The 67703-nt window shown below is 29.3% G+C and overlaps 2 non-coding genes across 5 annotated transcripts; both read left to right on the plus strand.

The window, feature by feature from the left end:
- The first annotated feature begins 31797 nt into the window (after positions 1 to 31797).
- Positions 31798 to 37887, plus strand: LOC107867759. Of its 4 annotated transcripts, none has more exons than XR_007054465.1 (6): positions 31798 to 32063; positions 32335 to 32376; positions 33905 to 34039; positions 34752 to 34976; positions 35079 to 37670; positions 37773 to 37887. It is a non-coding gene; the product is annotated as an uncharacterized LOC107867759 (transcript). The 4 variants fall into 4 exon arrangements; XR_007054466.1 differs by having other exon boundaries at positions 31807 to 32063; positions 35079 to 35124; positions 37236 to 37829; XR_007054467.1 differs by having other exon boundaries at positions 31807 to 32063; positions 34752 to 34913; positions 35079 to 37829.
- LOC124898389 lies at positions 36910 to 37011 on the plus strand. The gene has a single exon (XR_007055351.1). It is a non-coding gene; the product is annotated as a U6 spliceosomal RNA (small nuclear RNA).
- Positions 37888 to 67703: the final 29816 nt, after the last annotated feature.

A 67703-nucleotide genomic window follows, 5' to 3' on the forward strand; every position in this document is an offset into this window, starting at 1 on the left:
TGTTATTAGTCAAAAGATTATTTGGAAGAAACCTGAAACGGGTTGGGTTAAACTTAATATTGATGGTTGTTGCAAAGGCAATCCTGGTAATATTGGAGGTGGTGGAATTATTAGGGATAGGCCTGGCCTATTCATCATGGCATATGCAGATTTTTATAAACAAGGCAGTAACAACCTGGCTGAAGCTATGGCTATAGCTCAGGGACTTGTATTTTGTTATAATAAGAATTTTCATAATGTTATTGTAGAGTCTGACTCCCAAGTGATTATCAATATGATTAATAGTAGAGTGAGGACCTTGGCAACTGCAGTAGGTCATTGATCATATTCATGACATCTCTCACAAGCTTAACTGCATTTATGTTCAGGGTTACCGGGAGTGCAATAAAGTAGCTGACTATCTTGCTAACTATGGAAAAAGGAACAAAGTGCTCACTATTTTTAACAGTGTTGACTCCCTCCCTGACATGGTGAAATCCCTCATCAAGATGGACAGAAATGGCATTGCTAATTTCAGATTCAAAATAAGGAAAAATCAGTTTGTTATTAAGGATGGTATCTCTTGATAATCATGTGCAGAATATGATATTTTATACTTCTTATATAGCATCTTTTTGTACAGATGTTCATCTTTACTGGCTAGTGTCTTATAACCCAGATTTCCCCTGTCCAATATTCCCCTTGAGAATGTATTGTAACTCTCTTCATTGTTGTTCGAAGGCCTTGGTCTATGTCCTCCTTTGACTTTTGCTCGTTTATGATAAATATATAGGTTGGGGTCATGCCTAAACCCCACAATGTTAGAAAAAAAAAGTTTGGTATGGAAGATATATATGAAGCCATTCATTTTTAATTTACTGTTTATCCATTATAGATAGGTTTAAAGTCATATAGGTAGAGAGATAAGAGTGACACATAAGATGTAGCCTTTCTAGCATTCAAAATATTGAAGAATTGTCTTTGTTTATGAATAAAATGAACTAAAATTGAAAAATCAAACTATAAAATTAATTTAAAATGAACTAAATTGATATAGTTTTATATTTATTTTTATAGATATTTACACTACTCATTTCATTTCATTTTATTTGATCTTTTTGCTAAAAATATTTATTTCAATTTAGTTGTCACATTTTATCATGTGTTCCAATACTACTCTTATCATTAAATGACTACATAAAGTGTTGTATTCAAATTTATATTTTTAAAGTATAATCAATAAAACTAATTAGATAAAATAAGCTCCTCATAAATACTCTCTCCATTTCTTTATAATTGCTTCTTTTGAGTTTTGATTTTATTCTTAAATAAGTTTATGTTTAAGATTTCAAGAGTACTTTGATTGTAATCTGTCTAATATGCCCTTGAGTTTAAATATAGTAATCAATGTTAACTTAAAAAGAGATAAATTTAATTATGGATAAGTTGGTAAAGTTACGTTTAATTTTCTAGAAGTGGTTAGTTTATTAAAGAGTGTGCTCAAGATAAAAGGAGCACTTAAAAGGGAATGAAGAGTGTATTTTTTAAAGGGAGTATCAAGTCAATAAATGTCAATTATTTTGAAACAACAAGAATATCATTTACTACTCCATTTCTTTTTATTAGCTTCATTTGGATTGGCACACCTCTTAATAAAATTCTTATTCCTATAAAATTAAAAGTAATTTTAGTAATATATTCCTAATTAAATTTTATATCTCTTTTCAGATTAATAACGATTACATTTATTGAACAAGGGTCAGAAGTGAATTCAGAATTTGAAGATAGGGGGTACACCATTATCTTTAACATAATCATGTTAATTATCACAAAATTTGATATACAAGTCTCTTAACCTTAAAAAATGCAAAAAAACTATGAGTAAATAAACTTCAAAATGATCAAATGTCATTAATTCAGTACTAATATAATAAAAGTAGATCATTCTTTCATACTAGACATTGACACATTTTTATATTCTAAAAATGGTAAAATAATAATTTCGTCGCTTACATTTACAAATATATCCTTCTCAATATAACAAACCAAACAATCACTTAAAAGTTCATCACTAATACTGCTACACAATTCATTCTTAATATGTTTCATGGATGAAAAAGCTCTCTCTTCAATTGCAGTAGCAACTGATAAAATCAACGTCAACTTTACAAATAAGTATACAAGAGAATAGATCTCCACAAGATTGCATAAACCAGTGCTTCTGTCAAGTCGCCAGTTTCTTTCAAATTAGAAAATTTAGGATCACCAAGTTGCATGTGTATAATGAAAGTATCAAGTTGGTAACTGTTGGTGCATTTTATTATTAAAATAAAAATATTAAAGTGCATGATAATTACTAGGCATAAAGTGAAGAAAGTTATGTCATTATTCTTGTAACTCACCACATTATATTTTTGTGTTAGTGGGTATGAATTGTGATAAAGATGACCATAAGCTCTTATAACTCATATGACCATTAGTTTTTGTAACTCTCAAGGTCATTAGTTCTTATAACTCCATGGCCATTACTTTCATGTAACTTATGTAATATCAACTCTATTCATCTACCTAATTTACTACCCCTCATTCATTCTATTCATTACATAGAAGAATTCTACACCTATACATAGTGGTGGTTCTTCCTTTGTGTAGAGATATTATGTACAAGAAAATATGATTATAGTGTGTAGTAGTGAAAGAGAGAGTTGAGATAAAGAAAATATTCTAAGTCTACAACTATATTCACTATACAAAAGAGAGTTATTATATTAGTGAAAGAAAGAGTTGAGACAAAGAAAATATTCTAAGTCTTTAACTATATTCACTATACAAAGAGAGTAAAATATATGTTGAGGGAAGGTGTTCTTATGGTGGAGCTTTGGACTCTTCAACTAATCCAGAGTTACTTGAGTTGTACATCGTTGATGGGCTATTGTATCCTGGAGGGGACAAGGCAAGAGATTACTGCTGGATCGGTGTAGATCATGCCGCAGTGGGCTTGAATCTCCTTAAAGAGATGGAGATATCCGCGCCTCAGCCAAGAAGAAGATGATTTTATTTTCTTCACTTTTCTTCATTTTATTATTTCAACTGTAATGATTATTATAATTTGTGGTATATTACACCAGTAACTAAACTCTCAAAACTTTGATTCACCAAAATCATCTGGATAATGCTTGGACAATATTATTTATTCTTTATCAAAATTAGGAAAAAAAATTGTCAGATTCAAGCTTGTCATACCAAGAAATACATTACCACTCACAACATCAAGATGATTATTCAACTCTTGAAGTTGCAAGTCAGTTATAGCGTAAAATAGCTCAATACATAAATAATGTAAGTAACACTACAAGACCTATGCTTTAATTTTTTGAAAAGATAAAAGTCATCCATCTTAGATACCAAGAAGTCAGATTTATCACAAAATACACGAACGTCATTCACCGTAGAATCACATCCATTATCTCTTAACGATTGCAATCTTTTCTTAGTAACTTCAAAAATATCATGACATTAACAATACTTTGCTCTTTCCTCTTCAATAATGCACTCAACTCAATTGTCATTATCAATATTTTCAACAACATCAAGTAAAATAAGAAAATAAATTTAAATTCATTGATCATAGTTGACAATTCTCCTGCTTGCAATCTATCATTGATATTCGATACTCCACATTTAATTGTATCAAGCACATGAGCTATAGATGAAAATAAAACAATAAAGTTATTCAATGTTTCAAAATGTGAATTCCAACGAGTTTCACCTGGCCTTTAAATGTTCGTTCTTGATTTAATCTTTTTTATTTTGAACTTCACCACTTTCTAACAGTTGCTCCAATATTTCTGCATGATGGTCCCAAAATTGCTACCTACTCTTAAATGATACTCCAACCACATTCAACTCATCAGTAATAATAGCAAAAAAATATTCACGAGCAAAAGCTTTTTGGGAACTATTGCAAGTCTCAATTGTAATTGGTGAGCAAAACAATTAATATAATATGCCGATAGAGTTTCCTGCAAAATCAAAGCTTTAAATCTCTATACGTTACTATTTCTATCATAGCCTTGTCCACATATTTTAGATATAATTAAAGAGTGCTCATAAATAAAGAACATATTATTTTTTTCAATATTTTTGTTGATGTATACCAGCACGAACAATAGCAATAACTCACTCATTCACTTTATTTTTTTTGTTACGTGCCTCAAAGAAAACGATCATTTGTTCGTGGTGTAATATGTCCTTGAATTCATCAATGAAAATCTCAAAAAAAAATCTCTATTCAAGTAATCAATCATAGCTTTCAAGGTTTCTTGTGTACAAGCACTCACAATATCCTTTTGAATTTTTGAAGAAGTTATCGCAACATTTTTTAAAGCATATTTTAAGATAAAATTATTCAAATTGTGAACTATTTTTTCAATCATATTAAAAGATCTCCGAAAACGCTTTTATTTTTTGAAGATTCACTTTCATTATGACCTCGAAAAGACAATTCAAAATTCAAGAGAAATTTTGCCACATTAGTTGAAACCTCTAAACGAATTTGGTGCACACTTCTTATTTTCTCCGATTGCTTGTTCAAAACAACCTGAACTGCTTGAGATTGATTTTTGAAATCAAGCATCTTATTGAAATATCTTTTATGGACGTCATTTACTTCACCAACACGTGATTGAAATCACTTCAAATTATGATTTCAAGCCTTAAAATTAATTTTCATAAAAAAAAATAAAAAAATCACCGGTATTATCTTTACATAGTCTTTTTTAAATAAATAGCAACACAAAGAAAGCACAATATTTTCTTTACACTATACTCCATCCACCTAGAATATGAACCTTGGTATCATATCAAATTAAATCGACGTATTTTTATTTCGATTCTAGTTTGAAAAATTTGAGAAAGAGGCAGTTGATGAGGCTATTGTTGAATATAGTCTTCTCACTTGATCTCATATCGTAGAGTCATACTCATGAATTAAATTTTTTTCTCCATAATTAAATTTAAGTGAATTCACATCAAACTCTTTTATAAGATGGGGAGAATTGTCTCTAAAATTAAAACTTTGTTGAGGAGAATAAATCTATCAATTTTAATTCACAAGAATCAATAATAAATTCCTATAAAATATAAATTTCATAAAAAATATAAGTAAACATAACATTGTTAATATGAGAATCACACCCTTTTTGCCATAGCACAAAAAAATATCTAAAAATTACATAAATACACAACTTATGTTTTCAATATTACAAAAAATCCCAACTCCCTAAACATATTACAAAAATTCCAACATATACACAGAATGCTATGTATATGTCGGCTATGTTATGTATATTAATAGGGAGAGAGAGTAAAGTAATTAAAAAAATGGAAGAGAATGTAATTACTTCCAAAAGGGTTGGTATTTATATTATTTACACAAAAAAATATAATATAATAGAGGAATCACACCCCTCGCAAAAAAAATACATACAACAATTTCAGTGGAAAAATCACACCCCACCTTTTATAAAACAACCAAAACAATATGATATGTAATATTAATGGAGGAATCACACCCCTCACAAGAATATAAGTAGATGCAACAATTTCAATGGGGGAATCATAGAGAGCAGCTCTTCTTTCGTAAAATAATAAAAACGATATGATATGCAATGGAAGAATCACCCTTCTACCTCCATTAAAAAATAAATAAACACAATAATTTTAATAGGAAAATCAAACTCCTCTTTTTGTAGAACAACAAAAACACTATGATATGTAATAAAGGAATCACACACTCCTTTTTCACAAGGTAATAAAAATAAATAAATAAATATAATATTTTCAATAGAATCTTTTTCAAGAGAAATAATATATAATAGAGACAGAGGTCGAGTTTGACTTGTGTTGTCGTTGTAGGAGTGACGCCTATCGAAGTGATCGTTTTTCGTTGTCACCGACGGTTGATCGTTGTTGCTGACTGCTGAGTACTCATTTTTTTTTATGGCTTGGAGAAATTTTGAAACATTGATATATTTTAGAAATTTGGGAAATTTTATATGTTTAGTGATTGGGAAGATTGATATATATTAGGGATTTATTAATTTAAATGTGAGAGTGTATTTTAAAAATTTTTAATTAAGGGTAGAGCCAAATGAGGTGGCAAACAATAAAATATAAAGGGAAAAAGTATTAAAAATTTTAAGCAATAAAATAAAAAATGAACCCACCTGAAATCAGACCCACAATGTCGCATACTAGAGAAAGCCTTCATCCGAATTCCAAACCAATGCACCCAAATAAGTTTTGGTAATGAAGATACACAATTTATTATATTAACCTTTCTTAAAGTGTGTATGTATGTGGGTGCATATATCTATAATATATAATTATAATATATTAAAAATGTGAAGATCTTTAGAAAAGTGATTTAAATTTTTTGTTCTTTATTAAAACACCTTGTAATAGACAAATCGTCTTTTCACTTTTTTTCTTTTAAATAATTATTATTAAATTATCATTTAAATATTTAGAATATAGAGGAAAAAACAACAAACAACTCCAATTCTAAAAGGAATTAAATGTAATGTGACAGTTTTTATTAAGAGTCCTATGCAATTTTTTAGGGATAAAACTATTGATGGAAAGGAAAAAAAAAAATTAAGAACCAAATTTATAGTTAAATTATAGGCATGGAAAAAAAGATTCCTACGCAAATTTTTTAAGGAAATATTTTGGGAACCAATATATATATATATATATATATATATATATATATATATATATATATAAAACATATGCATGGAAAGGAAAAAATATATCTTATTTAAAAAATATATCTTATTTAGATAAGAAATTATAGTATTTGACAATTTTAAATCAATTAGAATTTTACCTTAATAAAACAAAAAAAGATTGTCTATTCTTCTACTTAAATAGTTATTTGATCAAATTTTACTAGAAAAATAAGTGTAATTCTTCTGCTTCTACATTTTTTCTATTCTTTTTTTTTTTTTTTGATTGATGATTAATTAAAGTTTTCTTCTTTGATTCTTTAGGGTTTTCTAGTCTTCTTCGTTATATGAATTCTCTTTTAAATTTTTGTTTATTTGCAATTATTTTTGTTATAAATAAATCATGAGATTTAACATATCATCATTATGTTTATTAATAGATTTTAATGGTTGTCCTTTTTTTTTTTGGTGCAGGCTCTAACAATTACCGCCACATACAAAATATGATCAAACAATTTGAAACTTTTCAGAGGTAATATTAATTTTCATTCGAAAAGTAATTTGAAATTTTATCCATTGGTTAAAACACCCCGTAATAGACATAATCGTATTTTTACTTTTATTTTTAAAATAATTATCATTGAATTATTATTCAAATATTTAGAATACATAAAAAAAATAAGGAACAATTTCGATTCTAAAAGGAATTAAATACAATGTAAAATTCTTTATTAAGAGTTCTATGCAATATTTTAGGGAAAGAACTATTGATGGAAAGGAAAAAGAAAATTAAGAACCAAAATTTATAGTTAAAAAATACACATGGAAAAAAAAAAGATTCCTATGCAAGTTTTATAAGAAAAAAATTTAGGAACCAAAATATATATATTTTTTAAAAAACATATGCATGGAAAGAAAAATATATATCTTATTTAGGTAAGAAATCATAATATTTGACAATTCTAAATCAATTACAATTTTACCGTATATAAAATATAAAAATATCTATAATTCTATTTAAATAGTTACTTGATCATATTTTACTAGAAAAATACGTGTAATTTTTCTACTTCAACATTTCTTCTTATTCTTCTTCTTTTTTTTTTTTTTTTGATTAATGATTAATTAAAGTTTTCTTCTTGGATTCTTTAGGATTTTCTAGCCTAAAGAAAACATATAAAGTTGAACCAAAAAATCAAACCATACACATCTTGAAAAGAACAGTGAAAAAAGAGATAAAAATATGTGAGTTTATATTTGTAATGCATATTATTTTAATATTAAAAATAATTTATGAAATAAAAATAAAATTTATCATATTTAGATATTTCTTTAAAGGAAAGATTTTGGACATCTAAATCAATTAAAATTTTACCTTATATATCAAAAAAAAAATTCTACAATTCTATATAAATAATATTTTGATTAAATTTAACACAAAAAATCTGTCACTTCTTCTACTATAAAATTAGACAAGACAGTTGCCGCCAAATAAAGTAAATGTTTATCTTGCCTAAAAACTAACATTTATATTACGAGAATGGTGATTCTTTTTTTTGTTGCTAAAAGTTTTACTTTTTTCAAAGATATTTTATAGTTTTTATGCATTTTTTTAAGGTAATAGGATATATATTGGGTTAAATGGACTAGAGCACTTCGAGCTCCATTGGTTTTGAATTCTTTATTCTTTTGTTTTTTTAATTTTATATTTGAACTACATATAAATTTATCTTGAATTCTTTTCTGTTTTGAATTCTGAATGCAAAGACTTCAATGATAACAGTTAGAGGGTGCTCATCGGTTGGTTTATAGTTTGATTTTATGTATTAGGGAGAATACTCACAAAAATACCTGAAGTTTGACCGGATTATCAGTTGAGCATATTGAACTTTACGGGAGTCCTATTACACACCTATACTTTTTTAAGTAGAATTAATTCCCCTCCCCCCTCCCCCCGGGACTTTTTTAAAGTGGAATTAATTGCCTCCCGCAAGTTATACCCAGTTTTGACGTCAGAAGTGTAGTACACGCGCTTTGTCTTCTCCGTTTTATTACTTTTCAACATTTTTCACCATTATAACCATATTAAAGATTTCAAAACTCAAATTCCTTCTACAAATCAAATTCCAAATAATTTCATTGAGTCAATTACAAATTTCAAGTCCAAAAAATTGGAAATTCAAATTCAAATTTCAATTTTTGACTATTGAACACAACCTGTGGCACATTGAACGCAATGAAACTGGAAATTGAATTTGAATTCAAGTATGAAATTGAATTTGAAATTATTCAAAGTTTCAAATAGAAAACTTTTTTCAAGAATTATTCAAATTTGTTTCTAGTTTCGATGAATAATTTTTTTCCCTCTCTTGGTGGATTTTCTTTTTTGATTTTTCCCTTAGTTGGTGGTTGGTTGGTGGTGGCAATGGTGGGTTAAATTTTGTCATTTTGATGGAATTGAAGATGACCCATTTGGGGTGTGTGTTGAAATTGAATCAAATTGATGTAATTGAATTGGGTGTGTTGAATATGACCCATTTGGATGTGTATATGTGATGAAATTGTGTGCAATTTCAATTCAACAATGGAGCAACCATTATTGAAGACTCCATTGTTGGAGAGAATAAAGAAAGAAGAGAGAAGAGAAAAGAGAAGAATGAAAAAATAAATAAAAAATATAAACCTTCAAAAATTTAGAAAATTTAGGAGTTGTTTGGCAAAAAAATAGAAGTTTTTAACGTTTTTTAATAGTTTCACGCGCTCAATGCGTATGACTAACACGCAATGGGCCAAGTGGCAGATATATGCCATTAAAATACGAAAAAAAAAGTCTGGGGGTAATAGGACCCCCGCAAAGTTCAGTATGCTCAACTTGTAATCCGGTCAAACTTCAGGTATTTTTGTGAGTATTCTCCCTATGTATTATCAGTTCAATTTGTTAGTTTTTTATTTCTAAACATGCTAAATCAATAACCAAATCAATAAGGTATTTCTTATCGATTTGGGTCATTAACAGTGCAATTTTTAAGTTAACTGATAAAAAATACTCATTTATATACACGATATGAAAATTTTCATATAGCTAAAGACTTTGCTATTGATTTATACGAAAGTAATTTGGTATTATGTTTAGGTAATATAATTTTTTACTATTTTAATTTCTATTTCATTGCTTTATTATCAATTAACATGACACGCGTGCAATGCACGTACACTTGACTAGTATCTACATATGTGTATGTGTATAAAAAAATTATTTTTAAAAAAAGTTACAAGAATGCACGTGCATTCTCACGGCTTCACGTGGGTCCATCTCTAACAAGGACATAGTAAAAAAGATTTTATTCAAACTATTCTTGAAAGATTAAAGAAGCAAGTATTTAAGAATATAAGCACAATTAAAATGGAGCAAATAAAAAAATGAAGGGAGTAATGTTTTTATTTAAATATTTGTCTAGACATACCTGTAGTTGTGATCCTTACTTAAAGATTGATATTTAATACGTAAAATACATGAAGCCCCCTAAATTTTATTTGATACAAACTATAAACAAACGATAGTTTTAATTATCTTTCTAACACTTGGTTATTTAAAAAATTTTAACCCATATTATTTTATACAATGAAAAAAGAATAAATATACTTTTAAATGGTACATATATATCCTCTATCATGCTTTGGGTACACATATGTCTCTATCATTAATGAAATAATACATATATGTCTCGTACACTAACGGTAGGGACATACGTATTTTTAAAATATGACGGAGGGTATATACATACCATTTATCATAGTTTGAGATTTATTTATTTCTTTTTTATTTAAAATTTTTATCTCAAATAATTAACCCAACTATTCGATCGAATAAACTCATCGAACCTTATTTCAAATCAGCTCGATCCGGCCTCTATATTTTGTTCCAAATTCAATACTCCCTTTGTTTTTTTTCTTAAATGTGAATCCCAATCAAATTGCAGTGATTGATCGTCGCGGCTAGTTGGTGTTTACTAGTTGAAGGGAGTGAAAATTAGGCAGGAGCTAGGAGTGTGGCGATGGTTCACCGATAGGATGTTTCCGATTCGATGAAGATGGTAAGTATGTGGTGTTGACCGGTGGTGGATGTTGTTTTTCCAACGAAATTTTGCTGGAAATTATAATTTGAGAAGTTCAATTTATTTGATGTTGTTTTTGGGTGTTGTGGATTAATGATTTTTATTTGAAATTGATAGTAATGGGCGTTACTACATTGTGTGTATATTGTTATAGGAGTGAAAAAAATGCTTTTGTTAGATAGACTTCTCTTGAATTTTAATTTGGACCAAATACAATAGTGGGTTTGAGTTAATTATTTGGGTAAAAAAAATTAAAACAAAAAAGAAACAAATATGCCCTCGAATTGATCAATGATACGTATATACCCTTTGTCATATTTTGGGTACACCTATGCTCTTATCATTAATGTGAGGGGCATATATGTACCATTTTATTACTGGTAGGGCATATATGTATTCAAAATATGACGAAGAATACATACACATTATTTATCATAGTTCGAAGGTATATTTATCCTTTTTTCGTTTATACAAAAAGAGTGGGATATACTTTACTTTTTAGGCAAATAAAAGTAATAAAACTTCAGTCCTTTTTTAAATAAATTTTACCCCCCCACCCCAAAACCCCAAATAGAAATATAATGTTGAGACAGATAGTCCTTGCATGTAAACAAGATATAATAAGACTTAAACAGTTGAAATTTCACTACTTTGGTAAAATCTTTTATTTTGTTATGCATATGTTTATATTTTAGCGATATAATATCTCATAAGTTACGCTGTAAAAGTCAAAACAAATTATATCATATCGCATAACTTGAATTTTATCGAACTTATGTCGAGCAAGTAAAGAATTTAATTGCAAAATGCATAAGTTATGTCGTATCGTATGAACTAAATTTCTACATTATGCCGAGCAAGATAAAAGTTTAGTTTCAAAATTCACAAGTTATGCCATAAAAAACATAACTTAATTCGTACAGAACTTATACCAAGCGAGGTAAAATTCTTTAAACTTATGCCAAGTGAGTACCTGAAATCGTAGAAATATTATACAATTTATAACTTAATTCCTATAAAACTGGGTGAGATAAAAGTTTTCTAAACTTTATGCTAAGTGAATTAGGGCATAACTTAATTCATGCCTAACTCAAACTAAATGAAGCAAAAGTTCTTTAAATTTATTTCAAGTGATTTAGATCATAGATGAAGACAAAATTAAAAATCATTATATTTAAAGACAAATTTAAAGATCATCTCAAAATAAGAACACTTTGTGCAAAAACATGTATTCTGTATAATTTTTCCTCAAAATTAATATAAGAGAATAGTATGCCAAAGAAGAAATTATGTACGCCGAGAAATAACATGTGGACTAAATTAGGCATGCCAAGCAAATCTAAAATTTAGGAAAAAATTACCTGTCTCCTACACTCTGCTCTCAACTGGATCAATCGCTTTGTCCCGATTTACTGAACAGGTGTCCTATGGAAGATGTTTTATGAAATTTCACTCTTTATTTCATATTAGTATTAATACCCGCACGATGTGCGAATAATATTTAAGTAAAAATAATCACTAAACAAAGATAAATTAAAAAAATAATTTGGATTTACAAATTTATCAAATAGTAAAGCATAAAAAAATATTTCATTGACCAATAGATGAGCCAACATAAACTAATGAAATGTAAGTTAAAATCGCCAATAAATTATAGTTTCTTGAATAGTTCATAACAAATAATTCACAATAAATTACTTCAAAATGATAAAAAAAGTAGACAAAATCAATTTGAATTTGTTAAAAATATTTACCTATTTACGAATATTGAAAGGAGACCAAGTATAAAGAAAAAATATTATCGTTCTAGTTATACCATTTATAACATTCACATTTAAGTCAAAATAGGATCATAAAATACTAAATATAAAAAAGAGATTAAATTTATCTCTAAAAATTTTAAAATTTTAAAATTTTAAACGAATAAATCATAATAATCTCAAACAAGCTCTTGAAATTTTTAGTTTTCATTTGCGTCAAAAAAATTGATATATTTTTTTTAGTTTTATTAATAGATTTATTATTTAGTGAGACTATATTACGAAAATTTGTATTTGGATAAAGAAATCACTAAGGTAACAAACTTATTTTTCTCAATAAAGAAAAACACTATGAATAATTAAAATCATTTTTAACAAATAATATTCTTGTTTCAAACCTATATTATTTGAATATATAGTGACCTTATCATAGGTTTCTTCTTCTTGAAATCTCATTATTTTTTTTCGGTAACTAACTTTTTATTAATCACCAAATAGGAATTACAAAACTGTAACTGATTTAGACTCAGCCAGCTACTACTCAGTTTGCCAAATCACCTAGTATCTACCAGCTTACTACACATTTGTCAATTGCATCTTTCAACTTAGTTGGAGCTCGTATACAACATAAGTATATTATTTCTCTAGTCACTTGCTCAGTCTGTCCTCTCTTTACCTCAAATACCCTTTGATTGCGCTCCAGCCAAATACTGTATGTGAATTCCGTACATGTCATTTTGAATAGGAGAGCTCTACTTGTTTTCCCTTTCGCCTGCTTCGTGATCTAGTCTAGATGGCTCCTCCAGGATGTACATTTTAGGTCTGGGACCTGCAGCCACCTTAGGATATTGGACCAGGTTGTTTTGACACAATCACATGCAATGAATAAATGGTGGTTGGTTTCATCTTCTTGTTGACACATTACACACTTCGAATCTACTTCAATGTTCCATTTAATTAATCGATCTTTGGTCAATAGCCTTCCCTATAGATGTAGCCACAACGTGAAGATGGCTTTTGGACTAGCATAATTGAAAATCATCATCCCCTTCTAGTTTTTGTTCTCTTCTTGTGCTAATAGCTAATGATATATCTATCGTGTGATCTTGCCCTTAGGGTCTATGCCCCTTTGTGTTGCTAGGAGGGTCTCTCTAGTGTCAAAGATCTTCCTAATGAGCCATGTTGCTTTCTTCGGGATAGCAACCTGATGGAAATCACCTCCTCTGATATAGTATGTATGAACCCACTTAATCCACAAAGTATCTTTCTTAGCAGTTAAATCCCAACAGAGTTTAGTTATTGCAGCTTTGTTCTATTTTGCAATGCTAAGAATGTTTAACCCTCCGACAGTCTTCAGTACACATACTTTGTCCCATGCAACTAGAGCTTTCTTTGTAATGACATTGCCACCAGATTATAAATAGCTTTTGCAGTAACTTTCAATAACTTGTAACACTTTGGCTGGGATGTTGAACAGTTGCACCCAATAGATTTTAATGCCAGTCATCACCATCTGTATTAATTGAAGTTGTCCTGCATATGAAAAATGTTTGGCTGCCCAAGAAGAGATTCTTGCTACAATTTTATCAATTAACGGGGTCCATTGCACTATGGACATCTTCTTTGTGGGCAATGGGACACCAAGGTATTTGAATGGTAACTCACCTCTAGAGTAACCTAATAGCTGAATAATCTTAACTTGTTGTTGTTGGTTAACTCTACCAAAGTATACTGAGCTCTTTCTGAGATTTTCCTGGAGTCCAGAAGCTTGGGTGAACTTCTTGAAGGCTACATGTACTGCTGAGACTGATGCAAGATCTCATCTAGAAAATATGAGTAGGTCATCTGCAAAACACAAATGGGTGATGCCTAGTTTGGCACATCTGGGATGATGATGATAGTTATCATTCTTCTTAATTGTAACAGTTTTCTGCTCAGGTATTCCATTGAAATGGCAAATAAAAAGGGTGACATGGGGTCACCTTTTCTCAAACCTTTAGCTGTTGGGAATGGTTCACTTGGTTCTCTGTTGATCACAATGTTGTATGAGACTTTCTTTACACAAGTCATGATCCAGTTAATAAACTTTTCTGGGAAACCCAAGGTAAATAAACTTTGTTGTAGGTACACCCATTCAACCGAGTCGTACGCCTTCTGGAGGTCTACTTTAATCATGGCTCTGGGAGATATATGCTTTCTGTTGTAGCCTTTAATCAGTTCATGTGCCATGATGATGTTATCCCCTATCTTCCTTCTCAGTATAAATCCATATTGAGCTTCGTTGATAAGAGTTGGCATGATAGGCTGAAGCCTGCTTGTAAGGATCTTAGCAATCACTTTATATATAACTGAGCAGTAAGCTATTGGTCGATAGTCCTTAACTGTGACAGGTTTTTGAATTTTGGGCACTAGAGTAACCAAAGCACAATTGAGAGGTTTATTACAGTTTACCTGTATCAAAGAAGGCCTGTACAGTGGAGATGATGTCATGTTTAATTATTTTCCAGGTTTTCTTAAAAAAAATGCATTGTATCCATCCAATCCAGGAGCTTTATAATCTCCTGCAGCTTTCAAACTCTTGAGGATTTCAGCTTCAGTCACAGGTTCACACAGTAAGAGTTTCTGCTTTTGTTGTAGCCTGGGCCCCTTCTGCATAATTGTAACATTAACAACAGGTAAGATCTTTGTTGCTAATCCCATAAGTCCTTTGTAGAAGGAGATGATCTCCTCTTTTATATCCTTCATTTCAGTTAATGTGGCACCACCTAGGCTTGTAAGTGTACTAATGGCCTTTCTCTGCACCCTTTCCTTAACCACTGCTGAGAAATACTTTGTATTGGCATCCCCTGGTTTGATCCATTATGCCCTAGAATTTTGTTTCATGATGTTTTCCTCTATTGTAGACCACTTTTCAAGAGTCTGCAATGTTATCTTCTCCTGGGCTTGTAATATATTAGTATAGCCATGTAACATGCTCTCTTGTATGTGTTGCAGGTCAGCTCTTGCTTGTTCTATCTTCTGGGTTGTGGCTCTAAATTCCTGGTTGTTGAGCACTTTCAAATTAGACTGAAGCCCTTTAAGTTTCAACCATAAATTCTTGCCAGGTTCTTTGTTCTTTACACTATGCCATCTCATTTCCACAGTATACAGGAATTCTCTATGTTCTACCCATACATTAAAGAATTTGAAGGGTACCCTGGTGTGCTGCTGTAGCCTTGTAAGTTTTATGAACATAGGGGGGTGGTCTGAAACATTTGGAAGGCCATACTCCATTGGCATATGTCCCCATTGTTGCATCCACATACTACTTCCTAGTGTTCTGTCAATTCTGTTTCTAATTCTATCATCTCCCATATGTCTGTTGGACCATGTGTAATATTCACCTCTCCATGTCAATTCATATAATGCACAATCTTGGAGGCATTGCACAAAGTCTTTTAATTCACTAAATTGCGCTGGGGTCCCTGCATTTTTGTCATGTGGGTGTAGTAGAGCATTAAAATCACCATTAATCATCCAAAAGAGCTGCACACCCTTTGATATTTCTCTTAGTTGATCCCACAGATGCATCTTCTAAGCAGCAGTATTACAGTCATATACAATTGTGATAAGATAATATGCTCCTTCTACTAGATCTCTAACCTGGCAGTGCATGATTTGCATCTCTTCACGTAGTAAAGTGACATGATATTTTCTAGTGTCCCATAATAACCATATTCGTCCATTTTCAGCAGCATTATAGTTGTGTAGTTTCCCCCAAGATGGTGAAATATTGGCACTGACTTGGGTAGTTTTATGAGCCTTGACTCTAGTTTCTACTAAACCTACTAAGTCTATATGTTTATTCTGTAGCAGGTTTTTTACTTCCTTCTGCTTATACCTCTTATTCACACCTCTAATATTCCAAATCGGCCAAATCATATGGTCTTGCAATTTTCCCTCTATCAGGAGGGACCAAACTCACTTCACCCAACTCATCTTGGATACTTGAAAATCTATTTTTAAATGCAATATTAGGCATACTCATATTTAGACTACTTTCTTTAAGGTTTGTATCTCTTTTCTTCAAAGTTACTGTCTGAAAATTACCCTCCTTGTCTGTAGGTTGCACAGGTTATGGCGAGTTGAAGGCTGTTGTCTCCAGTACTGCAAGTGCTTGTCCTTCTAGGGCTTGCTCCACAGGGTTTTATTCTGTGCTCTCCACTTTTTCCCCCAAGTAATAGGTCTCTTATACTGCCATGTAGGAATCACCTTCTTTGGTATCTCTTTCTTTTGTCTAGGCATAGCTTGTTGATCCTTATGAAATGTGTGTCCTATAATCTGGCACCTTTGACAATACATCGGCTTCCAATCATACTTCACTTCCTGCTAAAACACATAATCATCCGGTGCCCTTATAGTAATTACATTAGGAAGTGGCTGGGTGATATTAATCTCAACTAGTATACGAGCATATGACACCCTGGATTGCTTAGTTGTGCACTCATCTGCATACATAGGTGTGCCAATTAAACTAGTTATTCGACTTAATGAGTTACTACTCCAAAAATTCAAAGAGAGCTTTGGGAATTTCACCCAAAGTGGTATCTCTGTGGGGTATTCTTCATTGAAGTCAAATTGAGTTGACCATTGTTTAAGGATGATAGGTCGATTGTTGATTGTGTATGGTTCGGAGCATAGTACCTCATGTACATCATGTAGTGCCTGTAATCGGACAATGAAATATCCTTCCTCATGCATATATAACTTTGGCTGGGCTATTCCTTTCCAGTTCTGGGTAATGTATCGCATCATTATATTATACCCAGGGTTCACCCTAATTACATACCCAATTAGCGTACTCTTCCATTTTTGTGTTTTTTTAGTTACCTCACTTTCCTCCAATTCAGCCATTCTCTATTGATGGAGCTATGTAGTTCAGAGACATACCATTAGCTGCAAATCTATTCTTCTCAAATAGGTTTACCAATGTTTCAGCAGTTGCTTTTCTTTTTTCTTTCCTCTGACGTTCCTCCTCTGCTAGATCTGGAGGTATCTCTTCAGAAATCTGCAGGTCATCAGCTGGTATCGGAGGTCTATGTATACTCGCATTGTGCTCATTTGTAGAAGGCCCAGATTCATCAAGTTTGCTAAAAGTCGGTGGTGTATCACTTAATTGGAGCTTTTTTACAGCTATTACGGTGCCATTTATAGTGTCTGTTCTCTGCTCCAGTATCTCGATTCCTGGCGGTGGTGTTATCAGCTCAGTGTCCTGTGGGTTTTGCTTCCTAGTAGTATTCGAACTACCGAAAGAAGTTATTATCGTCTTTAGGGGCCTTCCTCAACCTCGACCTCGCCCCTGTCCTCTTCCTCGACTTCTAGCCATGGCAGCCTAGTTCAACGTACGTTAGCTAACATATGCCGAGAGCATTAATTTTTAATATTGTCGTTGATGATGTAAGTTTCAAAGTGAAAAGTTGGAATACTATACTAAAATATGATATTGAATAACGATTAATAAAATAAAAAAAATCAATCATTTTTATATCATAATTATGCAAGACCTCAAAATAATATATAATCAAGAAATTATATTATTCATACTATAAATTTATATTTGTATAAAGAGATTAAAAAATTGACAAATTTAATTTTCTCGAGAAAGAAGAATCACTACGAATAATTCAAATCATTTTCAACAAATGATTTTCTTGTTTCAAACCTATGTTACATTGTGATTACATTGTTCAACCTTCTCATATGTATATACTGCTGCTGAACTCTCATTTTGAAATATTGATAACATTTCATCAATATGTGTGATTCTTATTATGTCGAAACCTTTATATATAAAGCCTGAAATTTATGAAAATTTCGAATTAATATTTAGCAAACTATTGACAATTCTTATTTCTACATATTCATAATGAAAAACTTGATAAATACCAATAAGGCTAATGATCAATAACTATAACACACACACACACACAGAAGAAAAGTGTAACAATATTTTTATGTTATTGAATTTGTATATATAGTCATATAAGGTCAAATTTTCCATATAATAAAAATATAATGTAAATTATAAATTAACTTTTTCAAACTAGTACACAAATTAACTTAAATTATAAAACTTAAGATATTCATTTTTTCAAAATTTAACTTTTTCATATAGACATCACTGAATTGATATAAACAATATTTTAAAACGTGATAAATGAATTAAATAATCCAAAAATGTTGTGGCATTATATTTTTTTGTCTCTATTTTTTTTAATACATAAGAGATGCTAAAGTCATACAATTACTCCATTTAAATGTGGAGATCTTGTTGAAGACTAATACCCCACTAAAATAGATTAATGCATCTTAATTTAAAATTTCAACAAAATAATCTCCGTTCTTTTATAGTCCAAACTTACCATTTAAAAATTATTTCATTAAGTTCAGAGTAGATTGCACGAAATAAGTTAATTAATTATATGTGTTTTCATTAAATAAATAATGTATGACATAATTGTAATACGACTACGCAATCAACTAATTAACTTCAATTAATAAGAATCAATTTTATAATCATAATATATAACTCAAGTTCCTTAAATTTAATGTTGTAAATTTCAAATATATTTATGGATAAAGTAGTAGTCAATGTTTGCTTTTTTTTTAACCAATATATGTATATCAATTACGTAACTTTGCATGTATTTTCTGTTAAAATAATTCTCAATATTAACCGATTTTTACATCAATTTAATATAATTAATTTGATGAAAATAAAATTATTATTAATATTATAAATATCTAATTACCATAAATATGTCCTAATTTTATATCTTGATTATATTTAATTAATGTACAATTACATAAAGGACTCAAAAACGGAAATAATTGATATTAGTTACCTTTATAATTTCAGAAATTCAATCCCATAAATTTCTCATATTTTTATAGTTTGATTATATTAATTTGATATTAGTTACCTTTATAATTTGGGGAAGAATTTTTAAAAGGTAACAATTAATTTTTTTTCTCAATACTGATTTATTTCTCAAAAAAATCTTATAAAATATGATTTTACTATAGTCAATTGATTATTTAATTATATTTATAATTTTCTAATAACTCAAATAAGGTAACAATTATTTTCTTTCCTAATTACAGCTTTTCTTATATTCATTCATTTATTGTTCCAAAAATAGGTCAAACTTATTTGCGATAAAAGTTGAAAAGTTTTTTTTTTTTTAAAAATGTCAATTAAACTTTTTTCATATAAGTATGTTTGATTGCTTACTGATTATTAATTCACAAATTTTTCTTGTAATACTTTCTTGATTTACACAGTTATTATGAAATCATAATTTTTTAATATAATATTATTATTTATATTATTTGCATATTTTGAGGGATGACATCTATATTTTTTTTTATTTTTCATTCGGTGTTCGGTGCCTTCATTGGAGCCTCAACTAATTCGGATCGCGCGTTGCAGGGCCCATTAAGGTGGCAGTGCTCCCAACAGAGTTTTCTCTATACCCAAGGTCAAACCCTCGACCTCTGATTAAGGATGGAGTAGCCCCATCCACTGCACCATAACCCATATTGGTGACATCTATATTATCATATTCCCCAATTGATAATATTTTTTCAAGATTGGCAATTAACTATTTTCTATTATACAAAAATGTAATTAGTGAAATTCATACAAAGATTGTTTAATTAGTTGGATTAGTCACAACATAGTAGTAATATCTAATTTTGACTGTCTTTCAATTAAATTCGTATTTTTGTTTTATTTGAATTCAAAATTTTATATCCTTCCATTAATACTAAAAGTTTTCCATCTCAATTAAAATATTTCTTTTCTAATTATGTCTCTTGATTGTAATTGATTACCCTGTCATATTGAGTTACACAATATGTCTTTTCATATATGTCAAGTAATTGCACAATTAATATGACAAACTTTTTTTAAACATATGAAGGCTATGAAATAAATAAATAAATAATCGACAAAACATAAATTAATTAACTACTAATCTTAATATGAAATAATTGAACAATCATTTATTTTTACCACAATATGAAATGTGAGATAATATTAAATAAATAAATAACCAATAAAAACATAGAATAATATGACATAATTAACTACTAATCTTAATATGAAATAATTGAACAATCATAATGGTTTTCATCCAACAAAATTAATTTTTTTAACGACAATATGAAATAATATTAAATGAAATAGTATGACATCATAATAGCTTCCACCCAATAGAAATAAATATTAGTTATTTTTTACCAAAATATGAAATAAAAAATAATATTAAATATTTAAATAATCAATAAAATAGCTTTCTGTTATAAAATGATAGTTTTTTTTTTTGTAAGAATTCAAGAAGATAGTTCTCAAGATGTCACTTGGCTTAAATTTAGGCTAGACTATACAATTTTATTATGTATATAGATGTGTATATAAATACTTCGCCAAGACACACACACACACACACATGTATTCACAACCTCATTGGAAATCAAATAGGGAAATTCACCTTTTCTCAAAATGACACTCAATAATTTGTAATTCTATTAGGTTTTTGTATCTTAATTTCTTTCAAAAATTATATAGAAAAACAAAGTAGTATCAATTAAGTTTAATAAATAATCATACCAATAATAAAGATTTCAAACATGTAAACAAAATCGAAGTAATGAAAAATACAGGAAAGAGAATACAACTATTAATTGAAAGATAAAAAAAATAGCAAGACTAGATAAGAAAATGAAATCAATTGGGTTCATAATCTAGAAATCATCAACTACTCGGAAATAAATTAAAAAACAAAATACATATCCTCAAGCAATTAGTATCAATTTTTTTTTTTTACAAATTACATAAGAAACTATATAACAATAATTAAATCATTATAGAATATGATAGTGAGTATGTAAGTGAATAGTATTCAGAGAAAAATAATCGAAAAGTTCAAAACTAATTCTCTATCGAACCGTATATGTACACAACAATGGTCTTTTCTTTCTTCTGTGGAAATAAACTAAGAGTTGAATAAAGCCTCCTCCTTAGTCGAGCGAGTTCTTATTTCTATGCTTTCTTCTTCAGATAATCTCATAGATTGATATTGTGGAGTTAGAATTCACATATATATAGTATTTTACATAGAAATTTTTATATAGAAATGACTCTTAATTACAATATTATTTTACCATATATGTTGCTTGACTGCTAATCAATTAATAACTTTCATATAATTAATATGATAATTAAAATGTGAAATAAATTTTTAATATTAATATTTGCTTAAAAATCTAAACAAAGTAAAAATAAATAAATTGATCAAATAATTTGGTCACGTAAAAGGCTGTGATTTAAATGAATAAGTTTGTTTACTTGTGAAAAAGAGTCCCTACTTGGAAGAGAATTAATTGAGATTTTAATTTGTAAGCAATTTACCATTTTTGAGCAATAAATTAGTAATAAATTGTTTAGGTAGAATTAGCAAAAAAAATTCTAGCTAAAAAAGGAAATAATCGATATTGATTGAAATTTACTATAAATCATTTGCTTTTATATTTTTTAAAAATTCATTAATATGGTAAAAAAGATATTTTATGTCATGTAAATTATTTTTTATGGTAATATTATACACAATATAGTAAATGTTTTATAGAATAACCTAACAAGCTGAAAAAAGTCGATCGATAAAGGGAAATTAATCCGAATTAATAATTTTATTAGCAATTTATATTTTTTAACCTATAACTCATGTATAAATCATTTAAATGTAAATATTATGCTTTAATTCTGATTAATATAGAATTGTTGAAAAGTAAATACTTAAAGTTTTCTATTTTTGTGCACTACATCTCCTGTAATTTTTTATATTTAATTGATTACATAATTATCTCTCTTTCCGTAATTGTAGTTTTCATTCAATATTAGTCAAACTTAATTGATTTATATATACCATAATATGAAAATTTTGAATAAATATATAATATTAATGTCCATTAACTCTTAATATTTTTCATCAAATATAAATATAACTTAGTTATTTTTTATCACAATATAAAATAAATATGAAATAATTAAACAATCATAATAGTTTTCATCTAATGGAAATGAATGTTAATTGATTTTTACCACAATATGAAACAACATTAAACGAAATAATATTAAATCATAATAGTTTTCCTTTAATAGAAATGAATCTTAATTGTGTTTTACCACAATATGAAATAATATTTAATAATTAAATAATCAACAAAATAACTTTTTGTTATGAAATGATTGTTTTTCGTTATAAGAATTCAAATAGTTAGTTCTCAAGATGACACTTGTCTTAACTAATAATAATTATGTTAAATATACATTTTCTTTTATAATTATATAATTTTTTTTTACAAAATTAGTTAGAATCAACTGTGATCAGAATATATGATGAAAATATATTACTTTTCCATATAAAATTATTGCATCATGATTGGTTGTATTACAATTTAGTAGGACTTACCATTGCCATATATGGTAATGATTGGCAGTGTAAAGGTTTGATTTAATATATATACGATTCACTAACCATAGTCATCTACTTTTCATTCATGGGAGTAAGAAAATCTACAATCACTTATCATATCCATCTATCATTTGTATGATCTTCTTAAATCACTTGATTGATTGGAATATATATTTGAAAATTGAAATACAAATTGTGGAATTAGAAGTATCGTTTGATTGCAATATATATTTAAAAATTGGAATAAAGATTGTGGAATTACTCCTATAGCTTGATTGACATATATATTTGGAATACAAATTGTGGAATTACTCCTAATGATAGTGGAATTAGAAGTAATTGACGGATGATCTTCTTAAATCACTTGATTGATTGAAATATATATTTGAAAATTGGAATACAGATTATGGAATTACTTCTATAGCTTGATTGGAATATATATTTAGATACAAATTGTGAAATTACTCCTAATGATAGTGGAATTAGGAGTAATTGACGGAATTTGTATGTCGATTTTTTTTTAATTTTTACATATCTATAAAATAATCTATATACTAATTAAATAGAAGTCAAACTTAATTATTTTTTACCACAATGTAAAATATATAAATAATTATAATAGTGTTCATTAATAGGAGTCAATTCTAATTATTTTTTTTTTATCACAATGTGAAATAATAGAATAAAAATAAACAAAAGTATTCATCAAACATTTTGCTTTATTATATATATAGAGTTGAAATATATGAATAATTTAAATAGTGTTCATTCATAGGAGTCAATTATAATTATTTTTATCACAATATGAAAATATGAAATAATAGAATAAAAATAAATAATAGTGTTCATTCAATATTTTTTAAAACAATATGAAAATAGATATAAAATTTAAAAATCTATATATAAAATAAATAATTAATCAGTAAAATAAATTTTGTTGCCAAGAAAATAGATTTTTGTTGCCAAATACTAAGTGACTAGTTCTCAATATGCCACTTGACATAATTTTATGCAAACTTATTTGCTTTATTATATACTAGAGGATCATGACCCGTGTCAGCACGAGCCCAATAATTAACACAGCATGACCCGTGTTACCATGAATCACAATACTTAACACGGCATGACCCGTGTCAGCACAGACCCAACATTAAGATATTTATTTATCTTTTCAATCTTGATATATTTAAATAAATTTTTTTAATAAAAGGATTGCATATGTTTTCTAGGATTCATCCGGATTCTAGCATGAGTTCAACGTATGTCATTTTAATATGTATTTAGATAATTTAAGTTGTTAACTATTGTAATTTATAATATTTTTTATGTAATTTTCAAATTAATATACGTTACTTTTTTTGTGCAAATTTTTGTGGCATTGATAGTCAATTATATTTTAAAAATAATTTAAGTTTTTAATTATTGTGATTTATAATACTTTTCTTCTATTCCAATTTCAATGACACTAATATAATTTCAAGAGTCGACCAAAAAATTTTATATCTTTTAAAATTTTTAAGTTGTTAATTATTGTGATTTCTAGTATTTTACATGTAATTATTTTGAAATATATGACATATTAAATTGTTTTTAGATATTTTAAGTTGTTAACTATTGTAATTTATAATACTTTTTATGTAATTTTTGAATAATATATGCTACTCTCCTTGTCCAGAGTTTTGTGTCGACGATAGCCAATTATATTTTTTAAATAATTTAAATTTTTTATTATTGTGATTTATAATATATTTTTTATTTCAACTTATGTGGCACAGTGCTTAAATGACCATAATAATTAATTAGAGGTGATATAGTAAAATGCAATTATTATTATTTATTATTTTTATTATATGTATATGTTGATTCAAGAAGAATTTGGAAACATTTAGAAATGTGTTGAATGTTACAAATGTTAATAATCCATTTGGTGATAAAATTGTTTCAAATATCTTATATATAAGTAAATTGATTAGTAAGATGATAATTTATTGTAAAAATTAATTATTGATACATTTAAATAAATTTTATTCTTTATTTAATTTCATATCAAACATATAATTTACTTTCTTTCTTATTTGTTACTACAATTTCACCTAATTTAATTTTTTTCCCTAATATATAGAAGAGAAAATTTCGATATGCCTACTTATGTTGTTTGCTTCAATCATGGTTTTATTACATTGCCCTTAATTAATTAGTATAAGTCACTAATATATTAAAAATAATAAAATTTAATTTAAAAAAGAAAAATAGACATTTATGACATGTCTATTTCAGTTGCTTCAATCGTAATTTTTTTTTGAAATATATAACATATTAAATTGTTTTAAGATATTTTAAGCTGTTAACTATTGTAATTTATAATACTTTTTATGTAATTTTTGAATAATATATGCTACTCTCCTTGTCCAGAGTTTTGTGTCGACGATAGCTAATTATATTTTTAAATAATTTAATTTTTTTATCATTGTGATTTATAATATTTTTTCTATTTCAACTTATGTAGCACAATGCTTAAATGACTATAATAATTAATTAGGGGTGATATAGTAAAATATAATTATTATTATTTATTATTTATTATTTTTATTATGTGTATGTGTTGATTCAAGAAGAATTTGGAAACATTTAGAAATGTGTTGAATGTTACAAATGTTAATAATATATTTGGTACTTGTTGATTTCTCTACATTTATTTCTTATGTGTTTTACTCTTTTGCCCTTTGAGTATAAATGTAGTAATTTTTTTTTTAAATATCATGAAATTTTTTATTCATAGTATATATATATAGTAAAATCATGGATTCAATATTATTAATTTTTCAATACATAAGTGACTTTTAATAATTAATTGCGGGTGATACACTAAAATCACAATTGAAGCAGCAGAAATCAGTCAATTTTTAAAATTTATTTTGTTAATTATTGTTATTTACAGTACTTTTTATTTCATTTTCAAATAATATATATTGTTTTATATCTTCTTCTGTCCCGTCTCAATTTATGTGACACTAATATAATTTTGATAGTCAATCAAATATTTTATGTTAGCATATTTATTTTTTTATTCTTATTTTTCTAATACATAAATGACTTATAATAAGGAGTGATATAGTAAAATCATCGTTCGAAAGACAAAAATTTAATTTAAAACATTAAGAGTTAATTTTGCAACTTATGTCTATTTTATTTTTCATTAAATATTATTTATTTTCTTAATATCTAGATGACTCATAATCATTAATTAAAAGCGATTGATTATGTTATTACTATAAAATTAATATAGATTTATCAAATCCAATAGTAATTATCGATAATTCTTCAAAATAGTATATTAATTAAATACGGGATGCAATATTTGAATATGCAAAATATGATATTATTAAACATTATTGGATAGTACATTATATTTATCTTTCACAATAATAAAATTTTACTATATATTTTTCTTTATTTCTTTTTAACTTGATACATATTGAACCAAAACAAATTTTAAGAAAATATTCATTAGAATTTTTTTAAAAAAATTAAATTTATTACTTTTGTACTTTAAAAATTTAAAGTTAAGTTTAAATATTAGTATTTCTATATAAGAAAAAATAATTTTAAAATTTAAATTTACTAAAATAAATAAATAAATAAAAATATTAATTTTTTATATAAAAGTCAATTAAAATAATAAAATTGATTTACTTTAAATATTTAGTTGCAATTAATTAAGATAATTTTTTATTTTGTCATGATTTATGGTGCACCGATAAAATTTTGAGAGTTGAATAGAACTTTTATCTATTTTTTTAAAAATATTTTAACTTGTTAATTATTGTGATTTATAGTAATTTTTACGTAATTATCAAATAATATATTTACTTCTTGGGTCTCAATTAATGTGGCTTCGACACAATTTTGAGAATCAACTAAAAATTTTATATATCTTTTAAATATTTTAAGTTGTTAATTATTATGATTTGTAGTACTTCTTATTTTATCTCAATTTATGTGGCATTTCTAAAATAATGAGAATAAATAAAATTTTTATATGTCTTTTAAATATTTTAAGTTATTAATTATTGTGATTTGTGGTAACAAATTAGTTTCGAACATGATAGCCAATTAAATAAATAAAAAAAAATTACTTCAAATTTGTAGTTATAGTTAATTAATATAAATTAATAGAATATATTAAATATTTAAATTATTATGATGAAATGATGGAATTATTATATATTGAGGCATGGTATGTAATTAAGTGGGAGTGTAAGGATTTTTTGGTAATTGCATGAGAGGTGGTCGAAACCATCTCTTCTACATAATAGAAATATAGATGTAAAATATATAACTAATTATAATAGTGTTCATTAATAGGATTTAATTCTAATTATTTTTTTTATCACAATATGAAATAATAGAATAAAAATAAACAAAAGTATTCATCAAACATTTTGCTTTATTATATATAGAGTTGAAAAATATAAATAATTAAAATAGTGTTCATTCATAGGAGTCAATTATAATTATTTTTATCACAATATGAAAATATGAAATAATAGAATAAAAATAAATAATAGTGTTCATTCAATATTTTTTAAAACAATATGAAAATAGATATGAAAATTTAAAAATATATATATAAAATGAATAATTAATCAGTAAAATAAATTTTGTTGCCAAGAAAATAGATTTTTGTTGTCAAATTCAATATGCCATTTGGCATAATTTTATGCAAACTTCTTTGCTTTATTACATATATAGATATAGATATGAAATAATAGAATAAAAATAAACAAAAGTATTCATCTAACATTTTGCTTTATTATATATATAGAGTTGGAATATATAAATAATTATAATAGTGTTTATTCATAGAAGTCAATTATAATTATTTTTATCACAATATGAAAATATGAAATAATAGAATAAAAATAAATAATAGTGTTCATTCAATATTTTTTAACACAATACGAAAATAGATATGAAAATTTAAAAATCTATATATAAAATAAATAATTAATCAGTAAAATAAATTTTGTTGCCAAGAAAATAGATTTTTGTTGTCAAAATACCAAGTGGCTAGTTCTCAATATGCCACTTGGCATAATTTTATACAAACTTCTTTGCTTTATTATATATATAGATACGAAAATAGATATGAAAATTTAAAAATCTATATATAAATAAATAATTAATCAGTAAAATAAATTTGTTGCCAAGAAAATAGTTTTTTGTTGTCAAAATACCAAGTGGCTAGTTCTCAATATGCCACTTGACATAATTTTATGCAAACTTCTTTGCTTTATTATATATACTAGTTTACGTACCTGCGCGATGCGCGGATAATATTTAAGTATTAATTATTTTATATTAAAATATTCATCCGAGCATGTTAAGTCATATTACCTCCAAAATAAGGTTCAACTATCATATAATTTCTCAATGAAATGCAAAAATAAAATAAAAAAATTACCTCACCCCTACACACCTCCCCCTCCATCCCCTACCCCTACCCCTCCCCCTCTCAATTTTTTATAATAAAAATAAAAATAAAAATTACCCCCCGCCCCACCTATAACTAAATTCATATGAAAAAAATTATGTAACTGTAAAAATAATATATGTGTTTCGTATTTATTTTTTAATGATATTATTTACATTTTAAAGATATTAGATTGTTATATTTTTCCTCTATCCATCCACCACCACCATCACACCCCACCTCTAATCAAATCTATATGAGAAAAAAAAAAACGTAATTGCGAAATAAGTTTTAATGTTTAATATTTTTCTTTATTAGATTGTTTACAATAACTTAAAGATTTTAGATTGTCAAAAACAAATTATATTTTTATTCTTCCATTTCCCCATCTCTTCCGTTTAAAACTAATAAATAGTAATATGTGTATTATCTAGTTTATATTCTCAAAAGTCCCCCCCCCCCCCCTCCCTTCCCCCACACACACAAAAAAGAAGAAGAGAAACCTTGGTGTACAATTTTTTCATTGTACTTAATTATTTTACTTTTCTCTAATTTGCTTTTGTATGAAATTATTTTTTATGTTATACACATAAGCAATTGAGTTTTCTTCTTTCTTATCTCAAAATATAAAAAATAGAATAGATATGTCTTGTTATGCCAAAATAAACAAAAGATATATTAGAAGAATACTCTAAAATAATCTAATATATTAAAAGTGGTTATAATTTAAAATTAAAGTTAAACACTTTCACATCTAGAGATACATAATTTTTATTCTCATTATCTTATTGTTTTACTCAAGAATAAAAAAAAATTATTAATTTGTCCTATAAATTAAAAGAAATTTCATAATACATGTAAAATTCTTGAATATGAATTTTTAAGAAAAAGTAAAATCATATTTTATTCGATGAAAAAAAATTGAATGTACAACAATGTAGATTATATTTAATTATATTCTAAGCTACAATATTAAAAATTTATTTTTAAACTATGATTTTATATTTTTCAATAAAAAATTTAAGCGATAAAAATAATTAGCATAAAAAAACTGTCATTATAAAAAATTTAAGTTGTTGCTTGTGTTTTAGTCATCATGACTTCTTCTTTTTTTTTCTCAACTCTATCTATTAGAAATTTAAATATACATGTAATGTTATCTATAACATTACCCTTATTAGCATCAGAAGATTATCATCTCTCATTCAAATAGAAATACCTAAGCTACCACAACTTATAATTATGTAATATTGACTTAAATTGCGTACATATGTTAAATAATTCACTAAATATTTGATAATAATAAATCTAAACCTATTTCAAACTTAAACTCATATTATTCAAATTATGAATTCGCCTCTATTCAATGTTTTAAAAGATGTGGTAAATAGCCTATTATAATAGAGAAAAATTATACTTATGTAAAAAGTTTTTGCAATAACAATGTGTATACCTAATATATAGGTTAAACTAAAAGTGCATGAAAACAATAAATGCTAAGATAATCATATGTTTTCCAAAAATAAATAAGACTAACTAAATTATATATATACTATCAAATCAACAATTATGACTTTTAAGAAAAAAATGTCAACTCTTGATATGTTTGTAATTTGCATGAATTAACCAAGAGCTAGCAAATAATGCATCATCTTTACAATATAGATTATCATTTTAATTAGTTTCGAACTTACGACAAATAAGATGTCATAAGTTATCCTTATTGAAATTAAAAATGTCAATAACATTAAATTTGATTGGTGTTTTAGTACATTTTGTTGTTAATCCTGAAATATGTAAAAAACTCATAGCATTATATTAAATAATTTAATTATCACATAAAATAGAAACACACAAAATACTATAAGCGTTTATTTTTTTAAAAAATAATTATACGAAAATAATAACAAAAGTTAATGTTCAAGAAGAGTCAACTTAATTTCTCAATTAAATATAGTTTTATTTTTTATTTACGTAATAAAGTTTATTTTTATCAGAAATCAAACAAACAAAAAAAATATTACTTACTTGTATTCAAGCTTGGATGTAGTGAAAATAAATTAGACCGTAATAGCACCATCTGTCATCTGCATAAAAAAAATATAAATTTCTTTTTAAAAATAAAGAATATGAAGAATGCAATAAATAAATTTACGAATAAATTTAATGATCAATAGCAAAGAAGGAGAAGAGAATTTAATATTATATATCATTGCAGGAGAGTGTGTATATATATATATATATAAAGAGAGTTTAAAAAGTTAGAGATCTATTCCAACTCAAATTCATTTAAATTCAAATTCAATATCACATCAGTTTGTTATAAGAAAATTAGGATAATGACTGGATGAATATAGATATAAAAACAAAAAAAAAAAAGAGCAAAATTTTTTAGTTTTTATTAAGGTAGAGGATATGCTTTAAAAAAGAAACCTTCACCCCAAACAAACAACTTATTTTTAATTCAAATTTCAAAGTAATTTTTATTTAGGTAATTGGGGATAAGGGACGTCTATGTTATAGTTTTTTTTTTTTTTTTTTTAAATTATTATTATTATTATTATTATTATTATTATTATTATTATTATTAGGTTTATTAGTATGTACTTTTTGGTTTATTAGTATATTGTCACTACTACTATTTCAATATTTATCAATTTAGTATTATTATTAATACTGCTACTAAACATAATTCGTAATACTATTACTACTACTATTTTTGTACTATTATTTATTGTTGTTATATTATATTTTTATTTTTTAGTTAAGTTTTAACTAAATAATACTTAGATATATTTTATAATATTTAAATGTTAAAAGAGATAAATCTATAAAAGAGTAAAAGTCTATTTAGAATTTTTATTTTTATGCTAATGATTTTTTTTTAATAAAGGGTGATGTATTTTTAAATTCAAATACTTTCAATATGTAGATTGTCACTTGGCTAATTGTTCGCAGTTACTTGAAGTTTTTACCATTTTTAATTGTTAAGTGTTACATAATAATTTAAAGACCGAAAATTAGGAACTTTTATTTTTTTTTAAGTATTTACTTTTGTTTTTAACAGCTTTTTTTAGAATTCAAATTTGCAGTTTAAATTTTTACTGTATTTTAATTATCATTTTTACAATGTTTTAATTGTTAAGTGTTACAAAATAATTAAAAGACCAGAATAATAATAGGAACTTTGAAATTTTTTTACACTTTCTATAATATAGAAGAGCCTTGGAAGGATGTTACGGTCGTGATGCCTGCTTCCAAGAGCAATTAAGTCTTTTTATTAAATTTTTTTGTGTCATCTTGTATGATTTCCACGTAGTGGTAGACGGTGGTTCAGACAAAATCACCAAAAGAGCACGTAGTTTTTCTGCAGTTCTTTTGACATTTCGCAGCCTAGCGACAATCGCAAAACCTAAATCGATTGACGTCAGCAGCTCTTCCAAATCTGTTAAGTTGTTCATCTGTTGGTGGTTTGAGTTGAATTTCAGGTAATTCGGTGTCAAGTTTGTTGCTTTGTGTGGGTCTTTTCTCCGTGTGTTTTAAGAGAATGTGCGATTTAGGGAAAACTAAGTCTAGGAGTTTTGTTTGAGTCATATTTGGAGATTGATCTCTGTGATTTGGAGCTTTATTGTTAGGGTCAAATTTTGCCCTCTAGGTGTTTGTGAAAATTCTTGAACAACAATTTTCTTACGTGCGACTCTTTGATTACAAAATCGAACTGTACTCAATTAATTTCTCACAGTTATCTTTATTTTTCAGGTGACTAATTGGAGTAAGCTCTTGTCATCTTACAAAGATATGGTATGCTTACTATGTACTTGCGGATTCACTTGATAAATATGTCTGTGATCAACTCGCTACTTTGAGTAAAGTTGGTAAACAATTTTTTGACAAATTAGATGAAGTTTATATGTGGTTTCCTGTTCTGCTTGCGAATATCATTTTATATTAGTAAAATATCTTAACCTATTTGTATCTTCCTCCGTCTTGCTTACTATCCTCTTTAATAATTCAGTCTTATCCGAATGTTCTATAACTATGTTACTTTAACGTGCTCCCTATTTTGTTCAACCTGCTCCAATGTTCCGAAGGGAAACATCCCTACAGAAAAATAGAGGAATAAATAGATATGTATGCCTCCTCAATAGTTTGAATGACTAATAAAACACGATGTTACTTTAATAATCCCCTGATATTTGAAAGGCTAGTGGTTGTGTTAGGTATTTCTGGGTGAAGAACATATCTGTTGTTTAGTTCACACCGTGGCACAAGTTCCTTCCCTGCTATTTATAGAAAAAGTTAAAAATAGATATATTTTCTGGTATTTGGAGTTTTTATCTGCATTTGTCTTCCATGCTTATCGGTTCTGGTTTGACAGTGAACAGCATTTATGTCATACTGGAACATCCAACGTCCTTGAAATTCTACTCTCATAGCATATAGTTGTATGAGTATCCATTACTTAAGGTTATCTGTCCAATAAAACTACGGGTTTGACAAAATTATATAAGTGAATTTTAGTTGGCTCAATAAGCGTTAGCTAACAAGAGAAAATATTTACTTTCTAAGCGTGTGTGTGTATATATTTCGCTAGGTGTTAAGTGTATAAGTTGAAAGAGCAAAAAGTTTGGTTGCTTAGAAAGCTGGGTTCTAAAGTACTTTTAGTCAAGGGTAGAAAAATCAAGAGTAAATCAGGAGATATATACGTAGGTCCTAGCTGCTTGCATGATGTTCCTAGCTGCTTGCATGATGTCACTAACTCATTGACAAAAACCAATCGCAAGTGATTTATTTATTTCCTAGCCTTGTTTTTTGATTTTTCCTTCTATCAGCTGTTGCTTAGGTGTGGATCTTATTCTGCTACATTCTGTATTGAAGCTATAACCTTTTAACAGACTGAGACTGAGATACTGGATGCGATATTTTACTTTCTTGCTTTAACTGCCTTCTATGTAAATACCATGACTTTTTGTTGTCTGACTGTTTTTTGAGTGATAAGTGAATGCATTTTCCAACTATATACGAGACAATATACTCAAGCACAGGCCCAACATTGGAACATCGGAACCCTTCCCTTAGTTAAACGCAAGTGATACTTTATGATTGACAAGTGATATTTTGTTTATATTCATGACGCTTATCATTTTGCACCACATATCTATATGTGATACTTTTTACGTAGTTGTTCCGTATGGTGTTCTGTAGCTTCTTCATGCTTCATGGTACTTTTTCCTGTTGTTAATGAAAATTATATTTTTGAATTTGGTTGCCAGGCTGATCTTCGATTACCTCTGCTGACTATTTTGATCATACTTTGATTTTGTTACAGATGATTTGCAGTCATTTTTTAGATGAGCCAACCACTGCTGGCTTTGGAAAGGGTATGTTGGAGTGCATTAGATTGTATTAAACAACAACATATACCCATTACAATCCCACAAACTGGGGCCTACAGAAGATACAGGTACGCACTCCTTACTCTTACTTCACACAGAGAGAAACTAACTAACTGATTCCGATAGACTCTAAACTAAAATAGTCCAAAGAATAAGGAAAAAATAGTACAACAACTATGATGATTCCTATACTGTAATTTATTGTATAATGCTTGGAAAGTGTATTGTGCAATTGCGGCTACTACACAGGGAATTCTTTTCTTGCCAGTAAAACTACTTAAACTGCTTGAGTAAATGACCAATAATTGTGTCATACTGAGTATGAAAATATATCCTCTTTGCTTAAATTTTGGTAATTGAAGGCATATTTCTAATTGATATTTTAGTCAATTTATGTTTGATTTTGAAGGTTTTATCAGGTTCTTGAATTTTTGTGTGTTAGAATTTGAATATTTGGTGACAAGAGTTTCTGGTTTTGATAAAGTTAACGACTTTGTTGAAATTTTTTGTGTAATACTTGGTGGCAAAATTTTTTGCCGTTCACAAAGCTTGACCATGATGGTAATCATAGGCCCAACAACCCTATCTTAACATATAGTTTTCTTTTAATAGACCATGTAAATCAAGAATCATATGTTGGGTTTTTGGTATCAGGTAGGAGTAATTAAAAACTCAGCTGTGTGTTGACATGGAACTTCACAGTTGAGTAGTACAACTTAGTTCCTCGAATAGCTTGTCATAATGACCAGCTTACGTTTCCAGTATAATCAAATTTTACAGGTGAAGTTGCTGGAAAAATAGTTGAGAAAACGACAAGTATGCTTTGGTGATGTGCTTGTAGCAGCGAAAAATTGGATGGTAACAGAAAAGATACAGTATTCATACTGGCATCGAATCGAGTTCCATTTGGACCTTGACAGTTACTGGAGGGTGCACCGCTCGGTCAGTTACTGACTCCCAGCCCAACTGTAAAGAATAGATTTTCATCGAATGTCTGAAATTGAAGTATAGTTTCTCTTCTTCTTGCTCTCTTTCTATACATCTATCTGTGTTACTGCGTACTGTATGACGTCGTTCCAAAATTTGATTTTTTTTCCCTCATTTCAGCTACAATACTCATGGACTTAGGACCTGTGTACAAGCTGTGCTTTTGGTTAGTTTCTCTTTCTTGCTTTCTTAATGGCAAAAAATACTTTTGAAAAATGAAAAAAAATAATTTTTATTTTTGTATGTAAATAAGCAAGTATGATATTTTTCTTGACAAAAAAGATAAGTATGTCATAAATAAGGATGGAGGTAGTAGTTATTTTGGCTTTATGTTCTACGCGGCAGGAATGCTTCATTTAGAGTTGGGATAGGATTTGATAACTTTTGTGAATTATATCATGTAAAGATATTTCAAACAAGTTTATTAGTAAGTATTCTGTTTCAGCATTTTTTGATCAAAGATATCTTAATTTACTTTTAATCTCGGTGTCTAGGACTTCCTGATCACCGAAGTGGAAAAGAACTAGCCATTAGATGTCCTGGAATATTTTTTGATCAATGATATCTTAATTTACTTTTAATCTCGGTGTCTAGGACTTCCTGATCACCGAAGTGGAAAAGAACTAGCCATTAGATGTAGGGGTGTGCATCGGTCGGTTTGGTTCGGTTTTACGTGTTATTGGTTCGGTTTATCGGTTTTCGGTTTTTAAATATGTAAAACCAATAACCAATCAATAAGATATTTTCTTATCGGTTTCAGTTTATCGTTTTTTGGTTCTTAACGGTTCGATTTTCGGTTTAACCAATAAGAAAATACTTATAAAATAGAAATAGCAACAACTAACATAAAAAAATAAAATCTTAATTATCGCCAAAACCATGCAATGCATTTTAGTTTATAAGAATCTTCAAACTTGAACTGAATGTTAGTTAGGAAAAAAATTGAATTCTAATTGTTGGAAGCTTTAAATGTTTTAAGGTTTTCATTACGATAATAGCGGAACTTTATATTGTGCCTTTGTTGTCCTAAATAGGTTAATACTTTGTGAATCACTGAATTGTGAATTAGTAGTGCATATAATCTAGATAGATAAAGAGAGAGAGAGAGATTTATATATATAACATAAATAGGGATAAAATAATAACTTAGTGTATCCACCGATAACCCAATAAGCTAAAATCGATACCGAACTGTTTACCCAATAATTTTTTTTATAAAACCAATAAAAAACCATTAACCCGATAACCCAATACCAATAACCCAATAATATTTTTATTGGTTCGGTTTATCGGTCGGTTCAGTTTTTGCACAGCCCTAATTAGATGTCCTGGAACTGGCCTAACCGTAGATCTTAGGTTTGGTCCCGAAGAATGAAGTACCGTTAGATACTAGAATACAAATTGGTCAGACCAATAAGTTTTGGATACCTAATGGCTCACAAGAAAAAAGTAGAAGGAAAAGACAGAACAAAACCAATCTTTCTACTACTTATTTTCCATCTAAAAGGTTTTAAAAACGCTTTTTAGAAATAAGTGAAGGTTTCAGTTGTTTCTGCCAGCAAATTAGGCACGGGCTTTTCATTGACAGCTAAATAATTTTTTACAATCCTTTACAGTCCTTGGAGCAGATGCCTCTTATGCTCTCTTAACAAGTGCTTTAACTTTGTGCAAGCACCGAGGGTATAAGGTGTGCTTCAATGCTGTGAGTTTTTTTCTAAAGAAGCTGGTAGCGTTAAAGATGAATATGGCGAGCAAAATTATGAATTATTAAGGAGTCATTGCAGATCAATATTTCAGTCAATAGAAATTTATACAATGAGATTAGAAATTTAAAATAAATTAGAAAAAATAGTAGTTTTGCATATAATCACATATTTAAATTTGTTTTGAATCTTGGATGCCATTTTGAACTTTATATAAAATTGCTACTAGTAACTGGCTTAGCAGGCCATTTACTTTATGGATGGGAAAATCCAATAAAATTGGAATGCTAGAGTGTGCCATGGCCCCTGCACAAGGATGCAACACAAATCAAGAAATGATCCAAACTTTTCAAATTGTACACGTGATTTCCAGCTCTAGAAGCTGTTCTCTTATCTAGCATTTCTTTCTCCTCATTTTGGAAAAAAGTTGCGACAGGGTTCTCCTGCTAATACCCTACTACTTTGATTTAATATCCATGAGTAAACACCTCCAGGCTTAAGTTCGTTTGAGTATAATAGTGACCTAAAGATGTAAGTTCTGTCTCTGTCTTTTATAAACAACTTGGTACTGCAGCTAATCATGTTTGATTCGTAACCGCTGAATAAGTAAAGCCTATGGCGTGCTGCAACTAAACCTGCTTGATTCATTAAGTGCTGATATGTAGTGTCATCAAGAAAGCTCATGAGTCAGTTGTGCAACTTCCTAAGCAGTTTTAGCTCCTTCTCTGGTCTTGCCGCCCTCTCTTTTTTTTCTCTGCCATGTAATATATAGCTGGTTGTTCATCAGCTTTGATTAGGACATCAGTTGTCCGAGTTGGTCCCACCATAAGAACCGACATTGTGAAGGGTTTAACATAAGAGGCATCTGCTCCAAGGACTGTAAATTTGTAGTTGGCCACAGTGAAGAAAAGTTGCTGGCTCATTCCAGCGTTGATAACTCGAAGAAGGTTGGAACTTAGTGAAACTCACTTGATGGTGATCGGAATCTTATCAGCGACGTTCCTTCGGAGTAAGTTATTATGCTACAATATTTTATGTCAAACATCTAAAATTAGAAGACAATATTATAATTTGTAATTGCATTCTCTCATTGTTCAATTTGGATGTACAGAGGAAATTGTACATTATTGGGAAATATTACAACTCCTTTGATAGCATGATTTGGACACAGAGGGATTTGTTTGCTAGTGCAATACATGCTTCTGCTCTTGGACACTTTGCTATTCTAATATTGTGTGTCATTGTTCTTTGACTATATGAAAACTTAAAGATGGTCACAATCATACCATCTTCTTTTGCAAAAAGAGGTATATTTGGCATTATTCAAAATCGTTCTATCTAGGTACGATCAAACAATAGCTACGTCATTAGTCATTACTATTGGGCCCGCGTTAGCGCAGGCTTTACCATCTAGTTTTATTTATAAAAATAACTGATTTTAGATGTGGATTCCCATTTTCCACGTCCCGTTTGCCCCACGAAATCCTAATATGTTGTGATTTTTTTTTACAGTAAACTAATTACAATTTTCATAATATTTGTATATCTCTATTTAATTATTATTATTATTATTATTATTATTATTATTACTACGCACTACTACTATTATTAATATTATTATTATATTTTTATTTTATTTAATATTAATGTAAATTGTATTTAGATAGTTTTATAACATTTATTTGAATTTTTAAAGAGATAAACATGAAAGAGTAAAAATTCATTCAAAACTTTTCAACTATGAGTTTATATTTTTAAGCTAATGAAATCTTTTTTTCAAATAAAGAATAATATATTTTTAAAATCAAATATTTTAAATTTTTTAATATATTTTTTTTGCTTATTGTTTATATTCTTTTAATACATTATTTTTTTGGTGGTAATTTTTAATACATTATTATTACAAATACAAATAGAATTATCTTGTTATCTTGTGATAATTTAACCTCTTTTTTTTTTTTTTGCACGTTTTTTTAATTTTCTTTTCTTTCCTTTCTTTTGTTTTTTATTATTTTTTTTATATAAAAATAAATAAACAACTTAGATATATAAAGGTATTTAAAATAGATATACACGTTGAATTTAGTTATTAAATTTTAATTTATATTTAAGATTTTAAAATAATCACAAGGAAGATTAAGCACCACAAATATATTATTTATATTTATTAATGATAATAATTATAATATATTTTATCATTATATTTGATATAGATAAGTTTATAAAATATAAGAGTTCATTTAGAACTCTTTCATTGTTGGTTTATATTTTTAGAATAATTAATAATAATAATATTTGTTTAAAAGATAATATATTTTTAAATTTAAATAATTATAAAAATCTTATTACAACACTATTAAAGTTGTCCTAAAAACGAACATGTGGCTTCTTAGCAACTTGCCACTTGGCCTTTTCTGATGCTTCGTTTTCTGCTTTATAATATATATAGATAGATTTCTTTTCTTACTGATTGGATTCAGGTAGAGAGAGGAATATTCAATTACATGATAAGACCATTCTTAAGACTTAAGTATCTAAATAACAATATTTTATAAATACTATAAATATAAAATATTTTATTCCTTATATAGCAGTTTTCAAAAAGTCAAAAGAGATAATTGCAGTTCCTAATTTAATGCTATAAAAATTGTTAATTTAACTAAAACTATGGAATTCTTTCCAATTCTATCACAAAATAAATATCCAAAATTCCAAAATTTTCTCTCTCTAGCATATTTTTTTTGAAATAGACCAAATATTTTATAAAAATTGGTGCAATATCCCTAAAAAATACCAAACATTTTATATTATGTACTTTTTAAAATTACTGTATTATTATAAATGTATTTACATTATAGTGAATGTCTATCAAGATCTATCAAGACCTACTTTGATATCTATTAGTATTTGAAGCATCTGTCTTTTACTTAGACTAGGAGTAAATTTCCCCTATAAAATGAAGGAGTATTGTTCATTGTATTTACAATCCTATGATCTTTCATCCCTCAAGAAGTAATAAGAATTACTCTCTCTTCTCTCTTTACTCTTCTTCTTCTTTGTTCTTTTTTACTTTATAACACGTTATCAGCACGAAGTCTCTTACCTATTGAGATCTGTATGAAGTCTCTTACCAATTGAGATTTGTTCGTACGTGGCTACACAAGTTTTCGTGTCTCTAACTAATTTACGTTATCAGCACGAGGCTCTGCCAAACAAGGTCAGATTATAAATCTGAAGGATTTCAATTTTAGTAATTTTTTATGTTATCTTTCTTTTGCTACTACTAATATAATTATTATTGGATTTGAGAAAAAATAATTGGTTTGGAATCATTTATATTTTAAATTTATTCCTCAAGAACAATATTATCAAAAAGGATGATAATATGTTAGGTTCAAGTCCCATTGATTCATGCCTAAGACGCCTTTATATGGATCAAATATTGAGTTTGAATCTCAATACACCATATTGATAATATTGTGATGACTAAGGCAAAATAATAGGTGTTTGATGAAAAGTCCTGAAATTCGACCCATTGAATATGCTTCATTGCATGAAGTGAATGTGGTAACAATATATGATAAATCTGAACTATGACAACTTACTTCATTCTTGAGGTGTATGTGGTAGCAATATATGATAAGTCTAAAATATGACAACTTACTTCATTCTTGAGGTGTATATGGTAGCAGTGCATAATATGTCTGAAAGAAGACAAGTGATTGAATGCACGAATATACGCGTAGAAAGACAATATGATAATGATCATCAAAACTGATGATATTTTCACACGCTTATATAATTATAAGATATGCTAGAGAAAAAAAAAAATTCTCTACATCATATGTATGCCTCGATTTGCTTCTGAAGTAGCAAAATCTTGAAAGAGGTTATAAGCTATCATAATTTGATAGGCTTATGGCACGATTATATTTCATTCCTGGGGAATGAGAAACTTATTAATGCAACGTGCACTTGATTGTGATTGTATCACAACTCACCTTCGAAAGAGGTTGAATAATTTTAAAATCTACTTCTGAAGTAGTAAATCTGAAATTTATTCATGTAATAGTAAATCTGAAATTTATTCATGTAATAGTAAATCTGAAATTTATTCATGTAATAGTAAATCTAAAATTTACTAAAGAAAAAATACATGTCATGGTAAACTTGGAGTTTACTAGAATAAAAGTTCATAAATTGATATGAACGATTGTGACATCTCGAAGATGTGCACGTATTGAAGAACTAGAAGATTCTTCAAGAATTATTTATGTCGTTTGTTCTCATGATAAGTTATAAAAGGTGAATAAGGGCCCGTTCACCTATCATGTAATATGTTGAAAAGATGCATCAATAAGATGATCACATGTACATTCATTGTCAACTTGCAGTTTGACATTCATAAAGTTGCTTGCTCAATAAAATTGAGTTAAGAACATAATTTTCAAATTGGGCAATCAAGAAAGTTATCTTGATGATGATAGTTTAGCATTGAATGTCTTCGATAAATAGCTAAACCATCGCTAATGAGAACAAATCTTCATGTGTTGGTCTGAAATATGATATTTTGAATACAATAACACTTGTATGCATTAGACCAATAAATTATGATTATTTCTTCCCTCTCAATTGGTTCAAGGTCGGGAACCAATTATTCCATCTAATAATTTTAATGTGCGGTATACGATTAATGAATATACCATAATGCACAAAGATGGATTCCTCAAAGAAGTAGAGGATGTATGTTAGTTTTCCTAACATAAGGGGAAGATTATAAGCGCTATGAAATATGTTAGGAATTATCACCAGATCCTCATCTAAAAGATAATTTAAGTCAAATGCCGAAAACATCTCATATTAAGCGCAAGTGCTTTTATTTTGTGTTCCTAAAGGACAAAGTCTATGCATGCGTGAATCATGATAGACTAATTAGTTCCAAATGAAACAGTCCTTGAAAAATAAGGAGCAAATAATCATAATAAGAAGGCAATGAGCTCTTAAAAAGCCTATGAATAACACTTCATGAAATCTTATGAGAGGTTCATGTACCTGAAAATAATGAGGTGATGAGATCTCAAAATGTTATGTCGCATTGTGAACCGATACTAAATGATATATCATCAATATCTTTGACACAATATTGACGCAATATTGTGAAAGATTATGAGGATCTTAATTCTACATTAATTTAAGCATGCTGACGTAGAAACATTTATCCAGTGACATGAAAGGATGCATTTTGATAAGTGAAAACTTATTTGATTTGCAGTCCAGACACTTGAAGATGCACACATAAAATGTTGAATACTGTCACTTTGACAAAATTTGAATGAAAACTTCTTTAAGGATTCAAAATATAAATTTTTTTTGGAAACTTATTGATAATCCTTATATTGTATAAGCTTATAGCTTGGAAATTATTGAAACTCTTGGAGAGTTTTCAAAAGCAATAAGATTATTGGCTGAAATGAGAAATATACCAATTTGGATTGGTTATGAAGTACCATATCTTAGTATAATTGGTGCACTCATGTATCTTGTAAAAAACTACAAGACCGAATTAGCCTTTCGCTTAATCTGTTAGCAAGGTATATTTCTACTCCTACTAGGAGACATCGAAATGGGATAAGATACATGGGTTTATTTTATTCTAAAGATTGCAGTTCCAATCTTATTGGTCATGCTGATGTTGTGTACTTATCTGACCCGCATAAAGCTCGGTCTCAAATAGGCTATGTGTTCATATGTGGTGGTACTGTCATATCTTGGAGATATACAAAGCAGTCTATCGTAGCCACTTCATCGAATCATGCTGAGATAATAACTATTCATGAAGCAAGCCGAGAATGTGTATGGTTGAGGTCCATATGATACATCTCATTCGAGAAAAATGTGGTGTGAAATATGACAATCTACCCACAATTTTATACAAAGATAATTCAGCATACAAACACATCTTAAGGGAGGATTCATAAATGGAGATAGAACGAAGCACATTTTGCCAACATACATGAGCTACAAAAGAATGATGATATTAGCGTGCAACAAATTTGTTCAACTGACAATGTGACTGATTTATTCACCAAATCTTCTCCAATTGCAACTTTCAAGAAAATGTTGCACATGATCGAGATGCAAATGCCAAGGATGTTCTCATTAAGGGGAGTTAATACGCGCTGTACTCTTTTTTTCTTACGAAGTTTTGTCCCACTGGGTTTTCCTTGTAAGGTTTTTAATGAGGCAGCCGAAATGCGTATTATTATAGATATACTCTTTTTCTTTCACTAGATTTTTTTCCTACTGGATTTTTTCCAGTAAGGTTTTAACGAGGCACATTATCTACCAATTAGACATTCAAGGGGGAGTGTTATAAATGTATTTACATTATAGTGAATGTCTATCAAGATTTATCAAGATCTACTTTGATATATATTAGGATTTGAAGCATCTGTCTTTTACTCAGACTAGGAGTAAATTTTCCCTATAGTTTTGTTCATTGTATTTATAATCCTATGATCTTTCATCCCTCAAGAAGTAATAAGAATTACTCTTTCTTTTCTCTCTACTCTTCTTCTTCTTTATTCTTTCTTACTTTATAACATGTATTTAATACTTGTTATTTATAACTTATACCAATTATATTTGAATGGTATAATGTATTTATTTTTTATACCAATAATTTATACCAATAATATTCTGAGTATAATAATATATTACTAAGTATATGCATTACCAGTAATTTATACCAAGTATATTTAAGTGGTATACATTCTTTTATCATTGCTAGTTTAAACGTTGTACGTGTTGTCTTTGATTATTTAAAATTTGATTATTTCTTTGATTTTTTTCAATAAAATCAAAATCAAATAAACTATTATCGATTTTATAAAATGCAAACATAAAAAGATATTTTCTTTCATAATATTATATCTTTATTTTTTCTTTCAAAAAAGAATTTTTTTTTCTTAAATACAACAAAGCTTCGAAGCTTACCTGAAATTTTCAGTTTCGTCTCATTCTTCTGGATCACATCACAACCTAATAATCATAACGATAAAATCTTAAAATACCATAAAGTCCCAATTAACAATTATCTATCAAGAATACATGCTATTTATTATTGTAAACTTCAATAACATACTAAAATTTTAGAAAAATTACTTCAAATAACAAACAAATTTATATTTATAATCTTAGATACTATTAGTAATAATATATTAATATTAATCTTACCTCGAGGTTTTAGTCTTTTAGATATAGACATCGGCTTTGCATTTCACATGTATGTAGTCACGATAAAAATTAACATTATAAGGTTTCTATGGGACAAACTATCAAAAGAAAATCGATATCGTGATCCACCTGTCACTTTTTTCTTTGGCAGCAACACACTTAAAAATTCTTGCGCAAATTTATGTTGAAGTACATGTAAAATTATACAGATGTTTTGTCCCTCGTTCCTAAAAGAATTCATGCAAAAATTTCATGAAAAAAAAGGTGTGAAGGTAAAACACCAAACCAGTAAATCACAAACCAACGTGGGCATAAATTTTTTTTGGAATATAAAGTTTTATCAACTTCAAATTTTTAAATACTAAACATTATGATTCCTTGTATAATTCAAATAATGTTCCCTTCTTACCATATATTTTAGGACTCCTTAATTATTAATTTTAGGGAAAAAGAAAACCTATTAATATCAATTTACCATATATTTTGCTTTTCCCATATATTTTAAGATTCTCTAATATTTTAATAATTAATTAATAATTAAAGAAAATAAGTAAAAAGACAATTTTGTCTATTGCGAATTCTTTTAATGAAGGATAAAAAATTCAAACAATATTTCTAAGGCCCTTCACACTTTTAATATAGCTAGTGTAATCGCACGTGCCTTGCACGTGTAATGTTTAATTATTTAGAATTAAATAATTTTGCCTATTGCGGAGACTTTTAATAAAGTGTAAAAGTTCAAATTACTTTTCAAAAATCTTTCACACTTTCATATAATAATGTAAGCATAAACATATACACATATATATTTATCAGAAGTTTCAATTGGTTGATGAATCATTACTTTTGTGTTTGTCATATAGTACCTCTTTCTCTTGTTGCCACAGGCTAAGAGAAACACATCAATTTTAATCATATTTGTGTTACGTTTTATATATATATATATATATATATATATATATATTTATATATTTAAAATTTTTTCTTATTTTTAAAGTCAAATATTTACAAAATCATTGATTACATTCTTATTACGTACTTAAAACTTTTTAAAATGTGGTGTTTCTTAAATTTTTCTTATTCTAATAGTTTTATATTTATTTCTAGATTTTCTATCAACAACAACAACAACAAACCCAGTGTGTTCCCACAAAGTGAGTTCTGGGGAGGGTAAGATGTACGCAGTTCATACCGCTACCTCCGAAGAAGTAGAGAGACTGTTTTCGATAGACCCCCAGCTCAAGATAAAGAATAGTAGACCAGGAGATGGATTACATAACAGAAAATGCGTAAGGAATAATAAAAAGTAAATCAGAGCAATACGAAAATACGAGAGATAAAGCAACATGAAATAAGAAAATAGCAACTGAGAAATCATGAATGGGACACCCATGTATAAGTAACAAATTTAGTTGATTTAGAATTTTTAAACTAATAGAAAAAGTATTAGTTTTTATTAATTTTTATACTTCGAATAAGGAAAGGTTTTACCATAATAGGTTTGATAATTTCCAACTCTTAAATTAGGAAAAAATATTAAAATTCTGATGACTTCTAATAAGGAAAGATTTTACCATAAATATATTTAATTAATTTTTAACTCTTAAATAATAGAAAAAAATAGTGAAAAGACGATTTTGTCTAAAGCAAAGACTTTTAATGAAGGGCAAAAAGTTCAAACAATATTTCTAAGGCCCTTCACATTTTTATTATATTATATAGATATATATTATAGATAATATTTCTAAGGCCCTTCACATTTTTATTATATTATATATATATATATTATATATTATAGATATAGATCTAGATATAGATTATAGATATAGATTATAGATTATAGATTATAAATTATAGATTATAGATATAGATTATAGATTATACATTATAGATTATAGATTATAGATATATATTATACCAGTAACTTATACCAATAATATTATGAGTATAAAAATTATACTACTAATTATATCAGGAACATTATGAGTACAGTATTATAATATTTCTTACTAATTATATATGTTATTATGAGATTAATAATCATCAAAAGGTATTTTATTAATTATATTTGTAACATAACTAAAAAGAAAAGGATGAAAAATAAAAAGAGAGTCAAAAATCTTATTCAAATATGTATTTTTATTCAAACATTTACTTTTAAGATTATTTTTTTGTACACCACTAACTCAATAAAATTTCTATTTTTTTAGTAGCGCATAAAATTATTTCTTTGAAACAGAGATAAAGTCAACTAACTTAAATTTAGGAAGTAACCAACAAACCTAAAAATAAGTAAAAGAAATGAAAAATATGAATATTTAATATATAATTAATTCTCAAATATTAGAGTTGGCTATAAAAGTAAATATTTTATATGTTATAATTTATAATCAACTAATGCGGTTATGTATATGTTAATTTTTTTAAAAATCAGCTATTTATGATTTTTTTCCATATTGAGCCCACTCTTGTCAATTAATTGAAGAAGTTGATCTCTACGTTGGCGTTAAATCTACAATTTGCATTTACATTTTCATTTACGTTAACATCAATATCTACATCTACATCTACAATATACTAAAAGTATGAAAACTCTTTAAAAAGTAATTTAAATTTTTTGTCCTTCATTAAAAGTCTTCACTATAATAAAATTATACTTTCACTTATTACTTTAATTATTAATTACTATTCTATAAAATTATTATTTAATTATTTGTAGTAAAATAGAATTTGATATGACAGAAAAAGAAAATAAAAAGAAAGCACGTTTTTTTTCCTTTCTATTGGTTGAAGTTAATAGATGATACAATTGGAAAATTTGATGACACAAAAAGTAAAGAAAGGAGCACGTTTTTCTTTCTTTCTTTCTTTCTTCCTTTTAAAGTTTGAAGGTTAATAGTTTATACAATTGGGGTAGGTTAAGGACAACATGGAAAAAGGGGGAAAATTTTTTAGAGAATACGATATAAAATTGGTGGAATTTAGGGATCTTTCATTTGAGTTTAGTTTAATTATTTAAGTAGCTCTTTTGGAAGGAAAAAGTTTGCAGTTTTATAAATTGAGAATATTTTTTTCTACAACAATATAATAACATCTCTAAAATAGTCCTCAAACGAAGTCATGTTTATTGTTCAGGGAAAAATTCTTCTCGCAATATTTTTTTTTAAAGTCATGTGTAGGTTATTTGACTAATAAATTGAATATATCATGAGCATTTTATAATTTCTCTTTATTATCCTCGTTTTAGGTTTCTTTTTTTAGCTTCCGCACGACGTTGTGACAAGTTGGACAAATTGAATGACACAATTCGTGGCCTAACTGTATTAGTAAATTGATATTTATTTAATCCATACAATAAAATTGTAATTCGATATGAATTTCTTCACTATTTTATTAATAGATTGCTTAAAGCTAACAATTTTCTTTTGATAATATGTCTCTAAAGAATTAGAGATGAATTTTATTGTTTAACAATAAAATTTATCTCACTTATTCCTATTTCTAGTACTGAATTAATAAATAAGAAAAAGAGACGGTTTTTGTAAAAAAAAATAAAAATGAATTCAATTAATTACTTCACATTGAAAATAAGAAAACACTGCTAAAAATAGTGTCACTTATCATATATATTACTTAAATTCATTTATGGAGGTGATTCATTTTTAAATGTTCGTTTACAAGTAGAATTTACTGGGCAGGTTTGGAAAGGAAAAAGAAAATAACATGAGAGAATTATTTTATGAGTTAAATTAAATAGAATTGTTATGATAAAAGAATTAATTTATTTCTTCTATTCCTTTAAATTATATGTTACGTCAATCAAAATTCTAATTTAGTTATTCTTTTATAATAAAGATTTTAAATCAATTAAAATTTTATTTATTAAAATCTTTTCTAATTTAAAGTATGTAAAAACTTTTAATATTTCATGTCGAGGCACATGGTAGATTAACAATAGACTAGAAATTTGAAAATAGATCTTAGAATCTAAAGATTTCAAGTTAAATATGAGTAAATGGAGTACTTTGAGGAAGTGTCAAGTATTTTGATCAATAATCCAAGGAAATTGGGAAATTGACAACGACGTTGCATGGTAAAATGGGGAGTCCCGCTTCCGTACATCACAAAAATAGAGATAAAGTCTGTGTATATTCTACCTCCTTAGATGCTACTTACTGTTTATATTCTTTATTTAAACTATTAGAATAGTGTACGTGCTTTGCACGTGTATTTCACGTCAATCAATAAAAAATTATATACAAATAAAATCATTATAAGTAGCTTGAGAAAATTGAAGGAAAAGTGTCTTTTAAGTCTTGAATGAAGGATTGATGACATTGACCAACTTAAAGGGTCAGACATAATTAGGAAACTTGATTAAGTTAATTATGGACTTGATCAATATTTTTAAAACTTTCTAATCTTTTCAAAAATATAAATCAACCCAACCCACACCCCTCTTCAATTCAAATCAACTAGTCTCTTTCGTCTCTCTCTCGACAGCTTCTCTCAACTCTCTCCAACCAACAGTTCTGCAAAATTTCTTCCTTCAATCTCTGGTGACTTCAACCTCCGGCGACAAATAGTCGGGCGAGTTTCTTTTCGACTTTCAACCGTCAGTCGACGTGAAGACTTCTCCGGCGACAACAACTTCGAGTTCTTTGTCGTCCCATTTCTTCTTTCATGGGTAAAAAGTTATGTCTTTTTAGTTATGAAGAAACAAAGGAACTTGAGCCAACTTCTCTTCTAGTATTGGTTAACAATTTCAATATTTCTTGCTTAAATTTAAAATGTGGACTGAATAAAACTCTAATTTCTGGCATTTCTTTTTCTTGTTGTCGAACTGTTGATTCGATTTGTTGGTGATTTTTGGTCACCGTTGATGTTATTAGTGTGTGTGTGTTGTGTTGGTGTTGCTGGGTTGATTTGTTATTTTTCTTGGTAAAAATGGTGTTGCAGCAGATGAATTATCTAATGCAACAGATGCAAATCTCATACAACAATGAAAATCTGATGCAACAGATGAACAATCTAACAGATCATTCATCTGTTGCGACATACGACTCTTCTGTTTGAAAAAACTCTAACATATAACTCATTTTGAAACAGATAACTCATTTTGCAATAGATGAGTGATCTATTTCACCATATGAGTGATCTGTTTTTATTATTTCCAACAGATTACTCATCTACTACAACAGATTGGTTATATGCTGCAACATATATCCTACCTGGTACAATAAATGAGTGATCTATTTTTATTATTTCTAATGGATTACTCATCCGTTCCAACAGGTTGGTTATATGTTGCAACAGATAACCTTTCTGGTGTGACAAATCAGTGATTTGTTTTTACTGTTTCTAATAGATTACTCATTCGTTGCAATACGTTGGTTATATATTGCAACAGATAACTTTCCTAGTGCAACATATGAGTGCTCTGTTTTTACTGTTTCCAACGAATTACTGATCCATTGCAACAGGTTGGTTATATGTTGCACCAGATAAACTACCTAGTGCAACAGATTAATGATCTGTTTATACTGTTTCCAACGAATTACTCATCTGTTGCAACAGGTTGGTTATATGTTGCAATAGCTAAACTACCTAGTACAATAGATCAGTGATCTATTTTTATTTTTTTCAATGATTTGCTTATCCGTTGCAATAGGTTGGTTATATATTGCATCAGATAAACTACCTGGTGCAACAGATTAGTGATCTGTTTTTATTATTTCCAATGGTTTACTCATCCATTGCAACAGGTCGGTTATATGTTACAACAGATAACATACCTGGTGCAATAGATGTGTGGTTTGTTAGAATTGTTTTTTTACTGTTGTGCATGTTAGATTTACTGTTATCCCTTTTTAATGATACATTAATCAATTATAATCTATTTTATGTTCTTGTTAATTTAAGATAATATGGCTCCCAAAAGAAAAAAAAACGAATCAAGTCCAAGTAAAGGAATAAGTGAAGCAGCTAAGCTACATCCACCACTCTATGAACTTGCTTTATAAGCGTTATCTCAATCAGGAGCAGAAGATAATGAACACGGAAAAGAGGAATGTTTCAAAAGAGATGATCCAAATGCTAATAGCCCTTCCGTCGAAGAGTTGGTCAAAACCTTCAGCATTGATCGTTATCCTGTGAGAATGCAGTGCGAGCCATGGAAAAATCTTTTGAAGCCTTTAGAAAAATACTTCAAGAATAAAAATTAGATTCTTATTTCAGGGAAAGCTGCTTTGGGCAATATTTTGATTTGCTGGAGGACAACAATGTTCGTTTTCAGATGAAAATGATATATGATCTTCTCAAGCGTAGGCTTATGTATGAAAATAAAGATAAAATGGATGAGGTGTGGATAAATTACTGTGGCATGTCAGTTTATTTTGGTTGGAAGGAGTTTGACATAGTTACTGGACTAAAATATTATTCTCCTTATCTTTCTCAAGTTATACCTACTCTAACCCAAAAAAGCAAAGGCAAGTCGAGTGATAGTGATGACCTGGTGTCCATTGTTGGTCCAAGCTTCAAAAACAAAATTTGCTAGAAGCGTTGAAAGGCACAGAATTTTCAAAGAAGCACAAACAATCATTGTGCTTGGTTTGGTTTGTACATAATATTCTTTGGGCAAGAGACGTTAACAACAACATAAGCCTCGGTTTAATAAATCTCTCAGAGGATCTTGAGGCATTTAACAGTTATCCTTGGGGTTATGAAAGCTTTAAAATAATTGTCAAATATTTTTTGACTCTGTTAACGCCAAAGACTGTCAACTTATATGGCTTTTCATGGGCTTTCATGGTAAATATTTCTTTTATTATGATATGATTTATTATTTTATTCAATAATGTTTTTGATTTATTGGCGTTATATTATAGGTTTGGGCATTTGAAGCCATTCCTTATTTGAGACAATAAGTAAACTACCAGAAAGAAGTTTTATGTCCAAGAATCCTGAGATGGTTGTCGGCCACAACTGATAAAAATGTAAAATTTCTTGATCTTTTTAATCGCTCGAAGGAAACAGTAAGTCTAATTCTAATCAAGTTTGTATTTTAATTAATGATTATTTTAAATGATTTCATCATCATTCTAATATATATACTGATTTATTTTAGATTGTCCATCCGTGGCTTATTTTGACCAATCGAGTGTTGAAGATTCCATTTTTTCTTACTTTACCGTCTGTGCAAATTTTATCAGACCCTAAGGTCGTTGATAGAATAAAAATGGAATTGTTAGGAGCAACAACTATCACAAGAAAATAATTTTGGAGGGTAGGCTTCTTGTTGTTGATGATGGTAGTGATAGTGGTAGTGGTAGTGGTAGTGGTAGTGATGCTGCTGTTGGGGCTAATAATGCTCCTCATATAGTTTTTGAAACAACAAGCCATTACGATTATGATTATATTGGTTATACAGATTTTTCTCCAGATTTTGCCACATCTAGTGAATGTTCTGCATCTCTACTTCTTTGGATGTAGTGGTATGGACTGCGTACATTCTACCCTCCCCAGACCCCACTATGTGGGAATATACTGGGTTTGTTGTTGTAGTGAATGTTCTGCATGCAAATGTCAAGACTGCAAAGCGAAACATGATGGAGTAATTAATGCTATTAATGCACTAACTACTTCTATAAAGGAAATGACATTTAAGAGAGGTGTCATTCCATCAAAGAGGATTTCATATTCATACACTCCACTAGAGATCAAGGTGGCTAAGAAGAGAAGGAAAGATATTTCTAAGACATCATCAAACATCAAAAAAAGCAAAATTGCAATGCCTTTGTCTTTGTCTTGCACCGCTGTTCAATGTACAAGGGCCACATGAGAGCAGCATGAGCTGAAGAAGGTGAATATATATTATCTGTCCCAACAAACAAACAAGCAAATATCTGTTTCAACAGATGATACATCTGCTAAGAATTATCAAACAGATATATACATCTATTGCAACTGTTGTCTAATAAAATAGATATATACATCTGTTGCAACTGTTGTCTAACCAGATGTGCTATCTGTTGAAACATATATTCGTCTGTTTGAGCAAATCAAATAGGTTTTCATTTTGTTTTTATTTCTACCAACAGATGAGTCTTATGTTGTGATAAATGGGTTATTTGTTAAAAATTATCGTACCTCTCTGTTTTACCTGTTCGAATTTATCCCAATAGATGATCCATCTATTGCAACATAAGACTCATCTATTGCAATAGATGGACAATCTGTTGTATATCTGTAACTAGCATTGACAATTCTAGCTTTTTAGGTGGATGTCACAAAAGAAGCTACTTCTGAAGAGCATAATATCACAATTGATAATCCATCAACTGCTTTCAAGAAGAAGAAAAAGTAGAGTTTGTCAGTTTGGGAGAACGGATGAATTACCCGTTTTAAGGGTTTAACATCCCGATGAGGATCCAAAAAAACTAACAAGGTTGATCAACGACTATTCAGAATAGATTGTGGATGGGCTGTTAGAGCATCATGTCGGAAGGTACATAAATCAATTTTAAAGATATTTATTTATACAATTCTTGTTGTCAGAACATGACATTAACATATATAAATTATCATGTAGAAAATAAAATGAAGAATACTACGAAGTGAACGAATCAAGTCTTGGTTTTGATATATTCGACTTTGTTGTTGCACATCCCGGAATGAAGAATTGGTTCTATTTGATGTCACAGCCCAAACTTGCGAAAATAAAGAGGTTTAAATGCCATACACATTACTATTAATTAATACTTTATTTAATTGCATCTGCATAATTTTTCATCACGGAATCCAAAATGTTTGATAATATGTGTAGCACATTGATGTCATTTTTTACTACCTCCGAAAGAAGGCCAAGTTGCAAACACAAGACCAATATAGATACACGATAGACAATTGTTTGTGCAAAGTTTACATCTATAATGCCCACGATAGGTATTGTCAACAACAGCTGAAAGGTTCCCGAAATGAGGGATGCTTAATCAACATCATCAAAGGTTTTAACATTCCAACTGGCTTACCTTGGCATTTGGTCGACCAAGTGTACATCCCAATCAATTGTGGTGATGAATTCCATTGGGTGTTGACTGTTGTTGTTCTAAAAGAAAGGTGCATCTGAGTTTATGACTTGATGTAGCGAAGGAGATATTCTGGGCCATCGTCTGAGATACAAAAGCTGGCCAAAATATTTCCTACTTACCTTGATATGAGTAGCTTTTTAGACCAAAAGGTTCGTACTAATTGATCGACGATTGAAGCATACCGGGATAAAATAGATAATCCATTTGATGTATAATATATTGAAGAAATTGCTCAACAAACCATTGATAGCCTGTAAGTATAAGTATCATGATTTAGCTTTATTTCATAAATTTCACAATGCTTACATGAACTGCTAGATTTGGATTATCTATTTATTTAAAACACAGGGATTGCGGTCTTTTTGTTTCCGCTTACGTCGAGTATTTGAGCGAGGGATTATAAGTACCAAATGATGGACTTGATGACGGATTACTCAGCAAAAGATATGCTGCTTTTTTATGGTAAAATGGAGAAGCAAAAGCTCAAAAGTCATACGCAAGCGACATTAAAGATCCACGACAACCAAAGCTGAATTCCGTAGCACCAGATGAAGAACAACTTATCCCTATTGAGTAGATCTTTATAGCCTGAGTCTATCAATGTAATCACCTATCATTATTAGTTTAACTTGTTGATTTATTTATAGAGTAGATCATTTGTACCCATAATAATTTTTTCACATTTCATTTATTTGTTGAGTTATTTCATGTAATTTCTAAAGGCTTCGATTTATTATATACTGTCTATGAATATAATTTAATCTTTAGTTTTAAACATGTTAATTGAAATGGAATACTAGATTCAAATATCTCAACAGATAATACATCTGCTGCAACAGAAGACATATCTTATCAAATAAATTTAGAAATATGTTGCAATATATATGTCATCTACTGGAAATTATATAACAGGTCTTCCTACTTTTTGATTTGTTCCAATAGATTACCTATTAGTTGCAACAGATTATATGTCTATTGCAACAGACAAATTGGGAAACATCTGCATAATGCAACAGATGACCAACCTATACCAACATATAATCAATCTGTCACAACAGTTATTATATCTATTATAATACAATCTGTTGCGACAGACAGACTGGGAAATATCTGCATAATACAATAGATGACCAATCTATTCCAACATATAATCAATCTGTCACAACAGGTATTATATCTGTTACAATAGATATATAATCTGTTGCATTATAAAAATTCAACTTTTGCCAGACTAAAAATTGCCACTACATGTAAAGTGAAGTGGCTTGCAAAAAAAATTATTATCGTGTTCGTCTCTGTCTTTGTACATATTCTTCTTTATACACTGGATCTAACCATTTAGTTCGGTCATCAGTTAAAAATTATATAATAGGTCTTTCTACTTTTTGATTTGTTCCAATAGATTACCTATCAGTTGCAATAGATAGATTATATGTTACAACAGATTGTATATCTATTGTGATAGACAGACTGAGAAACATCTGCATAATACAATAGATAACCAACATATTCCAACAGATAATCAATCTTCCACAACAGGTATTATATTTGTTACAACAGATAACATCTGTTGCATTATAAAAATTCAACTTTTGCCAGACATAAAAATTATTGCCACTACATGTAAAGTGAAGTGACTTGAAATAAAAAATTATTATCGTGTTCGTCTCTGTCTTTGTACATATTCTTCTTTATACACGAGCTCCAAATATTTTTTAGTACCCTATAAGCCCAGAAGTCTTGCATCTTTCCCATAACGGCATCACACATATCGGTCATTTTTGTGTCGGTCAGCAAACACTCGATGTATGCAAGCGAGTACGGCCCGCACACTGCACCGACTTTATTTTTTTAGAGGTGGATGTTATTATTTCGACCTTAAAAATCTCATGATTCCTTCATAAAGACTTCCGCCGATAAATGATCCATCAGTTTACTCTGCGTCAACAACTTGGGGAACAACTTCAAGAGTGGCTGCACGTAGGTTAAAAATGTGTCCTCGTTGAAGACAGGTAAGTTGCAGTCATAAATCTTAATCTTTCACTTACGAGTAGTAACTCAACAACGATAAAATATTTGACTTCCACGTTCATGACTACAAGGATTCTCTTTGCCTTGGTCCATCTCTTGTTGTGTAGATATGACTTCTTCTCTCTAACATAGTTAATCATGTCTTCATCCCATTTGAACATAAAAACTAACTTATCAAATCTCCAACCACCAGGACTATCCTTCCTACGGAGATCATCGTACCTATCCTTGAAATTTTTGTAGAAGTTGAGGTCTATTATCCCATCGACAACATCATAAGCATTCGGGTACGCTAATTGTCTGCCCCTCATGAGGCAAAGAATTTCATCAACATACTATGGTATAAGAAGAAAATTTTTAAATAGGTTAGTAATTGTAAAGAAGAAAAACACAATGAAAAGATCCTATTGCAGAGGGTTCTCTGAATCAGTTCACAGATTACCCAACTAATGCAACTTATACAACAGATGTGTATTATGTTGAAACAGAATACCCAGATGTTGCAATAGATTACACATCTGTTGTGTAGCTTCTTCTTCATGGAGTAGATAGGAAGGCTAGGTTAGCAAAAGTAAACTTACATTGTCCACGTACCACTTAGGTATATTTGTCATACTCGTGAAGTCTTTGGTGTCAAATGAATGCATGGTGTATTCTTGTGGAACCTTCGTCTTGTCAGTCATGATTTCTTGCAGTTCCTTCTTCTCTTCATAGCCAAGTGCCGCGTATATGTCCACCTTTTTTTGGGAGTGGGAAGAGTTGCAATTTTTTTGGATTTTCGATTGGAGATTACTTGGCTAATTGCTCTTTTCTTCCTCATAACCGCAACTGTAAGAGTGTATGGCTCCCTCACCTTATTGGATGGTATGACATCCCTCTTGGATTTTAACTCCTCGGCAGCTTCAATAATAGCCTCTATTTTTCCAAGGAGTTTATCCTCTCTGTCCTTGCATGCTTTGCATTTGCAATGAGAAATAAGGGTGAAGAGGGGTGAGACGGACCACTGTAAGGGTGGGAGGGACCGGTGTAGGGGTGAGAGAGACCTGTGCAAGGGTTTTTTTCAAACATATTTATTTTTTATTGAGTACTAACATGCTCATAATCATGGATGGTAGCAGTAGTAGCATCAGGATGGCTGCCACTATCATCAACACCTCCACCAGCGACACCTCCAGAAGAAGCACCCAGACCTGTTGCAGTAAAAGGTTGGTCATGAAGAGCTTCAACATTAGGCTGAGCTTGCTTAACTTCTCTTTATGGCTATTTCTCCAGCCAATTCCTTCTTTATTAACTCCACCGTTGGGTCTGCTTTTGTATCAATAAGACCTAGAGTAATAAAAGAAGTCATCCCTAACTTCTGCTCAGTAGGCACGATCCAAGGATACACAATCTATACAAAAAAGGCAAGAGGCATTTAAATCATATAATACTAATTTGCTGTCATTTGGGTTACATGTTAACATAGCCAACTTATGCAACAGACGATCTAGCTGCCATAATAGCTGATCTGTATATCATAACAGATTGATAATATATTACATCAGATTACCCATCTATTTTATAATTTGTAGTAGATGGGTAATCTGTTAGTCGAGTTCAGAGAACTAGAGAAATAAATGGTTAATCTATTGCAAAATACAGATCATCAGTCGTAATAGATTACCCATCTGTTGCACCAGTTACAGTTGACGAGTAATTTATTGTAATAAACGATCCATCTGTCGCAATAGATGGCACATCTGTTTTAATTTATTTCTTTGAGGCAAATTATTTTAGTTAAAATAAGAAGTATTGGATCATCCGAAGGGTTAAAGAGACCAGCATACTTAATATTTTTTTGCTGCCCTTTGCAGCCAACCACCTAAGGATCCTTGGATGATAAACCTCATCCGGGTAATCCTTGAACTGCTTTCGAAGGGGAGGAATGGCTTCACATTCCCAAGCCTAAAAAATGTAAATAGAAAGAAAAAAAAGTCATAATAACTATATTCAATATAAATTAATGGATGAGTAAAAATAGTGATCAATTTTACCATGAAAGCCCAAAGAAAGCCGTATAATGTGATCGTCCCTATGGATAGCTTTGTCAGTAAATATTGGATAGTCAAGTAGCAACTGTCATATCCCCAGGGATAATCATTGAGTTTCTCAAAATTATCAGCAAGTGCAACAAATCATCTTCTGTGACTTTCCTGTCGTCTCTTGCCAATAAAATGGAATGCACAAACCAAACTAAGCACAATTTCTCCCTGTATTGCTTTGGTATATTTTTATCCCCGAGATCTGCCATAAAATCCTCCTCTTTGTAGCCATGTCCAATAATGTACAACAACCCATCTTTTTTCTCTTGTGTTTGTTGGACCCTTTGTGGGGTGTTTCCTTGATGAGAGGTTCTTTTGGACGATGACATCTCAAGTCCGTCACTATGACAAACTCTTTCAATCTAAAACAAACCGGCATACCTCAATAGTTGATACAAATTTCATCTATCTTTTTTTTGCCCTCCTTCAAATCTTTATCATCCCCGCATACTTGATCCTGCACTTGAGAAGATCATATACCATGCTTATTGGAAAACGGAGAGTGTGGTCCTCAGACAGCTTAAGAAAGTATGTAAAATAGCTTCTCTTAAAAAGTTCATCTATGTTGTCATTCTTCATAACACTCCTAAGTTCATCAAAATATTTCCCCAACTGACATTTAAGTATAAGATCACCAGTTACTTTTTTAGGGCTATCCATCGACATTGCAACTCAAAACCTGTCGATACTAATGGTTTTGATAGAATCATGCTGGGATTTTGATATTAATTCATGCCGCATTGGTGAGAAAAAGTTATCACTTTCCTGAACTATAGTTTGCCTCAACTGAGATTGTTCATAAAGTTCTTCTGAATCTATCTGTACTCTAGCCTTTTTTGTTGGGTGGTAAGAAGTTGATCCATTTTTAGTTTTTTTTTCTTTTGGGAGACATCTTTTAACTACAAACAATAGAAAAACAAAAAATACAATGCCTTTGATGTCTGCATAATTTAAAAAAAAAGGTAAGGAAAATTTCATTAAATTATTCTATGTCACATTACAAAAAAAATACTCCAGCAGATAACCCATCAGTTGGAACAGATGGACCACCAAGACCACCACCAACACCACAACCAATGCCACCACTAATACCACCAAGACAAGCACTAATGCCACCAATACCAATATCAAGACCACCGACACCACCACCAAAATCACAAATACCGACACCACCAAAAACAGCCACCAACAGCACCACAAACACCATCCAACAATACCATGATAGTCAACAAAATATGAAGACAAAAACTAGGGTTTTCTTGGGTGCTTCCTACTTTTTTAGCATCAAAATTCAAAATTGTTAACCCATTCTCGAAGATAATACAACTAAAAGTCTTATTTTTCATCATTAACTAAAAATCCCTAATTTTTAGAATAAAGAACAAATATAGAAATCTTCTCAAACTCTGTTACCTGCGAAGACAAAGAAAACAATGGATACAAGCGAGAATAAAGTTGAAAATAACAACTATGTGATCGAAAATAGGAAAAAAATCAAACTGTTTTGAAGGGTTGAGCAATATGTTGAGTAGTTGTTGTCTGTATTATTGAGAAAGAGAGAGAGAGAGAGAGAGAGAGAGAGAAAAGCGAGAACTTCAGATTTGAAATGAAAAAAAGTTTTTCACGCAAATGAATGATTTGTATGGGTTGATTTGTAATTTTGGAAAAGAATGACAAGTTTTGAAATTGTTAATTTGGTCCAAATTGATCTTAAGTAATTTTTAAAATTTTAAAAGATATAGTTTTTAAAATATTAAGTTAGTGAGAATCTTTTCAACTCAGTGTGATCAATCGACAATTCGAGTCGGGATGAACGTAATACCAACACCATGTAATTGGAAAGACACATATGAAGTTGTAGTTGACCCTACGAACTCATTCATCCCTAGTTCAACCTAAATCAATTAAGGTACTATATTAAAATTAAGTTAATGATAATCTTTTCAACTCAGAGTGATCGATCAACGACTTGGGTCCAGATGAGTGTAATACCAACACTATGCAATTGCAAAGACTCAATTGAAGTTGTAGTTGACCCTATGAACAAATTCATACCTAGTTACACCTAAATAAATTTAGTTACTATCTTAACATTAAGTTAATGAGAATCTTTTCAACTCAGAGTGATCGATCGACGACTCGGGTCGGGATGAATGCAATACCAACACCATACAATTGCAAAGACTCAATTAAAGTTGTACTTGACACTATGAACTCATTCATACCTAGTTCAAACTAAATCAATTAAGGTACTAGCTTAACATTAAGTTAATGAGAATCTTTTCAACTCAGAGTGCTTGATCTACGACTCGGGTCGAGATAAACGCAGTACCAACACCCTCCAATTGCAAAGACTCAATTAAAGTTGTGGCTGACCCTATGAACTTATTCATCCCAAGTTCTACCTAAATCAATTTAGGTACTAGCTTAACATTAAGTTAATGAGAATCTTTTCAACTAAGAGTGATCGATGACTTAGGTCGGGATGAACCCAATACCAATACCATGCAATTGCAAAGACTCAATTAAAGTTGTATTTGACCCTACGAACTTATTCATCCCTAGTTCAACCTAAATCAATTAAGGTACTATCTTAACATTAAGTTAATGAGAATCTTTTCAACTTAGAGTGATCGATCGATGACTCGGGTCAGGATAAACTCAATACCAACACTATGTAATTACAAAGACTCAATTAAAGTTATAGTTGACTCTATGAACCCATTCATACCTAGTTACACCTAAATCAATTAAGGTACTAGCTTAACATTAAGTTAATAAGAATCTTTTCAACTCAGAGTGATCGATCGACGACTCGAGTCGGGATGAACGCACTACCAACACCATGCAATTGTAAAGACTCAATTAAAGTTGTAGTTGACCCTATGAACTCATTCATCCCTAGTTCCACCTAAATCAATTTAGGTACTAGCTTAACATTAAGTTAATGAAAACTCATTCATCCCTAGTTCCACCTAAATCAATTTAGGTACTAGCTTAACATTAAGTTAACGAAAACTCATTTATCCTTAGTTCCATCTAAATCAATTTAGGTAATAGATTAACATTAAGTTAACGAGAATCTTTTCAACTCAGAGTGATCGATCAATGACTCAGGTCAGGATGAACACAATACCAACACCATGCAATTGCAAAGACTCAATTGAAGTTGTAGTTGACCTTAAAAACTCATTCATTCATCCCTAGTTCAATATAAATCAATTGCAATAAAATCTGTTGCAACACACGACTGAGCTATTGGAAATTTTCAAATAGATATTCATATCTGTTGCAACAGATGACATATCTGATTTAATTATCAAATAGACATTTGTATCTGTTGTGACAGATGACTGAGATATTGGAAATTTTCAAATAGATATTGATATCTATTGTAACAGATGACATATCTGATTTAATTATCAAATGGACATTTACATCTGTTGTTACAGATGACTGAACTGTCGTGATTTTTCAAACAGATATTGATATCTGTTACAACATATGACATATCTATTTGAATTTTTTTTTCTTTTAATTTTAAAGCAAGCTTCTGTCCGAGTAGATAAAGTAGTACTACTAAAGGAGGAAAAAAATATTTCTTGGATAACTCAAAAACCTTATTGAGTAGTCTTATCTTGTCTTTTCAATGTCACCCGTCTTCTTCTTAGTGCCCCTAAATTATTAATGAATATTAATTAATGAATATTGAAACACCTAATACATCTAGAATTATCTCATCTCTCCTTCAGCCTTAAATTTTTTTATTCATCTCTCATATTTTTCTCTTCTCTTTAGGATTATCGTATCCTTTTTCTTTATTTTATATTCTCTTTCTCATAAAGATCCTTTCAGATCTATACCGATCCATATCTTTCCTCGACTAAAATTGTTGTTTTGATCTCCTTTTGACATTAAGGTATGGTTCACTATTGCTCTTTCATTCTCGTCTTCTTTTTTGAAAGTTATTTCTATCTGTTTTTTATTTAATTACCATTTACCCATATCATATTTATTTAAAAAATTTGAAGGAACTTTTAAGTGTTGAATAAATAAATCGAGAATTTTTATAATAATATGCAAAAAAAGTTATCTGTTGGGAGAATTTGTATGTATTTTGTTTGTTTCTTTATTGTTGATGTTGTTATTAATGTTGTTGGTGGGGTTGGCATTGTTGGAACTTGTGTGTGGTATTGTTGATGGTGTTAGAAGAAAGAATGTTGCTTCTTTGTTGTTGATGGTGTTGGACCAAATGATGTTGTTTCTTTGTTGTTGATATTTTTTATTTATTATTTCTTTGTAGTTTATGCTGTTGTTGATGTTGCAACAAATGGAGCAACTGTTAGAACAAATCAAACCACTAGTAAGGCTGGTTTGATGTATTCCAACAGGCTCCACATCTGTTGCAACAGACTCCATATCTGATGTAATAGGCTCCACATTTATTACAACAGACTCCACATCTGTTACAACAGACTCCACATCTGTTACAACAGATGGCTAATGTTCTTTGTGTGATGTCAATTTTTTTTTCTTCTTTGTAGATATAAGGAACTGAAAATTGATCAATTTTTGCCCGACCAACACAAGAGGCTGCAATAAAAATGGGTTTAGAGAAATAAGATGCTTGCAGATGGAACCACTTTATCTGTAGAAGGTATGTATTAGTGATAATATTATCATGGAAACACACATAGAGTACACTGATTTTGAGAATTCTCTTTTTACAAATTAGTCATTGATCATTCAAATAAGATATCTGTAATTTTACAGTTAAGTTTGGTAGGTCCAAATTGATAAGGTTGAGGGACCCTAAATATGGTTCTGATACCCTGTTAAGATTTACTGTTGGTTGTTGTTCATGTATATGTGTCAAGCATTGTGAAGAGATCTGGTTTTAGTGGCATTGTAAAGAGATTCAATAGCGATTGGACTAACTTTTAGGGTGCATTAGACCCTGAGAGGGCCTTTGAACCCTCCCACTACTTCAAGCAAGAACGAAATCCATATAGTTATTGCCCTAGCCTAAATTTGTATGGTTGGGTTTCTCGGGGTGATGATTATACGCCAGAAAGTGCAGTAGGAGAATGCCTTCGAGGAAAAATAGGTGGTTGATGAAAAACTATATCATCTGAGAGCTAATTGAAGAGGATACATAAGGTAAAAAGTAACTTCTAGCGAATCTGACCGATGAAACTATCTTAGAACATGAAAAATCTGTATGAAGTGCAAATATGAAATTGTATTCGATAATGAAAAATCCTTCTGTTGTTTCTCTAATAGAAAAATAGTGCATATGGTCTCTTTGTTAGCAAGCTGCGTCTAGGTAGTATGGTCAGGATTATCACCTAGATAGAAACTAGTAGAAGACCAAGAAAGCAACCTTACGGGCATCGAGGATTGAAATGATATACTGTAAGTCTAGAAAACTTATGCCAATAACAACTGCAGTTAAAATAAGAAATCTAAGCGAAGGCGGCAATTTCTAAATTTTAAATTGCATCTCATGCCTTCTTGTTTGTGGTTTCCATCAGGTCCACTGCTATTGACCTGATCGGAACCACAAATGAGATTGAAATACAGATTGAGTATCATTACTTCCTTAGAAATATGGATATAATTGAGTATGTTTTCTAGCCTTAACATGCTTTTAACATATCTTGGAAAAGATTAGATGCTTGCTGTAGTATGTGAATTTTGATAATTTTCAAGATTACCTTCAGCTTTCTGATTTGGTATTCAAGCTTATCGTTGCTTTCTCTGAAGTTGATATAGAGTTCCTGATCTCTTGTTAGCTCGATCGGGAACACTATCTTCAAAGTTATGTCATTCTAGAAGCCCTTCAAAACACCTTCTTCAGAAACCTTAATGGATACATGTAGGGTCGATGTGTATGTTTTTAGGTCAAAATGTGTTGATGCACAGTCAAGATGTGGTTCGAACAGTTGAATAACTCACTTTTATCAAGCATTGCTCAATGCAGCTTGCTCAACCAACCTTCAAGGGATTTGATTAATTAATAAGAAAGGAGTTACGAAATGTTTGATCTAAATTGATTCTACCAAGCCTATCAAACGTTACATATCTCCAGGATCATTAGCCTATAAAAAAACTTTGTCTGAGTTAGTGCACAAATCAAACTAGCTCAATCTCTCAGCTTTTTTGCTGATCGTTCTTCTCCCATATAGAGAACAATATATTCGCCATGTGAAAGTCTACACCGCCATCAGAAATTCTTGCAAGAGCAGAAGTCTTCAGAAGGCATCAATAGTAATCTCTTAATATCAAGGGATATTGAGAGATTACTAGTCATGCCTTCAAAAAGACTTTAGCTATGGCAAAAATTTCTGCTGATGACAAGATATCCGCCATGCAAAAGTCTACACCGTCGCAATAAATTCTTGCCAGAGTGAATGTCTTTAGAAGGAATTATTAGTGATATTGAAAGATTACTAATAATGCCTTCTAAAGACTTTCGTTCTGACAAAAATTTCTAGGGATGGTGTAGACTTTTGCACGACTGATATCTGTCATCAACAAAACTTTTTGACAGAGTGAAAGTCGTAAGAAGGCATGACAAGCAATCTCTCAATATCACTTGCACCTAATTTTTTTCATCCATGACTAAATTTAATCCTAAGTTTCTTCGGTTTTTAATAAAATTGAAATATTTATTTCATCCGAATAAAAATTGTTCAAAATATTTTTGTACGTAATTTTGTCATTTTATGTAGCGATTATATATTATCGTGTTCAATTATACGAGATTATATAATTTGATTATTTAAATATTTATTCTATGAAATATCAGATTATAATTAAGAATTATTTTTGAAAATAAATATAATGATTGAAATCTTGATTTTAATATAATTTATTATCAAAATAATTTATTTGAATAAATATGCATTTGATTTTATTAAATCAAGAAGCTCAGGATTAAAAGAAGCATTAATTCGTATCTAATTTCAATTTAATTTAGGCAATCTATTAGATTTGACGATAATTGAAATCAAATTGGTCATAATTGCAATGCAATCCGTCAACTGATTTTTAATTTGGTCAAAATTAAATGAATATGGCTAAATTTAAATCCCAATTGGGGTTATATTTAAATAACCCCAAAATTCTCAAAAACTCTCCTAACTTCTACCCAATTCCCATTAAAAAATAATTTTAAATTGTACTACATTAGACTATTTCCCCCCAACTTTGTCCTTTTCCAATTTTTGAAATTCAAAAATTATACTACATTGTATAATTCCCCCCACATTATCTTTCACCTCAGCTTATCTTCAATTTTAAAATTTCCAAAACACCCCTAAATGACTTTTCTCCCACATTGGTGGATGATAAGAAATAAATCATCATCCTTTTCTATAAATACTTTTCACCCATATTGGTGGAGAAAAGGAAAAAAATCCCATTCTCTCCAATAAATACTACTACTACTTTGGTAGAAAAAAGAGGGTGGGAAAAAGTTAAAAAAAAAAAAGGGCTAGAAAGGTGAAATTTTTTTTTTTGAGCAAAATAGTTATTTTTATTTAGTAAAAATTTTTGTTTTATAGAGTTGGTCAGCTAATCAAAGTTTTCGAGTTGCCGGCGACGTTTTCCGGTGGTGGTTGATTCCGACGAAGCTCGTAGTCTCATTTTGCTGCCCTTAAAAAGGTAAACACACTTTTTTTTTTTAGTTTTATTATCGTTTTCTTCTTCATCTTTTACTTCTTCTTAGTTCGTAGTTATAATTTTGTTTGCTGTAGATGTCCTTGAAGTCCATAGGACGTTGTGGTATTGATATTTTAATTATTTTCATGTTCATGATATAAAAATGAGCTAGCAATAGTTGTACGTGCCTTTTTTGACTTTATTCTTTGATTATTATAGATAAAGTTTCAATATTTGCTTAAAAGATGTGCTTATGCTTTGTTTTAATTCATTGTTGGTGGATATGTTTGTTTTTAGCATGTAAAGTTATTTTCTTTATGTTGAAAAGAATAGTTAATATTGATTTTTTTCACTTTTTCATCTTAGTCTTTGATTATTTTGGATAAATTTTAGATCTTTGCTTAAAAAACATACTCATGTCTTCTTTAAACTCATTGTTGGTGGATATGTTTGTTTTTAGCATGTAAAGTTATTTTCTTTATGTTGAAAAGAATAATTAATATTGATTGTTTTGCCTTTTGACCTTATTCTTTGATTATTTTGGATGAACTTTAGATGTTTGCTTGAAAAAAATACCCATATCTTGTTTAAACTCATTGTTGGGAGATATGTTTGTTTTTAGCATGTAAAGTTATTTCCTTTATGTTGAAAAGAATAGTTAATATTGATTGTTTTACCTTTTGACTTTATTATTTGATTGTTATGTATAAATTTTTGATCTTTGAGCAAAGATTAGGATAGGGTCTATTGATTTGGGCCCAAGGGCCTAAGTCTTTTATTTTCTCCCTTCCCCTTTTACATGCTTTGTTATTAATTTATTTAGACTTAGTTAAAATCTCTACTAAGTCGTCCAAATATATTTTACCCAAGACTTTTCCTAAAATCAATTACTTTCAAAAATCAATCTTTCTTTATGAAGCTAGTCAAAAGATATTTTCAAACAGTCCGGATAACCGCAAGTTAGCGGACGTTTTAGGTGCCTTAAAAACCTTCCTAAACTATTAATAAGAACCGCTTACTCAATCTCCAAAATTAAACGATTTTTCTATTTTGAATCATTTAAAGTATCGTATAAAGGTTTTCTCAATTTTTTTTCAAATAAAATTAAATGGCGACTCTCAAAAGTCAAAATTTCTGCAAAATAGAAATGAAGACTCTGCTAGGGATTATTAACTAGGTTCTAACCAAATGTTTGATTTCATCTTTTGATGTTTAATCGCTTACGTGTTTATATATTTTGATTTTTCCGTAATTTAATTATTGCATCTCATTGCATAATCCCGCATTGTTTATTAAATTATTTTGGGATTTTGTGGATGTCCTGATCCCTGTTATTCAATTCCAAATAAAGAGTTGGAAATACGAAAGTTTATTAGCACGTGAGGCGTCTGATGGCTGTTTATATATTCAAACTCAAGTTGTCTACTTGGGAACCCGGTTCAAACCCACTCTAAATATCTAGGATAGAGCGAAATCAAAACCCTATTTTAGGCATGACCCTAGGACGACCCAATAACCGAGGAGGTATTGAGCCCATTAGAAAACTTGCCCTGCGTCTATTGACCCTGAGTCAATTACAGATGAACCATATTTATGTGTTAAAGAAATATATGTTTGTTTAATCCAATCCGATATCCTTTGGGGGGTCGGGAGAAGGCTTGATTTACTTACTTTCGTGTAAGGATGCCTCAATCGTACACCAATAGAGGAAGGAATTGAAGCAATCCAAGCAATAAATTGATCGATTTGGACGGTTGCATCTACAACACAGTTATACGACAATCGCTTGATCATCAACGGATGTTGCCAACACCAAGAAGTCGACAAAGCTAAGAGGGCGAAGGCTGATAGAAGAAACATTCAGGAATTAGTATTTTCTATCCCTTGCATGGGACATCATTCTTTTTCTCATGTAATTTCCCTTTTCCTAAAGGTAGTATCCCTTTTTGTAGGCATTTATGTATATCTATGAAATTGGGGGATAATGGATTGGCTTTAAAAAACATATATTTCTTTAAAATTCGCCAGGCCTAAACCCTTGGATCAAAAGGGTCACCCTAGTTAGGATACACGTTAATATGTTTTATATGATATAACTGCCTTATGAGTTTATGTGCGTTTGTTTGAATCAAAGGAAAATTTATCCACTATGCTCATGTGGATCAATTTGGTTATGACACAAGCAATTCTACGTGGTTATTTCTTGTCAAGTATATTGCATTACTTATCACATGGGAACCAATACATCAGCCTTTGAGTTGTTTTACTTTACAAAAAATAGAAGACTACTTCGTATTGAAATAAGCTGGCAAAACATCCTTACTTCACCCGTTCAGAAGCACATAAGATCCCATCCTCTAACTATTTTCAAACATGATGGAAAGTGATGAAGAAAAGGCATTGGCCATCAAGGATAGTGTAATAGTGGAACAAAATAAGATGATTGCTGAACTCACGAGAAAGTTGAAAATGCTTCAGGAAGAAATGAACCATATTAGAGACTTGGCTAGCACGACCATCAATGTCAATGCTCTTGCCCTAGGAAGACATGGTCCTCCACTCCAGATCTCTCCCCTCAGTACGCCTACTCTCGGGGATCATTCACACAAGATTTCATCCATTTTTGCTCCTCAACTTGTACAAAATACCAATCGAGAAGATAGTCCAGATGCTTACTATCCACAAAATCCATCCCTAATCCCACAAAATCTGCTGCTAAATTCCTAAAATTTGTATCCAGATCTACGAAATCCACTTTTGAATCCACAAAATTCATTTTTAAATTTGCAAAATTCTCCCCATATCTCACCGAACTACTCTCCAATTCTACAAAATTTTCTCAATTTCCTCCCCACCCACCACTTAACTTCTTCTCGTCCTCAATACTAAGCTCTATTTCCAAATATCCAATCCCAATATCAACCTCTATTTCCAAATATC

Source organism: Capsicum annuum, chromosome 4 (assembly GCF_002878395.1).
Source record: "Capsicum annuum cultivar UCD-10X-F1 chromosome 4, UCD10Xv1.1, whole genome shotgun sequence".
In the NCBI taxonomy this organism is placed as follows: Eukaryota; Viridiplantae; Streptophyta; class Magnoliopsida; order Solanales; family Solanaceae; genus Capsicum; species Capsicum annuum.